Here is a 72089-nt window from a genome sequence, read left to right as displayed (position 1 = left end):
TCTGTTAACACAGGATATATTTCTATTATCTAGTGTCTTTCTCAATCAATTTCTTCACAAATTTAAAGTTTTCATTGTAGAGGTCTTTTACCTCCTTGGTTAGTTTTAATCTAAGATTTTTATGGTCCTTGATGCATGTGCAAAATGGGAATGTGCCCATGGTCTCTTTCCTGGTGCATTTTATTATCCTATAGAAAGGCTACTTATTTTTCTAAGTGTATTTTGTACCCTGAGACTGTGCTGAAATTGTTGGTTGTTTCTAGAAATTTTCTGATCGAATTTTTGGGATCTCTTTTGTACAATAACATGTCATATGCAAAATTTCACTTCTTCTTTTCCTTCTTAGCATCCCTTTATAATTTCCTTCTCTTGCCCTATTGCTCTAGCACAGTGGTTGTCAACCTTTCTGATGCTGCAGCCCTTTAATGCAGTTTCTCATGTTCTGGTGACCCGCCAGCCATAAAATTATTTTGTTGCTTCCTGGGATTTTGCTACTGTTATGAATGGTAATATATTATCTGATATGCCCAAAGGGGCCATGAACACAGGTTGAGAGTAGTTGCCTTAGCCAGAGCTTCTAAAACCATATAGAGAAGGAGCAGGGATAATTGATAACCTTGTCTTGTTTCTGATTTTAGTAGGATTTCTTCAAGTTTGTTTTCACCTTTACCTATCTTGGATACTAGAGTAATACCTGCTTCATAGAAAGAGCTTGGGATGATCTTTCTATTTCTTTTTTTTTTTAATCATTTGAAGCATTGGTTGTAGTTCTTTGGAAGTTTGTTTGAATTCTGCTATGAGTCTTTTGTTTTTTGTTTTTTTTTTACAGTTCCAATCTCTTCTCTTATGGATCTGTTTAGGTTGTTGATATTTTCTTAATTTAACTTTGGTAGTTTGGATAAATCAAGAAATTCATTCATTTCTTTTGAATGAATGAATGAATGGATGGATGAATGAATGAATGAATGAAAAAAACATGGTCACTTGAGGAAAAAGGTTAACATCCTAACTGTCACACCAGGTAGGAGAGGGAAAAGCAATTTTCTCCAATGAGTGATACTAAGTTGTATCAACCGCTTCAGGTCAGGTCTCTTGTTCAGGAGCAACTGACCAACAAGATATTATTGGACTCCACAGTTTTTTCTTTGTGCTTTTAATAAGATACAGTTTTTTCCTATTTTTTTTGGTTTGGGTGTAAAGAGAAATGCCTTCCCACCAGACTGGTTCCAGAGCTGCATCAGTCCCAAATGAACACACAGGAGGCTATATTAATTATGAAGCTGTTGGCATTGTTTGTTTCTTATTGACTAGCTCTGACTTAAGTATTTATCCCATAATTGATAATCTAAGTATTTCTCTTACTGGAGAGGTTTCTGAACTTCTTATCCCTATGGCAGTTACATCTTGACTCTCTGTGTTTCTCCTACCCAGAGTCCTCCTCAACTCCTAGGCCCACCTATCTTTCTTCCCTATTGGCTAACAGTGCTTTATTGACATATATACACAGGACTTCCCCAACATCTCCTCTTTTCTGTCTAAACAAAAAGAAAGGTCTTAACTTTAACATAGTCAAATTATATATAACAGAACAGTTATCAAGTAAGAACACAGTTACAACATTTTGTCTATCAACATTTAGCAAGATTTAAAGAAAATATCATCCATCCCATCTTTGAGAGTCCAAAGTCCTATATGTAGCTTATCTTTTATCATAACTAAGGAAAACTATAGCTATAACTATCTGCCTTCAACTCTATCAAAGACCACAGAAGGATAATACATAAACACTAGGGTTGACAGAGACATCTTGCTACCTGAACAGTCACCCGAAATTCCTCTGTAATGTTGGGGCATCCATCTGCAGCCCATAGGCCACAGTGTGTCTGGAAGACTTCTCAGCAAAGTAGGAAATTTCAAACTGTCCATCTGCATCAGCAGTCTGTCAGTCATTTTTCTATGTCCTGTAGAAAGTTTCGTAGACTCTTCCATGAAGAAGGAACCCTGAAGGACTAGTTGAGATCAGTAGTCACTTTCCTGTGGGTCCTGCATGTCCAGTTTATACAGCAACAGTTAAACAGTATAGGCAAGAGCAGTTTCTTGCCCAAATGGCTAATCTTGCCACATTGAAAGGAAACTTCATAGCAAGCCTCTTCAATGCCCATCTTCTTCTCAGACATAATTGGTGATGCCAGGAGCAGAAATTTATCATTGTCAAGAAAAATCCTAAACCATTTTAAATGCCATTTTCTGAAGGTGTTTGAAAGGTTTGAAGACTGTCTATCTATCTCAAATATATTTCTGTATATCTAGAAAACCTAACTTACCTAACTATAAGTTCTGACTATTATAAGTAACTATCTATAGTCTATATTTAATTATGTATTACATTTTAAAATATCCGTATAAGCACAATACTTAATCAAGAGGAAGAATATACACATCACAAAATTGACCTTGAATTTGTCTCAATAAATGAAAAACCATACCCATACCATAATTCCCATTTTTACCTTTAAAAAGAGATTGGTTGTGATCATTAACCCATTATAAACAATCCCATTTAAATGAAAACAAAGGTTTATAAACAAGATGGGAATTAGGACATCGCTCATTCCAAACTGCTTCGTGCTGGAAGGGGGCGCTGTTCATACCATGGGGATCATGACAAAACTCAGAAACCTGTATAAGTCCTTATTTTTGGGGTCTGTAAGACTCCATCATCTTAGCTGTTTCAGTTGTTGGAACACCTGGTCCACTGCTTCCGGGGGTCTTGGTTCATCAAACCACAGAAGCCTGGAAGGAATCCTCAGCTTTTCATTTTCTGTAGAGACATAAACAATAACTCCATTCCAAAATAACATATCCTTATACTTAAATTTTGAAGTCAAGGCATTTTTAAAAGATATAAGTTGAATTAAGCCGGGCAGTGGTGGCACATGCCTTTAATCCTAGCACTCGGGAGGCAGAGGCAGGCGGATCTCTGTGAGTTCGAGGCCAGGCTGGACTGACAGCCTCCAAAACAATACAGAGAAACCCTGTCTTGTAAATCAAAACAAAACAAAAAAAAGTTTAATTAATTCAGCAGCATTTATAACCAAGTGTACTTCAGCAGTTGTTCCTTCCTGAGCAATCAAAAAACTGAAAAACACAATAGCATACAGTATCCAGACTTTCTGTGTATTTTTCATCTTTGCGTGGCTTATTTATTTATCTATTATTACTCTATTTCTTTCACTTTTATTTATTTTTCTCTGAGACAGGGTTTCTCTTTGGAAATCCACCTGCCTCTGCCTCTGCAGCAAATCCTACCAGTGCGTGCTACCACAGCCAGCTTCTCTATTTATTTACCACTATGCCGTTTTCTTTTTCTCTCTCAATCTTACCTATATTTTTAAACACACAGTACACCTTTAGAGGGTTTTCTTCATCAAAGTCTGACTTTACTGTAAATCTTTATGTTTTTCTGGCCACGTGTCCTATCTATTAAAACCGAGGCTGTTTAAACTGCAGTTTTTCCAAGATGGTGGGTGTAAGCCTGATTCCAGCTTACCGCCTCAGTCCTTGCTGACATCTAGCAAAAGCTGCCAGCCTAGAGATGTGGTCACTGCCACTTCCAGCTGTACGTACACACCTTTCAATCGTTAGCAGAGCCTCTTAAAAGAACCTTGGTTTTTTTTTTAATGCTGAGTCGGGAAGACTCCCTTAAGCAAGCAGTGTGAGTCTTTCTTTGCTTGTCGCTAGCAAAACAGAGCCCACCTGAGAAAAATGCTGCTACCAAGAACCCATGCTTTTTTCCATTCTTTTGTTTCTAAAATTCCTTTAAAGCTTTTGTCATTCTGTGTGGAAATTCATGATCCCACTTCTGATCACCATTATATAAAGAGAAGCCTTTTCCTCCATTCTTTTGTTTTGAATTCTGCTATGAGCCTTCTTTTTTTTTTTTTTTTTTTTTTTTTTTACAGTTCCAATCTCTTCTCTTATGGGTCTGTTTAGGTTGTTGATATTTTCTTAATTTAACTTTGGTAGTTTGGATAAATCAAGAAATTCATTCATTTCTTTTGAATGAATGAATGAAAGAATGAATGAATGGATGAAAAAAACATGGTCACTTGAGGAAAAAGGTTAACATCCTAACTGTCACACCAGGTAGGAGAGGGAAAAGCAATTTTCTCCAATGAGTGATACTAAGTTGTATCAACCGCTTCAGGTCAGGTCTCCTGTTCAGGAGCAACTGACCAGCAAGATATTATTGGACTCCACAGTATTTCTTTGTGTTTTTAATAAGATACAGTTTTTTCTATCTTTTTTGGTTTGGGTCTCTTGTTTTCTGGGTTTTGAAATATTTTGTTATTGTGTTTGTTTCTTTGTTAAGAAAGAACTCATAGTTGGGTGGGTAGGGACAGGAAGAAGATCTAGAGGTACTTGGGGGAGGGAAAAATATGATTAAAGTCATGTTTAAATCTGAAAATTGCTTTAAATAATGAAAATTAAAACAATTTTAAAACAATTTAAAAATAAATTCATTCATTTCTTTTAGATTTTCCAGCTTGATGGGATATAGGTTTTTTTTTCAGTATTTTGAAGTATTCCCTTATAATGTTTCATATTTTTTATGTCTGTTTATCTTCCTAAAAAACCCTCTTAGATCCATTAAATATATATATGTGTGTGTGTGTGCATGTATATAAATAAATACACATATATACTTTATATATTATATATTTTAATATATTTCATAATAAATATTTTTAAATTTAATTTTTAGTGCATAGGAGTTCTGTCTGCATATATGCCTCTGTATCATGTGTATGCTTGGTGCCTTCAGAGGCCAGAAGATGGCCCCAGAGTCCCTGGAATTAAAATTACAGAGGGTAGTATGCCACCATGTGGGTTCTGCGAATTGAACCTGGGTCCTCTAGAGGAGCAGCCAGTGCTCTTAACAACTGAACCGTTTCTACAGTCCCTCACTGACTCTTTGTATTACTTTCTTTGCTTCTGTTTCACTAGTTTCTGTTTTGATATTTATTATTTCTTACTTCTACTGGGTTGGGTTTGGTTTTTGTTGTTGTTACAAATTCTTGAGTTACATCATAAGTCATTTATTTGTGTACTCTCTGATATTTTACCATAGGTACTCCTAGAAGTGCTTATAATGTGTCCCAGAGGTTTTGTTGCATTGTGTTTTTATTTTAATTAATTCTAGGAATATTTTGATCTCTTTTTTGAACCATTCATCTTTCAACAATGAGTTTTTCAGTCTCCATGAGATTTTCAGTATTTGTTAATGTTTGTTTTATACTCTTCCATGTGGTTGCATTTAGATGGCTTCCGTGTGTTGAGTAAAATCTATATTCTTTGGCATGGGTGAAACATTCAGTTGATGTCTGTTAGGTCCATTTGATATAAAATTCATTTAATTCTGAACTCTCTTTCTCTCTCTCTCTGTTCAGATGTCCTATCTATTAGAGAAAGTGGGATGTTGAAATTGCCTACTGTTTGGTTTGTATTAGTCGGTGTCTTTAATTCCATTAGTATATATTTAATGAGATTAGATGCACCACAGTTTGGTGCACCTATTTAGTAGTGTAGCATTTTCTATGTTAATTTATCCTTGATTAGAATGAAGTGCCCTTCTCTTTCTCTTCTGATTACTTTTAGTTTTAAGTGTGTTTTATTAAATATTAGAATAGCAACACCAGCTAGCTTCCTGATCTATTTTCTTAGAATATTTACCAGCCTTTTAATTTAAGGGGTGCCTATCTTTACATTTAAAAGGACTTTCTTGTGGACAATAGATAGATGGATTTTGTTTCTTAACCCGTTAACTAGTCTATGTCTTTTGATTGGAGAGTTGAAGTCGTTGACATTTATAGTTAATAATGAAAAGGATCTGAAGCCTTTAATCCCCGCAATTGGAGGGCAGAGGCAGGTGGATCTCTGTGAGTTCAAGGCCAGCCTGTTCTACAGAGTGAGTTCCAGGACAACCTCCAAAGCAATACAGAGAAACTCTGTCTCAAAAAAACAAAAATAGATAAATAAATAAAGTTTCTGAAGATCATAGTCTTTTTTATTGCTAGCTTGTGTTGTTAATTGTGTGTTGTATTTCATTAAATTGTGTATTGTTAATTTTCTTTGTAGAGTTTCTTAGCTATTCGTATTCTCTTCATCTCTTCACTTCAGAGTATAGTTTCCAATATTCTATTTGGGTATTTTGTTGTTGCTGCTATGAATTTTTTAGGCTGTTTATATCATGAAAACTTTTATTTCTCCCTCAACCATAGCAGTTTTAATGGGTACAGTAGTCTATGTTGGCAGTTGTGGCCTTTTAGAAATTAGAGTGCATTGCATCAGGCTTAAAATGTCATAGATTAGAATGTAAATTAGCAAATTGCTTAGAAGAAAACATAGGCAAAAATATTCAAACGTAGAGCTTAATTATAATAGCAACCAACTAGAGAAAATCAAATATTTGTGCTACAAAACAACCTGTAAAGAAGATTAAAAAAGTGAACTACAATATAGGATAAGATATTTGCAAACAATATACCTAACATCCAGAATTGTGACTAAAATATTAAAAGAGCTCTTGGAACTCAAAATTAAAAATAAGTAACCAATATAATTTTTAATATGGGCAAAACCAGAGACACGTTTCATGGAAGAGAAAAGAAAGAAGCATTAGAAACCCACACCAACTATCCATGCCTTGAGAGGTCCTAGACGTTAGAGGAGAACCTACTACTGCCATTTTCCTAAATCAACATAATTCCGAGCTGTAATCTAAATACTTATCCTAGACCCACACCTTTCATCTAAGATATTTCTTTTCACGGCAGACAAAGACTATTACAAAAACACCAACTGGTAAGAATTCAGAGATTAACAGTGGCACTCCTAATCCCAACTGGTACATCTATGATAGAACCCATACACATAAGATACAGGGAACGTTGTAGAAGAAGAAAAATGGAAAGATTGTAAGAGTCGGAGGACCAGGATGCCTGCTACCCAATAGTATCTTCTTTGTATTACAGGGAAGTTATGGCCATGAAATCTCAACACTATGGTATTTCAAACAGGCCCTGAATAATGACAACACTAGTGAACACACCAAGGTGAATAGGGGAAAATTAGTAAGACCCCACTCCTAGAAAAAAAACCTACTGTGGATCACTGATTGCTGAGAGAAGGAGAGTCAGTATTTTCCAGGGATGAGGCCCCTGATACATTACCCAGTCCCAATCAGTCGACTCCAAACACAAATACATAAGCAATCATCAGTCAGTCCTAAACACATGTATATAAGCAAACACTACATTGGACCAGTAGTGTGTGTGTGTGTGTGTGTGTGTGTGTGTGTGTGTGTGTGTGTGTATACAATCTATAGAAGATAAGTCTTGAACTTAAGAGGAAATGGGGAAATGTGAGAGGAGTTAGATTAGGAAGAGGGAGAAGTAGAAATAGTGTAAATATGAACTCATGAATGAAATCACTTTTTTCTAATACTCATTTCAAAAGACTAGAACACAGGTTTTAGTGCAGCTAAAATTTGAAGAAGTATTATAAGGAGACAGAGAAGCATAATACAGCTGCTCTGGAAAAGAGTGTGACTCTTTGATAACAAGAACCAAAAGATGATGCACTATGTGATCAGCATAATTCCAGGAAATCAAAGTGTACATTCCTATCAAATTCCAATGCCTCCTAGCAATATACAATTATATTTTTATAGCAGCTCTATTCACAGTTGTCCAACTGGAATTACTTGGATGTATGGTTAAACCAAAACACACTTATATAACAGAACACTGCTTGGAAACCATTTGCTGTTAGATGCAAAGATCTCTCCCCAGAAGCAATTGGAGTGAAAAAGAAGGCAGTCTGAAAAGTTCAGGCACTCCTTGATCCCATTCATATAATATTTTCTAAAGAATGAAATTATGAATGGAAAGCATATTCATGGGTACAGAGGGTTAGGGATTTTGGTATCTGTTTAGTTGGAGTGTCTATTACTGTGAAGAGACACCATGACCATGGCAACTTTTATAAAGGAAAACATTTAATTGTGGTGGCTTCCAGTTCAGAGGTTCAGTCCATTATCATCATGGTGGGAAGTGGCTGCATGCAGACAGACATGGTGCTGGAGAGTTAGCTGAGAGTTCCACATCATGCAGGCAACAGGAAGTGAAGAGACACTGGGTGGTATCTTGATTATATTTAAGGCCTCAAAGCCCACCTCCACAGGGACACACTTCCTCCAACAAGAACACGCTTACTCCAGCAAGACCACACCTCCTGTTAGTGCCATGCCCTTTGGGGGCCATTTTCTTTCAAACCACCACTAAACCTTTGGGGTGAGAAACCTTGACTTGCAATAACACTCACATAGATCTCAACATCCCCTCAGCAGCTAGAGGAAGTCACATATATTCTTTCTTTTAATTTAGTTTTTCTAGGCAGGGCTTCTCTGTGTTCTGACTGTCCTGGAACTAACTCTGTAGATCAGGCTGGCCTTGAACTCAGAGATCCACCTGCTTCTGCTGGGATAGTGTATGTCCATGTTCTTGTGTCCTAGTTTCACCTGGAGAAAAGCCAATGTTTCTTCTGTGTATTCTCTATCACAGCAACAACTTAAGATTGTAACTAATTTAAGATTGAGCTTAGAAATCTGCTTCTCCTCCATACTTCCCATCCTAAACAAATGGTAGCACTAGACACTACTCTAATTAAAGCATTCTTAAGCAATCAATTTTACTTCTCCTCCAACAAGATTTAACACATCAGATCATAATGTCAAAGACACTTATAAAGCAGATCTGGACTTTATTGCTGTCTGTCTTCCTTACCTCAAATACCATGAATGGCTTATTCCTTCCTTGTCTATAGAATGGTAACCCAACAACTTAAAGTAACACAAATTTATTACCTTGGCCTTTTTCTGAGGCAGAAATCCAGGCTCTATCGGTCTGGGCCTCATCAGGTGTTCACTGAGACTGTAGCTTCACCTGAGAATCACTATCCTCATTTGAACTAATTGATGTCATCAGCGTTTGTTTTCTTGTGGAGTGCAGCGTCCACTTTGTTGTCAGCTACTGGCCTGGATTGCTCAAAGCAATCAGAGGATCTAGGCATTTCCTAGTTACGTGGCTCTCCACAGTCAGACTGCTATTTAGTTTCTTCTCAGCTAGCTGGTGTGCTCCTCTGCCACCTTCTTACAAACGGCTCACCTGCTTAGGTCATTCTGCTCAGGGTAATCTCCTGCTCAACCTAAACAACAGATTTTCTTTCATCATATTCATGAGCCTACTGCCCTCAAATGGAAGGGCGGGCCACTCGGTCGGATCTCTTGGTGGGTATCTTAGAGTTGCTGCATGGGCAGCCTCTCCACTCTTCATTTTCCCTTTCCTTCTCCTGCCCATTCTTCCTGTGGCACTAGGGCACCTTAAAAACATCAACCCATTCAAATGCATTCAGTTTCACCCATCCCCTGTTTTAGAAGCTTAAATGATTTTTCAGTCAGATTTACACCGGCAGGGGGCTACAATATGGCTTCTGCTTACCTGCCAACTTTACTTTACGTCCTTTCTTGACTCGGGTGTTTCTCTTACAGCAATTCCCATCTTCATTACAGACACTAAACTACAGAACTCAGGGAAGCACCCTGGACCTGTTTTTAGGTATGCTTTAAGAAGGTAGTTTAATGAATTAATATTTATAATGAATGACTATGAGGATAGTCTTACTTCAAAAGGTAAATTAACAGGTAGGCGGTGGTGGTGTGTGCCTTTAATCCTCACACTCAGGAGGCAGATGCAGGCGAATCTCTGAGTTTGAGGCCAGCTTGATCTACAGAGTGAATACCAGGACAGCCAGGGCTACACAGAGAAACCCTGCCTGGAAAAACAAACAAAAAACAACAAAGAGGTAAATTGACATCCAACTGAACGTAGTAAAATTCAACCCTGAATACTTGCTCAAATGCATAAAGTCATTCTGTGATTAGTTTTGAGCTTGAAAATTTCAATGCAGATGTTAAGGCTGTTGATTTATATTTGTCTTATCTTTGCTCTCATAAATAATTATGTAAAAGCAATTTCCTTCAAGTTGTTCGTGCTCTTTCATTTCCCTGCAAAATGGGGAGAAATAGTCAGCCATAGTCACCTCCTGTTTCCTGCATCAGAGTGGACTGAGTGGGGTCGTTAGACCTCATGCTTCTTGTCTGGGAGACTCGACAGAAACAGACACCACACTTGCCAGCCGACTACCAGCAGCCTTGTGAGGTGTTTCATCTGCCCATAAGAAAAGACAGAACCCGGAGAAGAGGTTTGAATATAATCAAGACCCCCTGAATCAGTGTTTGTTAGCTAGAAAACTTTCCTTGAGACCAAAGAAAGGCCAGGAACTCTACGTGCTCCCTTAAATCTAAAGGAACCCTCCACTCTTTAAAAACCTCAGGGGCAGAAAAAAAGGACCAGAGTTGAGGGTGACAAGAACGGGCTGTGATAGATAAAGGCTTCCAGACAACAGATGTTTAAGACTTGCCTCCTGGCCCTGCTGGCTTTGGCAGCACCATTGCTTCAGTCTCTTGCCTGTTCCTGTAATCCCAGCCTTTGCGGAGTATAGAGAAACCGAGTTAGAATTCCTTGAAGGTATACCTCACAAGGGATCGTGGTTCACAAAGGAATAAAGACAATAACTGCTGGTTCTAACAAGTGGGGAGTGTAAGTGGAGATTCTATTTTTCACACTCAAGCAGGACCAAAAGTTGTCTCCCTAGGGAGCACAGCAAGGCTTGGATCTCATTCCCTTATAGAAAAGTTGGTGTTGTTCGATTTGTCTTATAGGTAGTAAGTGTGCATAGTTTTGTAAAATGTATGCACATGTCTGGATGGTTTGTTTTTTTGAATGGGGTTGCTACCACTCCTCACCTTTCCTTCAGGCTGGGCTGGATTTTGTAACTTGCTGCTGATAAATAAAGCCAAGTGGAAACAATGACACAGACCATTCCCTTTGACTTCCTCCTTGTTTTGTCATGCTGTAAAGATCAAGTAGCCATATGGGTAGATCCAGGGAGAACAGAACACATGTGAGGGAGCCCTCTAAGAGAGGGTCCTTCAAACGACTTTAGCGCCGGCTGACATCTTGACTGTAGTATTATGAAACATGGGATGCATTATCACCTGGCTAAGTCACTTCTGAATTCCCAGTCCAAAGTAACTGCACAAAATGATGAACACTTGCTATTTTAAAGCACTGTTTGCAGTAATTTGTTTCATAGTAATAGCTGTCTGATGCAGAGTCCAATTATTCATTCATTGTCCCCTATGCTCTGGTTGGTTTTTGCCAGCTCGACACAAACCTAGACACATCAAGGAAGAGGGTATCTCAGCTGAGGAACAGCCTCCATCAGATTGCCCATAGGCAAGTAAGTCTACGGAGTATTTTCTTTATTAATGATTGATGTGGGAGGGTCCAGCCCACTGTGGGTGGTTCCACCCATTGACTGGTGGTCCTGGATAATCTAAGAAAACAGGCTGATAAAGCCATCTGGAGCAAGTCAAGAGGCAGCATTCCTCCATAGTCTCTGTATCAGTTCCTATGCTTCCAGGTTTCTCCAACTTTCAGATAGACTCTGAACTGAAGCTGAAATAAGCCCATTCCTCCCCAAGTTGCTTTTGGTCATGGTCTCTTCAGCAGTAGACAGTTAACTAATACAACCTTTATATTTATTATAACCTACATGCAGTGGAAACTTAACTAATACAACCTTTATATTTGTAAATAACCTACATTAGCATTGTATCATGGGGCATCATTATATACTATCTAAGGCTCACAGTTACTATACAATAGTCTATGGATTAGGAAGGGCTGGGATACTACCTTTTTTTAAAGGGGAGGAGGTAGAGATTCTGATAGATCAAATCACCTTCTAGGGGGCTCAAATTTAGTTATCCTCAAAGCCACGGGTACCACACAGACTCCAAAAACTGAAGCACGCCCTCTGTTGACAGCTCCCTCCCTGTGACTGTTCAGAACTCTACACAAAGGTTTATTCTAGACTCACCTATTCCCTTTGACCTGTGAAATTCCACCAACCTGGAAGTGACTTTGAGTCATGTGAATCCACTCTAATGTACTGTTTTAAACTAGAGCTATCCAACAGAAGCATAGATTCTAGCAACACAAACATTTAAAATTTTTCTACTATATTGAAAAGTTATGAAATAAAATTTGAAATAATTTTATTCAATCTTAATGTATATATAACATTTAAGAAACAGCAATTATTTATATGATATTTACTTTTCTGACTTTTTATCTAACCATGAAATCAAGGACGTATTCAAAATTATAGCAGATTGCCATTCCAATTAGGCACACTACTAGACTTTCATTATCTCAATGGATAGCGGCAGCTTTATTGAACAGTGTGTTTTTATTTATATCTTGTGTAAGATGATACACTTTGTTTCAACGTAAAGTGGTTAGGCCCACACTTCACAACTGATTTTGGTTTGGTGGTGAACACTGGACCCAGGGAACTGCCTCAAATGTTTTCTTCTCCACAATGCCTTCTCCTGGAGAACAAAGCTGAAGGGGAAAGATGGTGATGAGGGTCCTGCATGCAAAGTCCTGTGTCCTCAGCATAGTAATTAAAAAAGCTCATGGGCGAATATCAGGACGACTTCTGAAAACTCCTGCAATCATTAATTACTGGTTTAAAAAAGCATGCTTGCTAAGCTGATTTTAAAAACCCTGTGACTATTGAAGACAATTTCTAAGCAACAGTTCACTGCACTTATTCTACAGCTGTCAAAAGTATGAAAATGGAGCTGCTAGATGAATCCCATATCTAATTAATTCACTGTAGTCTTTCCCATAAGAATCATCTATCATAAAATGAGAGCAATTCATAGCTGAGAGCGAACTGATCATTGGCAATTTCACTTCATACTGGAATGCTAGTGAGAAAGTGTGTGTGTGTGTGTGTGTGTGTGTTTCCTTGTGACAACACATGGCTTTCCTCCCCCATTATTCAGAATTCCTACAATACCCTCTGTAAAGCCAGAGGTCAGATCAGACTCATAACACAAACACGAGAAGGATTAACCCGTTTAGCAATGTTACAACAAAGACCAGAGAAGGTAAATGACAGTGTTTACTGCTCAGGGCAAGATAAGAGAAGCCTTTAAGATAAAGCAAGCTGGCTATCAGGCCACCTTAGGGAACCTGGGAATGTCAGCTGCTGCAGGGGTGTGGGCAGAGGTGGAAGGCAGATCACAGATGTGCTTCTGTGTTTTGCAATTTAATGAAGCATTAGAGCATCTTCCCTTTCAAAGGGAAACTATGTTTTCTACCTGATGAGTGTGTAAGTTCCTGAAAAGTAAAGAACAGTTTCAGCCTTTCAACTTCACATTAAATTGTCAGTGAGTCAGAAGAATAATGCTACCATCAAAATTAAAGTCAAGTGAATCACTGCCTTAGCTGAAGATGAAGCACTCTGCTCTTTGTACACTCTGATCTCTGCACACTCACTCTTACCTGTGCACGCTCATTTTCTGTGCACACACACTCTGCTCAGAGCCCGTTCTACTGTGTACCCATTGGCTCTGCTCTGTGCACACTCACTCTGCTGTGCACACTCTGATCTGTGTACTCCGTCTGCTACACACGCACACACTGTGGTCTGTGTAGAGTGCTGTGCACAAGCTCACTTTGGTCTGTGCATACACCCATTCAATGAAGTTAAATGGCTTTCAGTCTACCCCATAGAAGCAGCTCTCCTCCCCAACACTGTTGAGGTCCTTTCGCATAGACAGCAGGAAAGTAATTTCTCCTTCGCTATGAAAATTTTCAGGAGGGAACTCAGTGGAAATATTTCTCCCCACAAACTCAGTCCCATAACCATGGAGAAAGAAAAAGCATGATAGGATCTTGATCATGGCTGAAGCTGGCAATTCTAAGGAGATCTTCAGCACAGTTTCATGTATCTTCAACACACCCTTAGTCTGTGATGCTGTGGAAAATCTCTCTCCCTGAATTCCAGTAGGTTGGCTTCTGTAACTCCTTATCTCCACATAAGGCTCTGGCATGGGGGATGGGGAGAAGAGTAGGGGGTGTGAGATGCTGAAATAGAAAACGCAAACAGGAAAATTCACAATACAGTCTTTCCTAAGAATCTAGTAAGAGATGGGAACATGATTCCATAGAATAATTTCTATTCCAGCCAAACAGATATCCTCCTGCATGGAAAGCCTTCCTATCTGTTGTGCAGATTTCCAGAGCACTGCATTGGCCCATAGATGACATTGAGAAAGTTTATAATTTTGTCACCACTGGAATTAAAGTACCACTTTGTGATTTTTCTGGGAACATTACATAATAACTGGACAAGGCTCCAGGCCCTGCCCTGTGGAGTGCCTTCATTCATTTTCCAGGATTAATAACAGTGACACACTTACAATGCCTGGCCCTTGACAGCCCCGGATATGGGAACCGTCTGGATATGCATACCTTCTGCCCTGATGTGAGAATGGGCCCAAATGTGTTGCCAGATCATCCAGCAATACCCTCTGTGCTCCGTCATGCCACATCCTTAGAAACTATGTTTGTGAACTTGCAAGTGTACCAAAGATTGGGTGGTCCACGGTGACAAAGATCATCCTTCTATCATCCTGGCTTCAGTCTGACTGTATCTTATTAAATTGATTGTGAAGTATGAAGGGTACTCCTAATGCAGAGAGAGAGAGAGAGAGAGAGAGAGAGAGAGAGAGTATTGGAGCTCACTCATGATCTGATAGGACAGTCAACTAATATATTTCTGCAAAATGTAATACTGGAAGCCTGTGTAACAGTCAAGAATATATTTTTTCTTTTGGGTAGCTGTTTCTGGCAAGAGGAATCCAGACATCTTAACCTTTCTTTCTTTCTTTTCTTTTCTCTTTCTTTCTTTCTTTCTCTCTCCTTCTTTCTTTCTTTCTTCATGTAAATTGCAGTTAAGACTAATCAAGAATCAAACATAGAAATATCTGTGACTAACCCTAAAATATCTGCAAGGGAAAAGATAAGCTGGGGATAAGTAACAAGGAGACACAGAGTCATTATCAGTAGATGCATTCATGAGGCAAACAAGGCTGGATAACCAAACAAGTAGAAAACTGAGATGCTCTGTGTTTATGATCTAATTGATGATGAAGATGATACCATGTGGTGCATAGGTTTTCTTCTGTACATATATTCTTCTTCTAATGTAATTCATCATTAGAGTAATTGGGGGAACTCATAATAATTAAACTGCATCATGTTTTCATAGTGCTGACCAGAAGTTTAAGTCTTCATGTTTACTTGTTCTCTGGACAACTCTTTGTATTACTGTAATTCAGTCATGCAAGAGAAGTTTGTGTCTTAAATTTTATTGTGTATCATTACAGTTCACTCTATACTGAGAACTGTACTTTATCTGAAGCAAAGAGGAAACTCTTTAAATTAACATCTGAGACCTTTTCTACACAGGAAAACATAATGCCACCAGTATCAACAAGGTGATCCTACACTGCAATGCCATTAGAATTTTCTACTCAGAAAATTTGTGTTAATCATGAATATGTAAATATAAGGGTGATATATTTGAAGTATATATGCATATGTTTATATTTATGCCACAAAAGTTGTTAAATCTATACAGTCCTTCCTTCCCACTTTCTATTGTCCAGCCTGACTGAACATGATGAAATTAGGAAAGGTTGGATATTGGGAGCTTTCAGCTAAGACTTGCTATTTCCATTTTCATTTTTGCTCCCCTATGTTGTTTTCTGCCCATTTCACTCCAGGCCCTCAGTGCTTATACTGACGTGTGCCTTAGAGAACTGCAGGCTTATTGAAGAAACCAAGCGATTGGATAATTTTTGAGTCGGATGCTGAGGTTTCACTATCAGAAACTAGCTTGTCAAAGTTCCTGGTACAGGCCAGATGGGCTTCAAATGACTCTTATTTTCAAGCCAGTTTGTGATGAACCAGCCTCAGTTCTCCCTCCTTGATCCTCATGCCAGGAAATCCTGCCTGTAAATGAATCAGGAAAGTGGTTAAAGTTTTCCATGGATTTGACTGCATTCCAGCCCAGGGAACCCCACAAAGAGAGGAGCCAGAGCAGCAGCAGCATGTCAGAGGGTAGAGGAGGAAGAAAGATCTCAGCGTGGAGCCTGTCAGCTGCCAACTGTGTACGCATGTGAGTGAACTTGTGAACACAAGTCCAACTTGGCTGGTCTACAAAGATCCTGATTTTACAACATGCTCCTGGAGCATGTTACAGAAATCAGAAAATGACTTTGATTTAAAATTAGGCTTTCACGGAGGTTTTAGAAAATATTTTCAATACTATCTCCCAGAAGAAAACCTGGGGTAGCTTCCCGGAGACAGCGCCCTCCACACCCAGGCCCTGTGCTTCTGAACATTGCCCCGGAAAGGAGTCTTTGCTTTACTTTGAAACAATCGGAGCTTGGAGCTGTAGCTCAACTTTATTAGTGATTTAAAACACACCCTTGGAAACCAAGTTAGCTTCCAGGTGAGAAGCAAGTTCCAGCAAATGGGAGCAACAGTTAGGAAAGCTCTCAGACAGACAATGCTGTAGGGCCAGACTTCAAAAACTCATCTGGGTTAGAGAGATGGCTCAGCAGTCAAGAACTTCCTGCACAAGCACACACACCTGCATTCAGATATTCAGCACCCACATTAGGGTCACGTGTCTGTAGCCTCAGTGCCTGGGGTGCACAGGGGTGGATGTAAGAGGATCCCTGGGGCTCACTGGCAGACAGCCTAGCTAAACTGAAGTGAACCAGGTTCAGTGAGAGGTCTTTTCTCAAAAACCAAAGCCCAGAGCTATTGAGAGGAACAGTGGATGTTATCCTCTGACCTCCTCATGGGTGTGCACACATATGCATGCACACCGGCAAACACCTAAACATCGCGCGCGCGCGAGCGCGCGCGCACACACACACACACACACACACACACACACACACACACGCACACTGCTCTTCCAGCAGTCAGTCATCTATCCAACAAAAGGCTAGGGGATCTTCTTAAGAAACCTGCACCTTCTACTTAAAGACGGAGATAAAAGAGTTGAGCCGCCCAAATTTGGCGTCTTTAAGAAAGCCTTTTGAATCGCTAAATTTTGTCTGCTTGGTTGTCTAGCAACCGGGTGCAGAACAGAAACTCCACCCAAACACAGTGAAGCAACATATTCAGTTCATGAGGCTGTGTGCACACGTGTGCATGTGTAGTATCATCAGTGTCTGAGATAGAAACTTGCCTGCACACAGAGCAGAGAAAGTCTTGATTATATATGGCAGGAGAGGCCATGGGGATCAAGGCAAAAGCAACAAGAAAATGTGCAGTTCGGAATGAGGGTATAGTTTCCACACACTGGGCTAAAGCGAGGTTTACACTCTTAAGCAATAAAAACAAAGCATTAAGCGAGGCCCAGCCCCGTCAGGAAGTGTAAAACAGTTCTTGAAGCTTTGCAGTCACTATACAAACGCTTTTCATAAACTCTGTTTCCTGATCTTCATTAAATGTTAACATCAAGTTGCCATGGGGCAATTAGCTTGCCTCCTGAAATCAATAAAAAATCAACAATTTGGAAATAGTTGTACAGTAAAATAGTTCAATAATTATTCTCTCATAGTGTTGTGGCCAAGCAGTTCCAGGGTAAATTCGGTCCAGATGAGTTCCTGCGCCTTATGAGGGAAGCTGCGAGCAGACCGGGGCTTTGCTGGGAGACCTCCTCATCAGAATGGACTGCAGCAGTAATGGACTCCCGGCAATGTCCTGGCGTGGGGCCCAGCACACAGGCAAACACGAGTTTTTAAGTGCTGTTGAAGTAAGTGTCTGGTGTAGCACCTCAGAGGGACTCAATCCCAAGTTTAGAGACCTAAACACAATGATAAACCCATCAGGGCAAAAATAGCCGCTCTCCTCTCAGCATTCAGAGTCCAGACAGGAGCAAATTAAAATTTCTCTTGGAGATGTGCATGCATGTGTGGTATATGTGCGTGCGTACATACACGTGACTTACACAAATAAAGACTGGTTGAGATTAAGAATCTATTCATCCCAACATTTCTTCAACAAATACTCAAATCTGACTTGTTTGTAAGTAAATTTCTTCTGAGAGATGGGTAAGGTGATTCCCAAACTACCCTCAGTTCCCAAATGACATTCTGCTAACAAGAGGTGCAGTCACCAAGCAAAGACAGGAAGTTATTTCCGGATGGACACTCTTTGCAGAAGGAAACCCATTCCTTTTTGTTTTGTTTTTTTTTCTAGCTTAAATCCATTCACATAAGCTATTTATTCCAAGCCAAGTGCAGCCTAGGAAATTCCAACTTCCATTAGATCAAACCTCAAATACTTGCTTTAGACTCTTACACTACCTTTTATGCTCAGTGAAGTTATACCACTAGTGTACGGTCTTATAACTCACACACACACAAAAAATGAAGCATCATTTTGTATAAACAACTGCTTCAATTGCTTGACATCTACCCATTGCCTTCAAAGGGAACCCTTTAACTCAGATGCTTGGCACGAAGATCACACAGGATCAACTCAGTGCACTGTCTTAAGTGTTAAAAGTTTTTTAAAGTACATTTTTAAGGGCTTGCACCTGCTCCCCCATACATATAGATGTACTGACACGTATTTGACTAAACTGACTTCAGCATGCCCAAGCAAGCAAGCAGAGCAGATTTTACAAGATAAGCAACCAAGTGTTTTCATGTCTAAGAGTGGCTAGAATGCAAGATTGCCAGTCATCTTGCAGGGGGAAAGAATGTCTTTGAAAAAATACACAGGGCACTCTTTCAGATGCCACGCAACGCAGCTTTGCGTTCTGTTTCCTTCTATCTACATACGGCTTTTGCTTGAAGGAGCTACACTCAATTCAGCATCTGCAGTTCGGACTGAAAGAACAGCCAACCGAATCTTGCCGCTGAAACTGTAGTCCTCTGGCACGTGGAGTCGGGGTTTCACCTGGGAGTTCATTAGGAATTCAGGACCTCCGGCCTCACCCAGACCACTGGGGCAGGATTTATAAAGTAGCGTGACTCCATGGGGGCTGTATCCACATCAAGGTTTTAGTTCCCTCCAGGCATTACTCATGACTGAAGTGCACGTTAAAATCTAACAAGTTTTATTTAGAACTTGGGCCCCGCAAGTTAGGTAGAAGTTCACTTTGAAGTTTGTAGGGCAGGGAATTGGTCAGAAAATTCTGCTCTAGAGAATATCATAAGGCTGTAATTTATGTCAGCAAGGTGAAGGAAAGGAGAAATGCAATTTGCCTGAGTAGAGCAGATGTGTGTGCCTCACCCTATTGTCACCCTACCTGTCCTTTCCCCTGACTTCCTCAGGTTGCAGTGTATACCCCCAGCTCTTTTGCCCACTTTAACCATTCTTTACTACAAAGCTCTGTTCTTTGGCCTTTCAATCAAAGGGGTGGGAGCATGGCATATTAGTACCTAGTGAATCAGTATCTCAAGAGCAAACCAATTAAATAGACCTTAACTAAGTGATTTGATGCATTTTTCGATTGTGTAGATGGACTTTCTCCCTCCTAAAAAAAAATAGAGAAAAACCTGAACCACTCAGGTTGTGTAAGAATGACATAGTTCCATTTATTGTATAACCTCTGAACCTTAGTGGAAACTGAAATGTCACCATCCACATGTGTAACATACATATTCTCATAAATGTATATGCATAAATTAGAACATATACACACTGTATATACACAAAGATATGTATATACATCACATGGGACCTGCTATTCTACAAGTAATTTAGCCAAGAAAATCAGAACCAAAGCTAGGTGGTGGTGGTGCATGCCTTTAATCCCAGCACTTGGAAAGCAGAGGCAGGTGGATCTCCACGAGTTTGGGCCAGCCTGGTCTACAGAGTGAGTTCCAGGACAGCCAAGGCCATTACACAGAGAAACCCTGTCTTGAAAAAAAGAAAAATAAAAAGAAAATAAAATCCGAACCAATGAAGTGGAAAACTGCAAATGATGAACCTGCCAGAAGATAGAATCCTTGTCAAATACTCCCACTCCTGTGTCAAGAATTTGGAGAAATATGGTTCAGTTTTTAAGATGCTAAGAAAGAGCAAAGGATGGCTGAAGGACAAGGAAGACTTGGCTAGCCATACGTGGGTCTAACAGTTTCTACCTGTGCAAATGCAACAGCAAAAGGGGGGAAGGACGGACGCTTTAAAAGATGACCAGACTAATCATGCAAACCAAGATCTTCAGAACCTCAAAGCCTCCAAAGATAAGTGTGCTCAAGGTCATCCCATGCTAGCGCCCAAGAAGGGCTTAATTCAAACAGCCCTTGCCGATTCAGTTCTAAGGCAGGGGTTGGGAATGGAGCAAGAGCTAGGCTTCAGCCATGAGGGACTACAGGAGGACACACATTCTGGAAACTGACCTGAAACACTGCCAGTAAACAGGCACTATGGATTCCCCAGTCTACAAACAGAGCCACAAAGCCCTGCCTAGGTTTCCTTTCCAACCTGAGCACGGAAGCTCTGCCACTGCTCAGGGTTCATTTGACTTCACTGGGTTTGGGCGACTGGCCAATTGGCAGACGTCTTTGCAGGAGCTGATCACAGACACTCTCTCTAAATTTTTTTGGCACTGTGGCCTCTGTTGTATGGGATATCATCTCTGGAACTTTACCTTGGGTACTGCAAGCTTTGCTTTGTTTTAGGCATTGGTTTTCCCTTACTTTTTTCCCCGCTTCTTTGAAAACCACTAACTCACCAGCAAGTCCTTTGGTGCAAATGGGACTTGCTTGGAATTCTCCAACCATTTAAGTCACCCCCCCCACCTTTAAGTCAGTCATTTCAGAAATGAAAATGCAAACTCGGGTAGACACTGTGAACACTTAGAAATGCACTATTTGCTCTCATGGGTTAGATTTTACAGGATGAAATGCCAGAGTTTTTGATATTTATTATCGGAAACAGGTTTAACATTTGGAGAAACGTGTTCAAACACACATCAATGGAAAGAAAAGTAAGCTGACAGGTCAGAGAACAGGGTGTAGGCAGAAAACACAACATGCTCAATGTTGCTGAGTGTTGGGCAAATGTGGAAAATGGGGTGCTTTGGAGAATAAAGAACTTGCTGATGGGATAAATGCAAAATACAAATCAATTTCCACTTCTTTATGAAGGCCACAAGATAATCAATTGTACATATATATGACCACAATGTTAATAAAGAAGAAATATTGTATTTTATTTAGTACTTTGGCCAGATCAGCCCCCTGGAAGGGATCATAGGTTTAGGAAAGAACAAGACGCCATTATCATTTCCCGACATGGTCACAGTTTTCCTAATTATTTCCACTGGTCCTGCTTTATTCTTTCTGCAAGGAGAGATTTTCTATCAGAGCAGTAATGTCTGGTTCTTATCCAAATATTCCCCCTAATAAGAATGAACGTTCTCACGGATTGGACAAGCACTCTGCAACATTCCTGAGAATTGAATAATATAATAATCTTGAAAGTCAGCAGAGTGGATTATCCACTTTTTTTTGGACTTGAACTTGTGAACTTAACAGTAGTGCTGCAAAGAACAAAAAGCAAATGTGCAAGCACTTTGCCCAGTGACCTTCCATGTAGACTTCGCATCTTAAACACACACGACTGAAAAACAACTACAATTTTTTGGAAAATTATATACAAACCCGATATTTCTTTTGATTACATATAAATACAACTATTTTTTCCTAAAAAGTGGTTATAATAGTAAATAAATACAAAATAACTCTGACCATTATACTTCATGTGCTGGAGTTGAACCCATATAAAATGTACAACTAAATACATTTTAAATCTTTAAGGAATAATTCTCTGATTAAAATATTTGTTTTCCCAACTTCTTTTCGTAGATATAAATATATTTTCAAAATAGCTGTGTTTTTTTCCATTCCATTCCATAAATAAAGTCTTCATTGGGAAATATTAAAGTGTCAGCTGTTTTATAGGGGGGAGAGTAGGGTTTATTATTTTTTCTAAAATATATATTTATTTATTTTTACTGTGCTAACGACACCCACAACCCTCCACAACCATGTCCTGGTAGTTTTTTAGTACGACCTTTTCATTCTCATCTAGGTACAACATGGAGATGGCGCTGAGCTCTGTGGGGACACAACACGCCTTAGGGATCTTGGAATTCACAGAGTTTACCAGCGTCTGCACTATGGCATGGTTAGTGGAGTTCAGGTGATCAGCCAAGGGAAAAGGACATTCCCCATGGCAATAAAAGGCATGGTAGCCCGGAGGAGCCACAATCCAGTCATTCCACCCCACGTCACTGAAGTCCACATACAAAGGGTGTCTCCTGCAGCTGGACTTGAGGCGCTTCCGCTGTTTGTGTTTGGCTTGACGCTTTTCTCTTCTATGGAGTGGATGTCCTTTTCCATCGTGACCAAAAGTCACTAGCAATGGCCTTATCTGTGACCAGCTGTGTTCATCTTGGTGCAAAGACCTGCTAATCCTCACATGTCTCTTGGAGACACCTGGCTTCTCCTCTAAATGGGCCACTTCCACAACAAACCCATGGTTGGTGTGTCCCTGTGCAGTCCACCGCATCACAGCAGGGGTGACATCAAAGCTCTCCCACTGACTTGTGTTCTGATTCACTAACCTGGTGTCCAATAATCTGGTCACAGGAAATTTCAAGCTGGCCGCTGCAGGCTTTATAATTTCATAAATATTAATTCGGTGCTGGAAACTATTGTTTCCCAAAGTTTCCTGCATCTGTTCCCGAAAAATCTGGAGTTCTGCAGATGTGATGAACTCTTCAGTGGGGACAGAACTTAAGTTGAAGAAGAAACGGCGAGACGTTTTCCCACTCACTTCTGGTAGATCTTCTACGGCTTCTAATTTGATTAGAGTGGAGAGAAAAGGGAAAGCGTTCGGTAAGAGAGCCAATGGTAATTTACTTCCTTACGAGAGATTTAAAATCTCAATGCACAGTGTGAGTCAAACTACATAAAAGTTTGCAACCAGAAAGTAAAAATGTCAGGGTTAGAGGTACAGTGCCTGCCTCCTTGCTTAACCCAGGGTTTAATGCCCAACACTATAAAAGAAATAAAAATATGTCATCTCAAAAGTGAAAATGGAGTCTCATTTTCCCTTTTCTGTATGGTCACATTAACTTTGCAATTGCTACACTTTTAATCCAATGTATGAACATAGCTCCTAGGTAGCTATACTAAGGGAGGAAATAGTGAAGCCCTTCTTTGGAATTCACAGAATTTAAGGGGGGAAAAAGTCAGCACTATAGTTAGTAGAGGGCTAATGACTGAGGGGTTGAAGAAAGACATTATTGCATTTCTTAACTAAGAAAGCAAGCTTTAATGTCAATCTTTTAAGCTGCATTTGAAAACATTACTCTGCAATTTAGATGATTTACAAATCTCAATACAGAGATTTCAGTCTCTTAATTAAAGACTCTGAAACTCAACATCAATGATGACATTTTGCAAAGTGCACCCTACCATTTTGCTCAGAACTCTAGAGACAAAGGTATGGGTGGCAGTAGGACACTATAGTAATTAACGATAAAGAATTTCAGGAAAAATGGCTGCCTACTGCCAGTTCTCTCATCTCCATCTCACCCTCACGCAAAATAAGCCCTGTGTCAGCTCAGCAGTTCTCAGACTCTGGAAGAGTCTGTGAGCCTGTATTTCCATTAAGCTCTTAGGTAAGAGAGGCTGAAAGCTTAGGGACCACACTTCAGTGTCATGGTTTTAAAGGATGTTTCCCACATTCAAGGGTATATTTGACAAAGGAGTAGATCTGTAAAGCACCTTTTGTAGAAGAGGCCTTAATGTTAGCCAGGGAGTAAGGATTCAGGCTACCATCAGCCAGCCAGGGACTCAAACAGGTGAGTCTTCTAAAGCTCTTCTACTTTGACATGAAGAATACTAGGCTAGCATCATGCATAGTTCTCTTGCACCTGCTTGCCAATAAGTTCTTGATGATACCTTTGAGGACCCAGTTATGTTCTGAATTTCACTAACAGCTAATGGTACTTTAGAACATAATCATTCCTAGAAAAGACTGAAGGACTATATTTAGTTCTTTTGTAAAAACCCATTTTCATTGCCATTCTTGGGTCCCCTAATGTTTCTGCCCAAGGCACTTCTTCAATAAAAAAGTGAAAAAGTGGCAACAATTCCCCAAACCCTAATTGCACCAAATCATACTGGCTTCTCCTGACATTGGCACAGCGAGGTACATATCACTTCCTTTAAAGACAGGATATAAAGGCCAACTAATTACCCAGGGCCTCCCACAAACAGCTACATCAGTCAACAACAGAAAAATACAATGGCAACAAAATCCCTGAATCCCAATTCACAAAGAAGGAAAAAGTGACAGTCATAAGTACACATGCATTCGTACAGATACACACATGACAAGAGACAAAAGCAAAGGGGCAACCCCCAAGATAAATATGGGAGACAGGTCACGGAAGTAATACAGAACACTATCTGTCTAAGAAGAAAACCAAGGTTGCCATCTTCCAACTGGAGGCATAATAGAAACAGACACTCCCTGTGGTCTGTCACTCCTCGAGTTAAGAAGTATCTGCAAGACAGAGTAAGTGGCCTTCACAAAGGAGAACAATGCACTACCCAATACTAATGACAAGGGAAAGACCTATCTCTAATCTTCCAACAGCATTTCTATCAGCTTAATCCTTAGAAGACTCTATCCTATCCTTCACATCAATGTATCTACTGTGACTGTTATTGAAGTAATGCACAGAAGTCAAGAATTCAAAGAAAATCTCAACACAGGAGGCTAACTGCCTAGGTAGGGTCAGGTCACACACCTTTTCTTCTTCAGGGGCTAAGTTGCAAAATCCTCTTCAGGGAGGGAAATTAAAAATCTTTTTAAAATAAAGTAAATTGTAGGAAAAGACCTCTACAAATTATCACAGCAAGCCTGGGTTTCTGAAAATACAGAGTAGGTAATGTACACTTTTTGGAGGCTGAAATAGCTGTTAATTCTCTGTAAATATCCCTTGTTGAATCAGCTGAACTTGCTAAGTGATTTTGAGATTCTTACCTGTTTCCAACCTGAGTATCAGGCTCCTAGTTCTTAATCAAATGGAAGGAACAATTGGCTACAAAAATGTTTTTTTAAAAAAAAGAGGAAGAAAATGGGGCAGCCATATTATTCCATTTCCCCCCTAGAAACAAAGCCCAGATTTACCATTCCACACTATGTTGATTATTCATCTACCTCAAAATAATTTGGCTGGGGTCACTCGCTAGAAAAAGGGATAATAGAACATTAAAATGTCACTATAAAACATTAGCTACTGTGCTGAATGCTCTTTCTTTCCTAATTTGTTTATCTATCTATCCACCTATCTCTCTATATCTATTTATCTCTTTGTCTGTCTGTCTATCTATCTATCATCTATCTACCCATCCATCCATTCATCCATTTTTGCCAAGCCTGGTGCCATCATCTTTCTACAAAGTACTTACAACAAACTCATTAGAGGGGAACCATGACTATTTCCATTTTGTGAATGAAACATCTGAGAATTCATAGAGGTTATGTGATTTCTCTTAGGTCCCAGAACTGTTACCTTGAGTCTACTGCAATGCCCAAATTCTAGCCTTTGCAAGGCATTGCCTAACATAGGAGAGAAATCACATTCTAAGCCATTGGTACCTGATACCATGGTAACTGCAGAGTGAGTTTTGTCCCAAGGATCAAAACATATAGTGCTCTGGACATGTAGACAGAGCTAACTGAACAGAAAAGTGAAGTGACACAGCCAAATGGAACATAGGACACTGTTGGAACCTGTTCTCGTGGCTACTTGTTTGCCCTAAACTAGAGTGAGTTTTATTTCAAAAGTTATCATTAAGCTTGGATGATTTTGCAACCCCTTTGGATAAAAAACATTCCCCCATCAAAACAACAGCAAAGCCTGCGGCTGCTCCAGATCAGCAGCTGCATCTCACACACTCCTGCAACAAGATGCTAGGGGCTTTGGGCCTTACTTGACTTTCTACAAGAAAAAGTAAATGACACACCAAAGAGAAAAAAAAAGTTAAAATACACAGAATAAAGTTTTAATTTTTAAGGTAACAAGGAAAGTGGTGAGAAAGAAAAGCAGGGGCTGGGGGTTGCCACTAACACCCCACCCCGCTTGGCTTCTGCTCCCCCAACACTTTCAGGAAGACTGCTCCTGAAGATCCAGGAGTGATTCTCTAAAGATTGACTAAGTGAAATACCCCAAGGGCACAAGGACAAAAGCAGCCTGGAGAGAAGGAGTCCAGAGGGGTCCAAAGGACCCACTGACAAACAAGAGGCATTAAAAACATCAGGGGCAAGGAACATCTGCAAACTGAGCAACTGTTTTCCTCACAGGGTCTTCAGAATCACACCTAGAGGTAGGTAGGGGCATTTCTGAGTGTCTATGTCCAGACCCACACTGGAATTTAGGAGCAGGCTTTCACCACAAGGAGAGTTACACCTTGAAGTGTCCTAGTCTGTGGGTATTTTCTGTGACAACAACATTTCTCCCTCTTTGAAAACTTTAGTCACAAGGCCACATAATTTATTTCACAAAAAAGAGGAAGATAGTGTTCTCCACTGTCAGAAGAGCAAGAGTGAGATCCTTCTGTGTATGATCTGCTAGGAAAACAGAGGTCTCCGTAGGGTCAATTTCAAACTGTTTTAAGTGGAAGCCAGTTGGGGAAGGTCTTTGGTGACCTGGGGTGGAGGGGATTCAGCAAAGCTATGCTCTCCAGGATAAAATCCATAATAGAAAGGACTTAATGTTCAACAGGAGGCTTTGTCTAGAAGCATCCACCACTGGGTGAAAGGCTATCATAGGATTTCTTGTCTCATCTTGTCACCCAATCATGTTATACAACTTATAAAGAGGCCCACCAGGGAATTCTTGAATAGGGTTCTTAAGGTTCTTTACTGTGTGTCTATTAATGTGTATCAATTTCCTTCTGATCTTGAGCCAGCAGCCTTATCACATGGTTTATTATGATGTTTTAGTGGTACAAGGATGCTTATAAAAATCAAACTCTGGCTAACTCAACAATGAACAGTCTTCAAAAATGCCATGTATATCTAATGATAATAGCAAAGAAATTGTTTTCCTAAAATTTACAGTAAAAATTGCATCTAATTACATGGAGATATAAAATTAGTGCAAGTTTATTTTTAGCAAGTTGATATATTCTATACAATTTTACATATGAAAACTCCTTTTAAAGGTGTAAATTTTGTTAGGAACTCAAGCACTCAAACACACCAAGTTACAGTAGCATTTTACCAAAAGCCTCTTCCAAGGAAAGAGTGAGAAGTTGCAGATTTTACTGATGTAACTTCATTCAATTGTATTTTTGTGTTTTAATTGACTTAATGATCCTTTTAGCTTAATTTAAACAAAGATAAAGTACATGCTTGCTTTTTACAAATAAATTGTTTTCATGTTAGAAAGGACCAGTAAATAAATAAATACACAAACAAATGGGTTTTTGTGCTAAACCTCCAGAGGCATCAGGGAATATATCTGTGCTTTTTGTTTGTTTTTTTGTTTCTACAGAAACTTTCCAATCACTATCAACTGGGAGAGATTAGTTTAGGGTGGTGGGGACAGAGTGAACACACCTGAGTCTTCCTGGTCTCAGTGGGCAGATCCTGGAGACCAGGATGGGCTGGCACTATCTTTCAAAGCTGAGGTTTGCTCCCAGAAAGCAACTCAGAAACCCATTTGAAAGAGATGGATTTAGAGTGTCCTTCATAATGAGTGACTACCTGGAGGAGGAAGATACGTCTTGCTATGTGACCTGTTTGTGGGACCTTTTCCTGTTATCAAACCAGACTTCTCAAAGTTTAAGCTTCCCATATAGGGGGGGCAACCCCTGCCATTTCTGAGCACAGATTTTTTTCACTTGAAATTTATCATCTCAGCAAGGCAACACAAAATTTTAAAAATTGCAGCTCACTGACAGACAACTCTGCATTCTTCTAGAACTTGAAGGAACTGATATTCTCTTTAAAACACATTAAGCCGAAAGAACATCTTAAGTAACACACAAAGAATTGAGCTGGGGCATGGTTTTTAACTAAGTGCTCTACGAACTCAGTGCAAGAGACTTCAGTAGGCCTCTAAGACATTTCAACACCACTAAACGTCTTCCTGATAAAATAAACAGAAATACCCTACCTTGGAAAGCCATATTCATATAAAAGAAAAAAATCCACTGTCTTACACAGGCAGTAGCAGAAAGAGCTTTTATCTGAAGGCTTGTCCTGTCTCCACTCAGAGACTAGTTAAACACAAGAAGGGAAGGTCATTGTGGAAACAATAAGATTGATTGTGGAATTGATATCCCGTGGGGATTAGATAGGCTTCAAAATCCTTCAAGCTAGGCCCAGGTCATCAGGAAATCTGAATGCTTTGGGGCCTTGGGCTTTACTTTGTTAATACTGTCCCTGAACATTCTGCCCTTGACTCGTCTGGCCTAAAACTCAGGACCCAGACTTGAGCTTTCAAGCAGATGTAAAGAACCCCAAGCCTCAGCTTTCTCCTGCGGAGTTCTCGCGCACATTTAGCTGACTAGGGACTAGCCAGCCCTTTACCCTCTTCCCCATCACTCCTTTTCCCTCCAGTTCTTGGAGGAGGAGTCGGTCTTCTGGCTACCTGCCAGGAGAGGGTGCGGACTCACCAGTGGGGAATCCCTGGCTCCGGGCCACAGAGGGGACGGCACAGAAGCAGAGGGGCCGTCCGCTGTGCTAGCGAAGGCCCGGGCTGCCCGCCGAGTCCCCGCCCGCCGTCCCCGCCCCGCCACCCCGCCACCCGCTCACCTTCGTGGTGGAAGCTGCGCACCGTGTTGGCGCGGCTGGCTGCCCTCTCCAGCCGGTGGTCCGGGGCGGGCGCTCCTGGCTGGCCCGAGTGCCGGCGGTACAAGTCCAGCATGTAGGGGGGCACCACGGCGTCCTTGCTGGGGGTGGGTCTCTGCTTCAGGCCGAACATGCTGAGCAGCCTCAACTCAAACTCGCTGAGGACGTCGTCCGAAGGCCGGGACAAGGGGCGGCCGGATGCCGCGGCGAACTTCTTGCGGCCCAGCTCAGGAATGAGGCCGGCCGCGCCGCCCAGGAGGACCTGGGGAAGCAGCAACACTAGAAGACAGCGGGTCCCGGCCACCATGGTCGACCTGCGGACAGGGCCGACGTGAGTCACCCACGTTCCCCGCCCAGTCCTTCGCCCGCCCCCGCGGCCCCGGCTCCCATAGGGCTCGGTGGCCTTCTCCAGGATGCCTTCCTGGCATGTCATGCTCCAGAGCTACAGCCCAGATCATCAAGAGGATGGAGGACCCCAAATCCCTGTGCCTTTCCTCCTCTCATCCCATTCTCTTGCCTGCTTCTCACGTGGGGCTTGGGCTTCACTCCCAATAAACACCAGTGACCATCAGTCACCTTTTCTTGGGACACTAGCTAGGAAGGTGGTGTCTGGGAGCTGGGAAGTCACCGACTGCATCTCTTACAAAACTATACTGTGCAGCGCTCATTTGCACATAAACAGACACAAATGCACATGTGACTTCCTTAGAGGCGCTGTATAGAACTTCCTGGTACACTAATATACCTAACTTGTAGATGCAGTAAGCGCTAAACTCAAGATTACAATTTATGACGCCACTTGCAAGATGTGGCCCACGCCCCTAACCTCAGGGTTGACCCACTGGTCACTCTGCCCTCTGTCCTAGACCCCTGTTCAGTCAAAGGAACCCACGCACCTTCCCGCAATTATGTACATGGTAGTTTCTATGAATGCACGTGTAAACTGTGACGCATCCTCACAGTAAACACACACGGAGAACCCCAACTCTAAGTACTTTCCTCAATGTACCTAGTTCTTAGGACAGACTCCAGGTCTCAGGAGTAACTTAAGGACGGCCCGGTATTTCTAGAACCCATAGTACTGATCTACAACTAACGGGTGAAATCCACTGGATTTCTGTAACTCCTTTTTTTTCTTTTTCTTTTCTTCATAAAGCCATAAGTCTTTAACAGCCCTAATAATATACCGAAAATTGGGGAGAAGGACGGACCGGCGGAAGAACGCAGGCCAGGTGGGCAAGGAAAAGGGTCTGGGGTTTGGGATGCCTGACCCCTCTAGGGCTTCGCTGCACGTGCACCCAGAGAGGGTCTGTTTACGTCCACTCAACCTGTGGCACTCAGCACCGCATGGCGGGAACGCCGTGTCACCCATCAGCCCGGGTCCCGGCCCGTGTCCTCTACCTTTAGGAGACCGCAGTCCGTCTAAGAAGCACTCGGGGGCACGTCCATTGAGAGATTCTCCACATGGAAAAAGCTCTGTTCGAGGGACCTGGAGTAGGACCAGGCTTCGGCTATCTTTCTTCGACTTCTCCTTCTCTGGGTGCCAGCCGCTTCGTCCCTCTCCCCGTGGGGAACGGTGTCTTGGGGTGGACCGGGCCGGCGGAGGAGCAGAGAAGTGGCGGCGCTGGAGGCGGCAAGACTGGATCCGCCGGGCGAGGAGACCGGCGCGAAGTGGGGAGCCCAAGTCACTCTCCCGGCAAGTTCAAGAAGTCTCCAGCCAAGTGCTGACACACTGCCTCAAGCAGGGGGAGGAGTACGGGGCAGGGAAGGGAAGGGAAGGCAGAGGCAAGGCTGCCGCTGTCGTCGTCCTCAGGGACCAGCGCTGGTGGGGCGCAGGGGTGGTTTTGGGACTCGCCGGACGAGGGTCGGCGGCTCCGCGCTAGCTCGGCCGCGATCCATGGCTCGGGGCAGCCATCCTGGGAGACGCCGGGTCCGGGGAAGAGCGCAGCGAAGATCTGGGTGGCGGACGGGCCGCCACTCTGCATCCCTTAGCCGGCCTCTGGCGCACCCCCATCAGCGCTCGCCAGCGGAGCCCGCACGGCTGCGGTGCCCCGGCGTCTTGGGGCGCATTCTCCAAGTCAGTTCAGCCGCGTCCCAGGTCGCCAAACCGGGTGACCTCGCTGTCGGAGCCCTCGGGCCAAATGTCTTTTGTGGCAACCTGGGGTCCGCTCACTCCTCCGTCCGCGCGCCCCGGACACTCGGCCCCCGGCTGGAGTGGCCCCGCATTCCGGGCGCGGCTGTGCTCCTGCCTCCTGGCTCTTCGCGTCGATCCGCGGCTACGGCTTCTCCCGGGCAGCCGAGGCCACAGCGCCAGGCGCGCACGGTCAGGAGCTCCAAGCCGAGGAGTGTTGGCACCTCGAAGCTTCCGCTGACCCGCGCGCCGCTCGCCCCGAGGGTGTCCGGTGACCGGCGGCGGCTGGGGAGGCGATGTCCGGGGCTGCCTATCCCGGGCAGGCTGTGGGAAGCGCAGCGGCGGGCGCAGCGCGAGCCGGGCTCAGCGCGGTGGGGCGAGGACTCCGGCGGCGACGGCGGAGGCGCCGTGGCGCGGCGCTCTCGGCTTTTAAAGGGGACGCCGCCTGCCGGCTCCCTCCCGGCCGCGGCCGAACACCTCCCCCTTGGAGGCGCAGCGCGCCGGGGATCCCCGAGCGGGCGGGAGCGGCGCGCAGGGGTGTGGACGGCGCGCCCAGCGGGGTGGCCACGGTGGGGCGGGGCGGGGCTAGCGCGCGGCCGCGGAGGGTCGGGTCCCAGACGAGTTTGAAGCCGACCCTCGGGACCTGGACCTGTGCCCATAGCTGCTCCGAGTCCAGGGCAGAGTCAGGGTCTGGTCGCCTCGGAGTCCCCCACTGGGCCGTTATTCAACTTGAGTTTGAAGTTTTTAGGTAATTGAGCATTGAAAAGAAGATGAGAACTAGCAAGTTATCAGACACCTTGGAAGAGATTCGGGCAAACACTTCTATGTTTTGAGTGATGAGAAGAAAATGTCAAGAAATAGCAGATACACATTGAGTGCATTATTACATTTGTATAAATATGCAAGCATGTATATTCACCCCTACGTGATTGCATTTATCTCTATACTCAAATAAATACATCCAATATAAAAAGACGCATACATTTTATATGTTTTTATTTATGTAAAATGTACAAATGAAGGCACAGGTTTCTGTACAGATGTAGGCATGTAAAGTGGATGTCTCCTGTGTAGTGTGTATGTGTGTGTCCATGTGAAGGACCAAAGGAGGTTGATTCTTTTTATAGAAGCAATTACTTCACTACTTGGGATATTTATCTCGACTCTCTCCACCCTCCCCCCCCCCCCACACCCACAGAGGCAGGTAACAAGACAATTCCGGTTTGAGACCTTAGAATTGTCTGCCTGGTCCTGTCCCACCGGGTCTCCAGAAGAAGGCTCTGGCTATGGCCAAGCCACTTTTCTCCCTCAGCTGGAACGTCCCCAAAGTTGCTGAGCCAGGATTCTTTTTGAACTCTTTCCACTTCTTCCAGAATTCCAGGAGCCTTCATGCATACCACCACCTGGTTGCCCACATGACCCCCAGAGCCAAGGGCAGAATATTTTTGTAGAAGACCAGATTGGTAACATCAGCTTTTGAACCAGATCTTCCAAGTTTGCAAAGAAGAGACAGAGAAAAACCAGAAGCAGGGGCTTTAGTAATGTATTATCCATATGTATTAGCTTTTCAGTTGGGGAGCTAAAATAACTCAGGGTTCTATTCACCTAAATCGGATTAGCAACCCACAGAGGGAAATGAGGCCCTGGCTGTTTCTAGAGCTGTAAAGGTCAAATAAGGTATTTTGAAGGAAGACGGTCTACTGAGAAAGTTAAAGGTGAGGAAAGGAAAGATTCAGGAATCTGCTACTGTATTGCTTTTTCAAAAGCGTTATAGAAGTTGTCATTCTGAATCATAAGACACTAAACGAGTGAACAACAGGACACTCCACTCAGACACTTAAGTCAAAAGAACATGTCCCTTCCAAAACCCTTTCCTTCCCTATCAAGTTTAACTGAGAAGTTAACTATTGCCTCTGTCATCAGTGAGGCGGGATAAGCGAACCAAACCCCAGATTTATACGAGATTTAAATCAGAATGTTGCCTTTAGTGAGGAAGAGAAAGTTGACAGCTGTTGGACCCACCCCAAGAAGAGATGAAAATGAAACCTCTGGTGATGACATCAACAATGCCTTGCAGCTTTGGGCCTTCAGAGCCCCAGAAGTGGGAATTTGGCTATTTCTGATATCCATAGTAATCAAGACTCTGAGGACAAATGGATGCTTCTTGACGGTTACTCCACCTTGGTTGTGCCTGGGGGGGGGGTCTTCTTCTCTTGTAGGGCATGCAATCCCTGAGTTGCTGCTGCAAGCTTTTCCCAGAAACTTTCCTGAAGTTTGGCCCGATTTCTTCGAAGAGCAGGGCTGTTGTTTTTTAGAGATGGCTGCCCTCTTGTGGTAGAAATGAGCGCACACATGGGAACGAGAAGTGAATCCAGTTTGAATGAATTCTTCTCTGAAGAAGGGTTTGGAGTCCAAAGTGAATGAAAAGTTCGGTCTGTTTTCCATGAAGCAGAAATATTAGGGAAGAAGAATATCAGACATTTATTGCTTTTTTTAACTCCGTGCTGACCACCACCTTCCACCCACAGCTAACGATGTGAGGTTAGTTAATACTCTGAGGGGAAAGATACTCTAAGGAGGCTCAGTCCTCCTGGCCTGGCCTGATCTTACTATTTACAACGTTTCTCTCAGGATCCACCAGTTCAGAAAGTCGGGCTAATTCTAAGTTTATCATGTGTCAGTGAATACATAAGGAGTAAGAGGACAGTGAGTATTGGGACAAGATATGGTGAGAATTACAATCCCAAATTCTTCAGGAGGGACAGACAAATTGTAGCAAAACACAGACAACTGGCAAGGAAGTTGCTGCTATTCTATTCTAGTCAGTTCTTGCCAGTTTTTCAAGAGGTACCGGAAATCCTCATTTGATAGTATGTGGGCATGACCTGGGATGAAATTAAGTACTTACAGAGTCATACTTTGGCAACTTTTCCTTTAGCAGTTCAGCCCAGATAATGTTTAATTTTATTGCATCCTGCAGCTATTAGCATTCAGCATTGTTCCTGCTAGGCCGACCATTATGCAAATTAACGTTAAAATAATGATCCTCATGTATTGCAAAGGTCACAGCAGGCGTGACATGATCCATCTACCTTGTAATTGTCATTCCATTGGAACCTGTGGCAACTCCCCTGAGAAACCTCTTAGCCTGTGTATCATTTGTTACTGGTGTGACACCCAACCCTGGCCCTACTTACTCCTGGTTGCAAATCTTTTCCTAGGAGCCAGAAGCCACAGCCAAGAGTAGCATTTGCTGTACCAAGGGCTTACCTATTCAGTGTTTGATTAGACACAGTAAGAATTATGGGTGGAGTGATTTGTATGCCAAACTAGGCCAGGTTGGCCAAGTCACATTGTTTTGGACAGCCATCAAATCTTATTTAATTACCATATAGCAATATGCTTGCATTTGTGACCAATGATATTAAAATGTTTTGCTATTGTCTTAGATTGTGAAGAGGGAAGATTTAGAGGCAATAAAGGGAAGAGGGAAATGGTGTGGTTACAATCTCAAAAAATAAAATGAGTAATTGTTTTAAAAGGAGCGAACCGGAGTATTGATGTTTTTGTGGGTTAGCTACCAAAGGAGGGCTCTTGCCCAAAGCTTCTGAATGGAAGTACTCCCACAGTGCAAGTGTTCATAGGTGTAGTTTGGGGCGTGTGGCTGGATCATAAGAGCTTTGACTTCGTCAGTGGGTTTATCAGTTGTCAGATTCCGATGTGGACAGCTTTATTGGGAGGTGACAGAAGTGTTAGGGGGTGGGGACTGGTTGAAGGATGTCCTCACTGGAGACAGGCGTTTCAAGTTCCTTCCTGGGTTCTTGCCCTTTGCTCCTTCCTGGGTATTTTCCTGTTGCTCTTTCCTGACGCTCTCTTTGCTTCCTGGCCACCAAGATGTAAGTGACCTTCTCTCTCATGTGTTTCTCCCATCATACTCTTCAGGTCCAGAAAAAAAAAAAAAAGAAAAGAAAATGGAGCCATCAACCATAAACTGAAATTCTTGCAAACAAGAACTCAAATAAATATTTCCTTTAAAAAAACAGTTTTAGGTATTTGTTTCAGCACTAAAAGCAAAAGCAAAAACAAAACAACAGCAAACTGACGAATACACATCCAGTTTATGGATCTTTACTGATGTTCTGTGAAGCTCACATCATGATGTTATTTGGATCCAGTGCACATCATTTATTTAGGAGCCAGTGGAAAAAGTATCTGTCCAGAGGCAAATAAATATAACTCTTGTAAGATTATGATGTGGGCACTTTAAGAGAGCAAATGTTGCTGAAGGACTAATGGGAAGTATTCTTTCTTCTGTAATGTGGATTCAATAAGTTCATAGTAAAGACAGGATTGTGCTCTGAGTGTGATATGTCCCCTGGACCCAGCCTTGAGCACTTGGTCCCCATCTGGTGGCGCTATTCCAGAAGGTTTTATTATAGAAACAGAAGAGGTGGAGCCTTGCTGGAGCAAGTAGGTGACTGGGCCAGTGGGCTTTATGTCCGAGCTCTTATATACAGATGTCTGTGCTCCCTGACCTGCTGAGATGTGTTCCCACCTCTGGTAGTCCTCCACCAGCTTGCCTTCTCCACTGAGATGGGTTGTTTGCCTTCTATTTGGATAGCCAGAACAGACCCTTAAGTTGATTCTTGTCACAACAGTAAGAAAAGTAACCAGTAGCAGCAGCATTTCAGAGGGATTGTCAGGTAAATACAACAGCTGGAGGAGGGCTCAGTAGGTGAATTCATAAACAACACCAGTTTTGGAAATTTCATAGGAACTATTAGTTGCTAAGTCCTTCCTTCCTTCCTCCTTCCCTTCTTCCCTCCCTCCCTTCCTCATTCCTTCCCTCCCTTCTTTTATTCTTTTCTTTCTGTTTTCTAGACAGTGTCTCTCTGTGTAGTTCTGACCATCCTGAAACTCACTCTGTAGACCAGACTGGCCTTGAACTCATAGAGATGTGCCTGACTCTGCCTCCTGAGTGCTGGGATTAAAGGTGTGTACCACCACTGCTGTCTAATTTCTAAATTTTAGATACTGACTAATTGCCATGTGTTATTTAACTTTTACAAAAACCATTTCTTGGTGGGTGTTATTAACACTATTTTATAGACAGGGAAGCTGCATAGAGAGTTGAACTCTCTTCCCCAAGATCTCGAATCTAGCAAGCAGCCAAATCCCAAGTTTTTGTAATTACACTAATGGTCTCTCAATTTTATCCAATGGTAGCAACCTGGAGTCAAAACATCAGGTGAGTGAACACGGAATGATGTACAAAGAGGCAGTCTGGTTTGGAAGTGTGTTGGAATAGGAATAAGTCAATACTAGAGAGTAGATCTGTCCTCAGGAAAAACACTGGTGGCTCATTCTAGAGGGGAAGTTGGAGCCAGCTTAACAATGGGTTATTGCATACAGTTCTGAGCAGAGTGAAGGGAAATAGTACATGACAGTGAAGTCCCTTGGCTCTGCTGGAACCCTGGAGGGGCAATTACAGCTGAAGGACAGTCTTTGGCAGAAGGGGAGTGCTGTAGGCAGAATAAAGGCTTCAATCTATCTTCCTTTCTCTCCTCAGCATGGGTGACTATCTTCTATTGATCTAATTTAACCACAAGGACAAAGTATATTAGGTATCTACTGCTGTGTAACAAAAGATCACAATCTTACTGGCTTAATGCCCATTTATTTTTTCACAGTTTCTGTAGGTCAGGCATCCAGGCACAGGTTAATTGGTTCTCTCAGGATCTCACAAGGCTGCAATCACTGTTGCCCAGGGCTGCAGTGTCATTTGACACCCTAGATCCTGTTCCAAGTACATGTGGTTGTTGGCAGGATTCACTTTCTTGCAGCTATAGAGCTCATCTTTGATCACTTCATTCAACAAAGCCAGCAGGAGACCCTCTTTTAAAAAAATATTTGACTCACCTTTGGAAGACACGCCTGATGATCGTAGGCCTGTCCAAGATAATCTACATTTTGACTAACACATTCAGCTGACTACACCTGTGGAAATGCCCTTATTATGTCCATGTAACACAACCCCCAAGGAGGGCAAGTGCTGTGCTATATTCACAGACACAGCTTACACTCACAGGTAGGGGATTATGCAAAATCTGTATACCAGACTTCAGAATCTCAGTTCAAACCTATAGAACGAAATGGTTCAGGTAAAGAACAAAGCTGGATCTAGGGATATAACAGATATAACAAGAGACTGTCAGACATAATGTAAGTGAGGCAACTTTAGGACCTTGCAACTCTTGGCTGCTAGTCTGAGGCGTATGAGTCAAAAATAATTATTTGACCAGAGAAATACCAGGGTCAGAGATGCCTACTAGGAAGGTAAATCTAATGTTTGATAGTAGTTGGAAGAAGTAGAGAAACTGCAAGTAAAGGATCAATCAGGTGCTTTGGAAATTATGTGCACTTGTGTTGTTGTGTGTGGGGGATGGGGAAGGCCACATGAATGCCATCATGTAGGTTACAGGGCAGGATACGGCAAGCAGATGTGTGGTAAAGCTTTGTGAAACAGTGGAATCAGCAATACTGTCCAGGTTTGTACTTGGAATAGCAAAAAAACCCTTAAATATTAAAAAAAAATGGTGCACAGAGGAATGCAATAAAAAACTCAGAGATTCTGGTCTAAATAGTCTCACAAAGATCTATAACAAGCCATTAGATCCTAGCCTAAAGCTCTGGTTAATGATCAGGCAATGGAACAGTAGATTCCTTGGATGAAATGTACCTGTCTGGAGGGGAAATGATTGTTGAAAAGAGACAAAGATGTTCCTAAAAATGCACTTAGACAAAGACAGTGACAGTGGTGCTCTATCTTAGAATGCGAAAGATTTGAGTCTTTAGAAGGGCTGACCTACTGTAGTCTCAAATGATGGTAGGAACAGATGACCAGAACCAACAGATGACCAGTGACCAACTCTTTAGTGATGTTTCTAGATCATAGATTCAGAAGGAAGTAGGAGATCACAAAAAGTGAGGTAAGAAGTGGAGCTAAGGAAACTGAACAGAACTAAAGTTGACAATGGGGAGTTTGAAGGGGTTGGGAGTTGGAAGGGGTTGGGAGTGAGGTAACTTGAAAAACTTGGATGGGAATTACCTGATAATTAGAAAAATGTAGGACTTTAAACATTCTACCTTTGAATTAAACTATAGATTCGATCAAATCTTTCTTTATATGATCCTGTGAATAGCTCTGACTAATGTCTTCACCCCATTTCTTCAATTTTACAGAGACAAATCTTTACTTTCAATGGCTTCTTTAAAATCAGTCCCTGTAGTAGAAATCAATTATTGGCAATATATTTGCTCAAATGCAGAAACTAATGATATTTTTCTCCTTAACAATTGAAGTTTAAAATAGCTTTTTTCCTGGCCTATCATATCAGCTTCCAGCCTTTCTATTCCTTGGTGGACAGAGTTATACAGACATGTGACTCTTCACAAATGAGAAAGAGAGTTGCTAGTGATTTGCTCCTTCATTGCACCTTGATAGTGGTTCTGAGAAAGCCTGTCACTTCCAACACAGACGTCAGAGTCCCCAGAAAGGTCATTCTTACATAAGATTAGAGTAGTGCCCTAGTTCCTATGAAGACAAAGAGTTTCTATGGGGACATCATATATTTGGAAAACTTCTGTGTCTGAGCCACATTAAGTATTGTATGTGTTTAGGGCTTATAGTTGAGAGCTAATAGAAAATAAGTCAAATGAGCAAAAGCATTTGTTTTAGACAATAAAATTTTGTTTCAGTCGGAGATGGTCTTAAGAGACTCCCCCGTGTAGTCCCTATACAAAAGACTTCACCTTAGCTGACTTCCCAGGGGGAGAACTTCAGAGATGATAAAAGTTAGCTCATTTTACTCTTGTACCTTCCTCTTTATTACCTTATTCTTATCAACCGGGCATCAGTTCTACTTTCATCTGCTGATTTAACTCTTCTAGATGGTCAGTGAGCTCTCAGGATCTGTCTGTCTTTGCCGCCCCCATGCTGGGATTGAAACTTGGATTCTTCTGTTTGTAGTAAGAACTTACCATTTAGGCTATTTCCTTAACCCCAACAATCAGTTTACAAATAAAACAATGGTTATAAATGAGTGCTTTTTCCCTTGTATACCTATTCCTAATAAGTTAACTGAATTTGAGACTGGGAGAGGTAAGAGAAGCCAAGAAATAAAGTAAGACTGAGTCAGCAGTAGGGAATGAATCTCCAAATAGTAACATCTACTGTGTCTACGACTCATCACACATGAGCTGGTGTCTTTCAAATGATTTAAAAATTGGGGGAAAGAAGTTTTTCTAGAATGGGGAGATCTTTAGCTATCAACCACAGGTCCACATATTAGCTGTGTTGAAGAATTTCTATATGAGTATTTGTTCTTTACAAAAATCGATCTCATGGGAAAAGAGCACAGTTGTAAGCTCTGACAGCTAGGGGATTGTATCACTTAAAACAATTTGAATGTTTGTGCAATTTCAACCTGCTGAACCCCAGAAAGTCTCCTATGTCTGGCAAGTTTCCTCTCACTTGCTGGTTATTTGCTTCTGTCCATAGGACCATCATGGCCTGACAGACTAAGAATTCTACTCATCTTGGCTACTCATTAATTCAGTGAGAGAATTTTACAAAGCAAACAAGAGATTAAGAGTAGAAGCTTTAAAATCCAATTTAAAAAAATCACTCAGGGTCTGAAGAGATGGCTCATCAGTTAAGAGCACTGGCTGTTTTTTCCAGAGGACCTGAGTTCAATTCCCAGCACCCACATGACAACTCACAACTTTCTGTAACACCAGTCCCAAGGAATCTGATACCTTTATACCAATGTACATAAAATAAAGTTAAATAAATTATTTTTTAAAGAATCACTTGGGTTGAACAGTAGCAACCTAAGGGAATTACTCTGATTACTAAATTCTGGTGGAAATACTCCTTGGTGATTAAAATCTTTTGTTAAAAAGAGACATAAACAGTCTTCTTCGACATTTTTCCCCCGGAGAAAACAGTGTGGTGGCCCATATGACCAAAGAGATTTTGAGATGTATCTTTGTTTTGAAGAGGAGAGTTCTGTCTTGCTGTGTAGCCCAGGTTGGCTCTGGGTGCTAGCATTTCAGACCTTTGTCACCAGATCTAGTGAGAAATCCCCAATTTCATCTTGTGGTATTTACTCTGCAGTTATGCAGGAAGCCAAATGTAGCAGATGTGTCCCCCCCACCACCACCACCCTGGCCTTGCTGGTGCTTGCTTGCCTGCTGAAATTTTCCCATTTGGTACAATTTGTTCTTCTCATGTATGCTGCTGGCCAAGCCCTCACCCAATGACCAGTGAGCATTAAAGTAGCAATTCCACAGAAGCTGACCCCCAAAGCTCTCCCTGGCTTAAGAAGACATTTGCATCCTTTGCAATCCATTATCCCTCCCCTACTTTCTTTCTCCTTTCTTTGTATCTCTATCCATAATTTACTTACACTCAAATTCTTGCCACCGAGGCAGAAACACTGGCTCTTCATCTGACTCGAGAGAGTGTTTGTCAAATTGCTTTGAACTTAAGGTTGAATTGCACTTTGACAAAAATGAAATAAAACTGTGGGCTTCAAATGTTGCTTTCTCTGTATTGAGTCACGCATTCATTCACAGACTTTCACTTTTCCAGGCACTGCTAAGTTTCTGGAGTGACAAAATCGAACACGTCAACTTAACAAATCAACCAAATAGAAGTTTACACATGGCCCAGAAACTGAGCCAGGAATAGAGTTACCACCTTCACCTGAAGGTCAGAGAAGCCTTCCTGGGAGGACGCAACACTTGCATTGGATCATGAAAATTGAGCAGGTGTTAGGCAGATACACAGGCTTGGGGGAGGGAATTCCAGGCAGGAAGAACAGCAGGGGTAAAGGCAGAAAGGCATGAAACATCAAGATGCATTAAAGAAATGATCTGCAATTAAGTGTGACTGGACGGAAGAGAGGAGAGAGGTGCCAGCATTTTGCTGGGCAAAGGAATTTGCTCTTTTCCCCCATAGGATCTACTTTGCTCATGGGAAAAATATCATTGGTAGAAGAGGGCATGATGGCTTGGAGTAGAGCCAGATTACAAGCAAAGACAAATTAAAAGGTTGTAATTACCTAAGCACGAGATAGGGAGTCTACACTCAGCAGCTGTATCGTGTGAAGGGGAAGGCTAGAAGAAATTGAAAAGATAAAACTTGATGGAACTTAATGGAGCCCAGGGATGGAAAGAGAGTTGGAATGACATGGTGCAGAAAATGCACGAGCATGCCCTGCTAAAAAAAAAAAAAAAAAAAACCTAACAGGGAAAATTCTTAAGGAAACCTCATCAAGTTCCCAAATCCAAACCATCAATTTCCACAAGGGTCAATGATGAAGTTCTCATGGTTGTTCCTTCAAAGCCACTCACACTAGTAAATGCATATTCAAAGGTAAGCCAAGCTTTCACCAGGCAGGTTCCACCTTAGGGAGCCATTTGTGCTTTAACAACTCATTAACAAAAGACCCATTTGCATGTATAAAATGCTAACGGATGGAAAAATATTTGATCTTCCCTGGAATGAAAGCAGTTATAAGACCAATAAGGAAGACAGAAATGATTTCATTAGATGCCTTGAAAATTAATCTTAGCAATAGATCTGCTTCCCAACAATTGAGGTTTTGCTGATATGGCATTGACTTAGCAAATGGCCCTTTCCACTTTTTTTTTTAAACAAACAACTACTAGATTCTCAGGAAAAGGCGTCTCCTCAGCTTTGGTTAATTTGGTATACTGATGAGTAAGTGATGATAGGATAGGTAATAATTGAAAGGTGAAAATAGAAATAATTTTGCAGTTGTGCTATGTATAGACTACACACAATTATATAAAAAATAGTCAGTGAGTAGGATTTAATTTATTTTGCCAAATTTAGGTATGCTGAGGTTCCTATACTGAAAGTGTGGGCCCTTGAGTCAGCTGTTCATCTGAAAAACCACAGAAGTTCTCTATTTGTCCTGACCACTTGAAACCTACAGAGGAAAGCAAAGAAGGGAGGGGGAAGGGATGGGGAAGGGACTAGGTTTCACGGTTTGCTTGTCACAAAAGGTTCAAATGGTCTACTCTGATATCATAGTGACTTTGAGTTTTCTGACTTTACACACCCAACCATACCCAAAGTGGCAGATAGACTTAGACAGAATCAAAACTCTGTGGTTAGCTTCACTATGATTTTCGTTACTTGTGTAGGTATCACCTCAGAGGTAACAGAGAAATCCCAGCTTCCTTCCCTCCAGCCTCCTGCATTTTCAGCAATAAATACATGGGACACTTTTAGACAGGAATTAGCTTTCAGATGAGTTGTCTCCTGCTTTGTCCTTATCAAAAATTAAAGACTCAAATAGCAATTCCAACATTCTGTTGATCTCATGTTCACCTTGAATTAAGCCACAAAAGGAATTGAGTGAGAACAGCTTCTCCATGGTCATCTTTCTGCCTCTTTATTTGATGGTTATGTTTACTGCTATATAGTACTCCAAAGCACAAGTATGTCTGAGTTTATTCAATTATTGTCTGGTTTTCTTTTTAAATAGCTGGAGTGAGGCAGATTAGCTGAGAATTATGTGAGTAATTTAATGAACACTTTCAGGATTAATTCTAAATTACTTCTCTGGTGATTCAAACTGTGTGTGAATACGATGGTCTCACCTCCAACTTTACTTGTAAAAAGCCCTCAATGCATATCTGGTTACTTTACATATTTATATTAAAACAATGTAGTTGGCAAGTAAAGACTGAATCTATTCAAGTATATATAATTTCATATGCATATGTGTTGTGTAAATTAATTTACAACTTCACAACCACTCAGGCTATAAATTAACTTCATGGATCTTGTCAATGCTGTAATAGACACTTTGTATACTGCCCTTGGCCTAACATCTCCCTACCGCCCACCATTATTCTCCAAGTAAACAGCATTCTCTCTGCTTCTGTAAGGATTTGTCTTTCTGTGTCTGCTTTATTTCCTCTAGCACAATGTCTTACTTCATCCATGTTTTTGCAAGTTTCCTTCCTTTTTTTTTTTTTTTTGGTTTTTGTCCAGCCCAGCCTCCTCAACTCACAGAGATCCGCCTGCCTCTGCCTCCAGAGTGCTGGGATATAAGGCGTGTGCCACCACCGCCCAGCTAGCAAGTTTCCTTCTTTTAAAACTAGCTTGTATGCATTACAAATTCTTCCTGATTGTGTTTGCTGGCTATAAGCATTAGTATATGTATGAGTATTTTTCTGTGTGTGCATGTGGAAGCCAGAGGATAATAACTGTTGACCCTGTACTGTTGACCTTGATTTTTGAGACAGAACCCTTGGTTGTACCTGATGCTCACCAATTCAGCGAGGTGGCCCACCAGTAAAACCCAGGGATCTTCATGTCTCTCCACCCCTAGCACTGGGATTTCAAGCAAACACCAGCTTGCCTAGCCCTCTGTATGAGTGCTGGGGTTCAAACTCAGGCCCACCTGCTATGTGGCTAGCTCTTTCTCAACACAGCTGTTTTACCAACCTCGACAAATTCTGATCTATTAACTTTCAAAAGATACTGAAGTTACTGCTGTACCTTGGTTACTGTGAATTGAACAAACTTGAGGATGTGAAAGATGTGAAGACTGAAATTGCTTAACAGTGATAGAAACTGAGGAATGTTTGAACAAACGGAAGATGCCCGGGCATACAGCCTGAAAGAATCATTACTATGGAAAAGTCCACTCTAACCAAGTAACCACAGATTCAAAACAATCCCAACCAAAATCCCAATTCTGTTTATTCCAGAACATGGAAAGAATATCTTAAAATTCTGTGTAACTATAGGAGACCCCAAATAATCAAAGATATTTTAAACAAAATCAAACAGCCAGAGACATCATGCTGATTTAAAACTATATTACAAAGCTAGAGAAGCCTAAGGAATATGGAACTTGCGTTAAAAAAAAACCATTGTAGCATACAGCTGAGAAGCCCCCATACATTATGTTAACTAAAATTTTACCATGTCACCAAAAGTACACCAAGCCTGCTTGTTCTGAGGCTGTAACAGAATATTCAATGCTTTATGAAGAGTAGATACGTAGGGGTGGGGAGTGCTAAACGGTAGCAGGACATGCCTACTATGTGAAAGGTCTTAGGATTTCACCTCAGTCTGACATACAAACAGAACGAATACCACAGATTTATGGAAGTCACAGTTCTAGGGGCTGAAGTTCATGTCAGGAGGTTGTATCTCTTGAGAGCCTGATACTCCATCATTACAGAGCAGAGCAGCTGAAGAATGAGAAACCATGGGAAGAGCTGTCAGGACAGAAGGGGTGGTCTTCATTTATAGCCATTTGCTCCTGTAGTAATAAACCTAGGCCCATGAGAACAATATGCAATCTATTCATGAGGGCGGTGTCCCATGACCTAAGATGTTACCACGTTTCAATATTGTAACATTAGAGTCTAATTTCTACACCCAAATCCTTTGGGACATACAGAAATGTGGAAGGGAGAACTTTACTAGATGATGTTGGGGAAATGCCATTCACATGCAAAAAAATGAACTTTGACCCTGTCTCACATCATAAAATAATTTAGGCATATGTTAAAGACTTAGATATAAGATTTAATGCCATAAAAGAAAACTTAAAGGGATAGTTCCTAGACATTGGCCCTGACAATGTTTTTTTTTGTGTGTGTGTGTTTATTTTTGTTTGTGATATCAAAAGTAAGCAAAAAAAGTAAAACAAGCAAGCAGAAATATATCAGGTTAAGTGTTCCTGTGCAGCAAAGGGAAAAACTCAAGGAAAGGCGACCTATGGATTGGGAGATGCAAGCTTGACGGTCACCCTTTTAGAAGCAGCAGGCTCAGAGCCTGGGAAGAAGAGCAGGAGAAGCAGACCACAGTCTTCCCTGTGGATCAGACATCTGTTAGGGCAAAAGGAACTTGTGCCTGAAGTCTGTTCCCACAATGAATAGGAAATACTAGCATTTCCCTTAAAACACCTCAGGCACAGAAAACCGAGTCACTACCAGGACTTCACAAACTCTCAGAGCAAAGTTCATAAACAATGAAAACTTGCATAATCATACACTTTTCTTACCACCAATATTTTAAGCATTTTATTAGAGAAAAGTAAAAAGATAATAATGGTTATCCAGGATTCTCCGACTGGATAGCCTAAAAGTAATAATAGATTCATATGCTAGAACATTTAAGCAACATCAAAATATATAACATGAAAATAACGATCTTTGCTTTCTTGAATGACTTTCTCCAAAGGTTACCAGATTAACAGGCACACAGATAAACTTACTAAAATCAGAACATGATATGTTTGCATGTGTGGATATTTGTATTATATCATATTCTCATAGAGGTCTGGCATCACAAACAATAAACTACATCTTACTGTTTTTGCTCTTTAGATTACTATTTTACTGTTATTTTTTTTAATGTGTGTCAAGATGCTTTGCCAGCGTGGATGTCTGTGTACCATGTGTGTGACTGGTGCCCACGGAGGCCAGAAGAGGGCATCAGATCCTCTGGAACTAGAGTTGTAGATGGCTATAAGCTGCCACATGGGTGCTGAGAATTGAACCCAGGTCCTCTGAAAAACCAGCCAGTGCTTTTAACCGCTGAGCCATCTCTCTAGCCCCCTTCTCCATTTTTTAGAAAGCAAATGTATCTTAGAGATCTTCCTATACACATCTGTTTCACTGTTTTCAATGGAAGCATTGTTTGAGATTGTTGCCTTATAGTATTTCATTTCCCCTTTCCATGGAATTTAAATATTTCCTTTTCTCCTTTTGATTGTAAAAATACTTAGTAAGCTTAACTACAATGACACCAGTATTCCATAGTGTGTATTTGAGGCAGATTTTCTAAGTGTGTGTGTATACTTTTTTTTTCAAGACAGGGTTTCTCTGTATTGTTTTGGAGCCTGTCCTGGAACTCGCTCGGTAGACCAGGTTGGTCTCACAGAGATCTGTCTGCCTCTGCCTCCTGAGTGCTGGGATTAAAGGTGTGCGCCACCAACACCCAGCTGTGTGTATACTTCTTAAAGCTATTTTAAAAGACAGTACTAAAGTGCACTCCAGAAAAGCATGTGTGGATTCACTCTGGAACCAATAGAATCCTCAGCATGTTTGTACTCTGACGCATGCTGGTAAACAATGATCCTTTTAGGGTTTTCGGATTGCTTATCTCTCCCTCATTTTGACACACACACACAATGTGGTATCATTATCATGCTTGCTTCCTTCTTTGCAATTTCTACAGGTTATTGCACATTAAGGAAATATGTGTATATATATATAATTTAAATACGTAATTGAGTATATTGATCTTTAGTTTTATGTGATTTCTGTGCTTTCTTTCTGTGTGTATGACTGTGCATGTTCATGTGTGCTTATGTAGGACTTGTATGTCATGGCCCATATATGAAGTCAGAGGACAATCTTAGACAACCGTCCTTGCTTTCCATTTTGTTGGAGACATGCTTTTTGCTCACTGCTGGGTGTCCCAGGTTAGCTGGATGAAGAGCTTCTGAGGAATGCCCTGTTTCTGCCTCCCATTTTACCACCAGAGCATAGGAATTATGAATTCCAGATACTGCATCCATCTTGAACTCAGGGGATTTGAACTCAGGGCCTCATCTTGGTAAGTACTGAGCCATATACCTGGCTTCCAAAGACCTTTTTCCTACTGTTCATAAATTCACCAGTGTCTTTTCATAATATTTTAATGAATTCGTCATTTATCTTTAAATCTTGACTCATCTGAAATTTATTTTGTTTTGCCAGTTTCCCATCACATTTATTTAGTTATCTGTCTGTTACTGGTTTGAAATACCTTTAGAGTATAATTTCCATTTCTATTTTCACTGACCAATTTCTTTCTTATCTAATTGCATTTGCTGGTCTCTTCTCACTAGACTATAATGAATCTAATGTGGAAGGGAGCAAGACTGCATGCTTTGCTTACAGTTCCGTGTATACCACTTAAAATAGTAACTGGTATAGATGAGCCACTCAGATGCTATGTGGATATGAAATCGTAGATTTACTTTAACTATAATTTATCTAGTCTCCATACAAAAATGTAGAAAAGAACGCATCTCCCCGACTTTGCCCCCACTCTCTCAATGTCTTGTTGGTCTCTTAGCTTTACATTTTAAAGGCTGAGATAATGAAATTGGACATGGTGATCTCTTCCTTTAACCCCACTACTAAAGAAGGCAGAGGTAGGAGCTTCAGAAGCTCAAGGTCATCCTCAGCTAGCTAGTGAATTCAAGGCCAATGTGGGATACTAGAGACATCTCCCCCACAAAAAGGAATGAAAAAACTAACCTCTTGCCATTGTATTCCACATCACATTAATTTTAGTTCTCTGTGTGTCAGTCTAGTACACACACCTCAGCCTTCTGTGTGTGAGCCCAGTCCACACACCTCAGCCTTCTGTGTGTGAACCCAGTCCACACACCTCAGCCTTCTGTGTGAGCTCAGCCACTCAGTCTTCTTGACTTCTCATGCTGTAGATTTCATTGAGAACCATGCAAATGCTTCATGAATTTTATATAATAAATTAACTAACATTTACATAACACATTTAATATGCCATACAGTGCCATCAGCTCTTTAGTATAAGTATGAAGTAATTTAATCATAACCACTTACAGCTTTGAACTTTTTGTAGCTGGTTTGGCTGACATTCAATGTGCATGTCTCTTGGCTTTACAACCGATCCCCTTTATCTACGTACCACCATTCTCCTTAACGTGAAGCTATTCTTCTACCTTTCAGCAATAGATACGGCTGAAAAGAAGTCTATGTCAATTTATGCTTTGGACCTGCATTCCCCAAAACATCATTGTGATCTTCAAAGCTATAATTTCAGGGACATATTTGTGTTTCTTATCACTAATTTACTTTCTTTATACATAGCATAATAGAATAGAATACATAATGAAATACTGAATAGATTAGTTAGATCAAACCTTTTTCATGAAGATAATACTTTCTTGTAGCATATACACCAAACCTCTGCTCTTTCCTTCTGTCAGGAGATTTCCTCCCATTTTACTGCCCTGTCCTCACACCTTCTGATATAGCCTTTCCTCTGGTAGAGGCACAACAGAAATGAGGGCCTCCGGAAGATGGCGAATGGACACCAGTGTCTGTAGCTTCCCTCCACCTGGCTGTATTCCCTTGAGACGTGTGTGTGCCTTGCCTTTTCTGCTCTCTCGTGGTATGTTCATGCTTATCCTTCTTATTTCCTTTTAGATTCTAAAATGGTGGAGTGAATTTTATTTCAGTGAACATTTTTCTTCAAAATACACGTGCCTATTTATTTATCTGCCAAGCAGTATTTCAAGACCTTGATTAAAGCCATCCCTCCTGTAAGGATGTCTATGTTATCTGACAATGCCCATTGACAAGCGGGTTCTTCAAGGTCACTAGACTGCTGTGTTGGTGGCAGGACCTATTTTACTTTCTGCAGGGATGGTGCCAAGGCAATTTATATTAAAGAAATATAGAATCACAGCAACCTACTGTAGAATAAGTGGTATCATATTTACTGAGCATGTAGGTTATGCCAGTTACTTTGAACATAAATTGAGTGACTGGATCCTTTCAACGATGTTGGAGAATGAGCATTTATAGAGGGTAAATAGAAGGTCCACAGTGTTTAAGCAGCATCTCAAACCTTCAGGTCCAAGTCATACAAATGGGAGTCAAAACCCACTGTTCCCATCTTGTTCTGCTTTCTAACACAGAACCGAAACCACATCAGGCTCTCTGTAAATTGCATGTGCATGATGAAGAGAAGGGAGAGACAGCTTTCTGTTGAGGTCAATGTGGTCAGCTCTGTCCAGACTTCCCATTCACAGCCAGCCCAATGTACATTCTAAACTGATCTGACCCATCCTTAGGTAATAAATATAGACTGCTTTAATAGTTGTCTGCACTCAGAAGAGCAGCAACATGGCAGGAAAAGGTGAACTGTCACTTCACAGGGCTGTCATTTGCCTGAGTGTGTGACGGTGTGACAGGAAAGGGCAAGCCAGCCACATTAAGATTAACCCCCGCTGTGAAGGTGGAATGGATGAATCTCTAATCGCTCTGTATAGTGTGTGTGTGGAGTTTCTATCATAGACCCCAATACAGAAGGAGATGATTACCTTTTGAAGTTTTTCTTTATTATCAATCAAATTGTTACCTTAGGGTGTATGATAAAGAAATATCATTGGATTCTCTAATTGTGGCAGGTCACTAAAGATATTTTTTTAAAGTAACATTGGTCACAAACTCAGAAGCTAGTCAAAACCAGAATTCTGGTAAATGGAGTCGTTTTCCAACATTTTTCAGCTGAACTCTTTTGTCAGTCACCAGGATTATAAATTGAACCCATAGTAAAAACATTACAGTAAAATTAGTTCAGTGTTTTGCAGTGAAGTTCATACAGAGAGCCCACATTTCTCTCTGAAGACAATGCACGCACGCATGCGTGTATGCACACACACAAACACACACAGACCACACATCACACACACATACACACACACACACACACACACACACACACACACCAATACTATCACCTCACCTTAGCAAAGTACTTTGTAAATTCTATACTGAGTATTTCTCAAAAGTATCTGAAAGTTTAAGGTCTAAATTTGGCAACTGTACAGTGTTCACAAGGGAAAAAAATCCAGGGAATTAAAAAACAATTGGCTTAGCAATGTATTTTGAAAACAGGTAACAGAACATTTCTGTCTTGGTAAGAGTGCATCAGTAAGCTTGAGTAAGGGGAATACTTGTTAGATGTCATTTAGGAGACTGTGGGAGCTAAGGGAGATGCCAGAACACCAGTTGGAGCAGAACACTGCCTGAGAAAGACGATTTCTTGATATATGTAAATGAAGACCAAATACAGAAGGTCATAAAGTCATTGAGCAAGCAAAAACCAGCCCATCCTACTGCATATCATGTATTGAGGATACTGGAGCTAATATTTTGTTTACTGTGAGGGAATCAAAGCCTGGATACAAATGCCGTGACACTTAGCCACTCTTCCCACATGTAAGTAGGCTTGTCACTGCTGTGACTGAGAGATTAAAGCAGTAGTTACACTCAGTGACTTCTGAGGCCACATCATCAAAGGCCAGGCAGGTTCTGCCTTGTTTGCTGGAATGCTTGCTTGTGGAGTTCTGCATGGCACGCCATAGTGATCACTGCCTTTTGGCTGCTATACTGGAGAAACAGAACAGGGTACTATCCAAGAATGCGGGTGAGAGAGAACTAGACAGTCCACTGCTCCGTGGCACTACTTCAGGACTGTAGTTGAATCTCCATGCTCCTGTGTCCTCATCTGTTCAATTGAGAGAAGTGATACTTCCATGCCCATCAAATGATCCTCTCATTAGGTCCTTCACATGGCTGCGTAAAGAGTCAATATGATAGCCCCTCTTAAATACTTAGAATAATAAGGCATAAAGGGCCAGACTGTTAATCCAAAACCTGCAGGTGTGCCTCACAGGCTCAGAAGCAGATTCCACTGACACCGGTTCAGAAGAAAATCATTTCTCTTCTGGATTGCCAAGAACAGAGTCACCTAGGCACTCAGGGAAAGGTTGTTAACACGCTGATGACCTGGAGTGGTTCAGACCAAAGGGAATAGGAGGAAAGTTTCTAAAATACTTTTTTTGCTAATTTTTCCCTTCCTACATCCTTGATGTTTGCTGTGTTTACATCATAGAGCCAGGTATTGCTCTACTCGAGTCCTAACACTAACATATTTGAACTTATAAAATTTACAAGTCTAAAATAGTTACCAGCGTGTACTCTCCCACCCCCACCCCCGGCTTGCCTCACCCTCTGAGGGATTAGGTTATAAAAATGAATGAAGTCATCATTCCTGTTTACTCGATAATCCTACTGCTAAAATTCAGGAAAAGTAGATGCAAGAGGGGACAGAAGAGAACATTTGAGAAAAAAAAAAAAGAGAGACTGGTACAGAGACCAAACTAGCTATGTCATGAATTAGTGGCGAACACATGACAGCCTGGTTGGCTATAATTGTCTTTCAATCAGTTTTAAAAATAAAACTTGATTTTAAAATGATGTTAAGACTTCCTGCTCAAAACATCCACTCAAAAGCTAGCCAATGAGCTAATGTAAAACAGAAGCACTTAGTTTCTGAGATACTGAATATACCTCAACCCTCTGATCTAGAACCCGCTTACCTTGGCCTGACAGGCTTAGTCAGAGGGAGGTTCTGTGGGAACGTTGGAGGTGGGAGCTGGGAGAAGCTGTGTCACTCTCCTCAGCTCTGTTCTCCATGTCTCTGGCAATAGGGCCTCCTCTGTGATTCACTCTCTCCTTGGAATACCTCCTGATGGTGGCTCCTTCCAGTGTGAGCACCCAGATTCTGGCCCTGGTGACAGCATTGCCCATTCACCTTAGAGGCAGTAACTGATTCTTGCTATTTCTAATTTCTGGGTAGCCTCACTGTTCCCTCTTGTGGCTTCTTCCCTCCTGCACCAACTCGAGTCCCTTTCTTCAATGATTTCTGTTTGAATATTAGAATAAGTTTGTTTTACTGACTTCGCAGATAGCCACCATCAATTCTTTCTTATTTTGGACCCAAAATAGAAAAAAATGGCATTCTTCAATTATAAAGAAGATGTGTCATTTACCTCACATTTATACAGAAGATGTGTCATTTACCTACATTAGGGATGTTAGGATAGGTGCATCTGTTTTGATTTTTTCCACAAGACAACATGCTGTTGGTAAAGAAACAGTAGGTCCAGTCGCTCGTTCAAGTATTCTCATGAGAGAACTGATCAACTGTTCAGACAAAGCCATGCTCTCTTACATTTAGCTTTTCTAGAACTCTAAAACATACTGTTCTCTAATAATGTTGTAGCAACTGTGCAGCATGTTAGAAATACATAGAGCATGAGGTACGTAACTGCTGCTCAGTTAAAGAAGTGACTCTCCCACAGGGTTTAACAAAGAACTGGCCTTTACACTGAGGTTTCTTTTCCTTCAATAGACTTGTATTGGTTTTCAGGACCACCAAGCATCTCACAGCCACAAGCGCCTGTCACCCATTTTGTTTGCTTGCACAACATCACTTTGGGTGCTGGTCAGAGAATGCAGGTCTGTGAAGTCGCATCATTGCCCACAGTGACCTACTCCTCAGCAGAGAAGATGGGACCCAGCAGTCAGAGAAGACTTGTTTGTGCAGCAGCTTTATTGCAGCTGCAGACTTAGCACATATGAAAAGGGTTTCTGTACTCAGTTTCTGGATAAAGCACATTGCATCATCAGGAATTCCTGTCTTCTAACACATAGTGACCAACATGCCTTAATAAGCATTCGCCTTTTTATTTTCAGGTCAATAACGCAATGCTTTCTGTTTATTATAAAACCAGGGTTTTTATTTTCTTTTTTTTCAAGCATAAGGAAAGACATGAAATAATAATTCTAATCCTCTGACCCTGGTATATCTTTCACACATGTACCAAGTTAGCTGAGCTTAGTATGTCAGAGCAATGCTTGCCCTAACATAAGGCAGCCTTTCCCAGGCACCATGTCTGGCAATAGCACTTGTTGTCAAGGGAAGAAACTTGTGTATCTTTCCATGAGGTAGATGCTCTTGCTGAGGGCAGGAAATTGGCTCCAGGCAAAGTCAAGGACAGCATCCTCTTAGCAATGGTGGGGTCAAGAACCAAAAGTTCAAAGTTATCATTCTTTGGCTAAAAAACACTAACATCAGGAGCCAAAAGTCACAGATGGAGCAAACAGGATGAAACCCATCTCAGAAAGCCAAAGGTTCTGTGTTCAACCTGCAGAGCATGGCAGTACCATACAGCCCCCAGCAAACACTAGAGGCAAAGAGAGGAGAAGGAAAGAAAACTTTTGGCCATAAGCTACAGGTATACTGAACCAGATATCTAGTCCTAGGACTGCCTTGAAGTAGTTGCTCGCTAGTGTAAATTCTCCTAATCTCAGAGTTACTTTATTACTTTAAAGTGCTTAGATATCACAGGCCAAGAAGTCTTCTCCCAAAAAAGTAGCCCCAGAGGTTTGGGGAAATGCCACGAGGAAGAGTAGGATGAAGGAACCTTATAGCCTCACATTGACAAACAAAAGGTACAGATGGGTTTTCTCTGGGGAACAAGGAACTGCCCAATAGAAAACCTAAGGACTCGTGTGTGTGTGTGTGTGTATGTGTGTGTGTGTGTGTGTGTATGTATGTGTGTGTGTATGTGTGTGTGTGTAAGAGAGTGAAAGCAATAGATAGATAGATAGATAGACAGACAGACAGACAGAAAGATAGATAGATAGATGATAGATATTGATTTGGCAACACTTGATCATCATCAATGTTCTGTGTGTGTGTGTGTGTGTGTGTGTGTAAGAGAGTGAAAGCGATATATAGATAGATAGATAGATAGATAGATAGATAGATAGATAGATATTGATTTGGCAACACTTGATCGTCATCATTATGCTCTGTGTGTGTGTGTGTGTGTGTGTGTGTGTGTAAGAGAAAGAGAGTGATAGATGAGAGGAGGGAGGAGAGAGAGAGGGAGGGAGGAGAGAGAGATTGATTTGGCAACATTGGATCTTCATCAGTGTGCTACACCAAGGGAGTGGGGTGTTCCTCCTGGAAGAGATAACTGTTCCCCATTACCAAGTGCTCTTTGTTGCACTCCTGGCCTTGATTGTCTTTGCTAGCACACTTAAAACTCACTTTGTTAATAGACAAAATGATAAAATATGTAATTGTGACAACAGTGGTATTGAGTATAGGGAACAAATGAATATGTAACATCTACACATTCTAAAACTATGTTTTTAACATGTAAGTCATTCACCTAGAAATCACCTGCATGGCTATTATAAGCATTGCATTTGTGTCTGAGTTAAATATAATAGAAGGGTGTGAATGACAGAGTTTGACAGCGACAATCTACAATATAAACAAGGTCACTTTGGGAAGAATCGTTACATTCACCTTTATTCTGTAGACAGCCATGTGGATATGAACTTTAGAGACATAGCAATTAACTCAGCTCAAGAACCCCCTGCTCAAATCAAAGGGTTTATTTCACTGGTCTATTGCATTTTTGTAAGAAATGCTTTCTGCAAATAGCTTTCAAAGGCCAAGTGACACCATCCTGACTAACTTTGTGAATGATTGCAGAATTTTGTATGTGTGCTGAAGTTGGGGAAATGATCAATGATCTCAGAGAATCTGGCAGGCTTAGAAAGTGCTAATATAGAAAGTACATACTACTCAGCAGGTCAGACTCTGAACAAGCAAGTGTGGGCTGTCTCTATAGTAAGGATTTTTTTTCTCTACTTGGACCATAAACTCCCTAAACACACACACACACACACACACACACACACACACACACACACACACACAGTTTGAAATAATGCTCTAAGGAACCTGAAGACAATATCTCAGCTCCTCTTACAGAAAGTTTTTAAATAGACTACAGGTTCAAAAAGAGAACCACTGTTAGAGCTGACCAGTTTAAACAGAAGAAGCATACATTCTGGCATCAGTCACTGCAGCGAGTACAGTAGGTTAGACAGGTCCAAAGATAATATGGTTCCATCTGGTGAAAAGCACCTTTCTGGCAGGGTGTAGGGTCTTGAAAATTGAAATATGATGGGTGAGCTGCCAATCACATACTGGCTAAAGCACAGTTATCAAGAACTGAGTCCACTGCTTTACATGCAGCATTCCCCAACCTTGACAGTTCTATTTTCAATTTCTGAGTTTGGATCTTACTACAGGAAACGAAGTCCAGGCATGGATTCAGTGTATTAGATAGACTACAGCAGAGAAGAACAAATTGAGAGATGAGTGTGCAAGAAGAGAATCATTAGCCAGCATTTTATTTAATACACTAATCAAAGTACAGATGATAAAAAGCAACTCCTTACTTCTAAGTTGATGTGATAATCATATGAGAAAACAGATGCAAAGTATACTGTAGAGAATACTTAATTAACTTCAACTGTTTTTTTATCATCATGCCAGGAGCTAAGTATCCCAAACAAAGGCTTGGGCTACAGAGAGTTTAATGCTAAGACCATATGCTGCAGAGGGAAACAAGCTAGGCAGTTAGGAGAAGTGATGAAAAATAGTGAGACCCCCCACCCCAGGATCCACCAGCAGCAAGGAACCATGACCACGTCAAGGTATGGAGGCATAATGGAAGGAAATGGCAGTGATGAGTGATAACCCCCACAGCACACGGAGCATAGGCATAGAGCTCATGAGAAAAGGGGAAGGCTATAATGAAATCTTGATCTCTTTCCTCCTGGCCTCCAGCCTCCTGTTAGTAGACCCAGAAGCCAGAAGCCCCTAGTTCCATAACAGGATGACTCCACCCATAGACATCACCTCCTAGGATGCAACTCTCATTCCTATAGATCCATCACATTCATACCTAGGACAAGGAGCTTACGTGGGAACCATTTTGTAAACATATATACTTATCAAATTAACATCTAAATTTTCTATTTTATGGTTTGAATTGTAGTATTAAAATGTGTATAATACATTGAGCTGTATATATAACCTGGTTCCATTGCAATTGGCAGGAAATTAAAGCAAAGAGAAAAGGAAGTCTATAGACTCTTGACCAGGTCTAGCTGAAGGCCAGGGAGCCATTCTGAGACACTCATATTAGAAGCTAAGCCAGCTGGAATTGTTTGATATTCCTGCCTCCAGTTCAGTGCTATCAGAGGAAACAAACCAGAAGCCTGCCAAATTGCTTTTGGATGCACCAACCTCGGCTGGCACTGTACAGCAATATTCAAGAAGAACAAAGTTTGAGTCCTCCTTTCCAAGCTCTTCATCAGAGTCAGCATGGGTTTTACCAGCTTCCCTTAGCCTCTTCAAATCATGCCCAAATCTTCCAGGAAAGAACAAGAAAGCCATGACACATCTCTTGTTTTGTTCACCTTTCTCAGTGCCCTTCTTGAAGTGGAGCTGTCTAAGTCATAACTGCATCCATGGCGGCAGAGAGTCACTGGCCTCAGCTATGCATTAGGTGTCTTTCTTGACTTGAGATGGTGAGCAGACAGAATAATGGAGAGTATACTAAAAGTTGCTGACTAGCCTTGGGTCAAAGGTTTCACTACAAAGAGCTCTAATTTGACTACAGAGGAGGCATCCTTCTCAATTTTAATTTTTATTTATTTTTAAAATTTTTTTTGAGACAGGGTTTCTCTGTGGATTTGGAGGCTGTCCTGGAACTCGCTCTGTAGACCAGGCTGGCCTCGAACTCACAGAGATCCGCCTGCCTCTGCCTCCTGAGTGCTGGGATTAAAGGCGTGCGCCACCAACACCCGGCTCAATTTTAATTTTTAAAGTTTGTCTTTGAAAAAAACTAAAAGGTTTATTTCAAGTGTCACTACCTAATGTAGGATACTGCTAGATTCCAGAGAGGCAGACAAGGAAAGAAAGATCATTCATTGCTAGACCAGAATAAAGGCCTACAAAACATTTTGAATTTCAAGATGGAGGGACTAAGATCTCTCCTGTGGTGATATATTTTTTTATGATTTATTAAAGTTTGCCTGAGGATTCAGAAAGCAAAGTCAGCCTCAAGCTGAGATCAGGAAGTGGTGGTACACACATTTAACCCCAGAATTCATGAGAGGTACTTAAGACAGGAACAGGGTCCTAGAGCTGCCATTCATTCTCCAGTCACATTGAGGGTGGCATTCTGAGAGCAGTATCCAGCCACTTTGAGGAAAGCATAGAAGTTTGACTGAATCTGAAGAGCAGTTTGAGAATTGCCACTTTGGTCTGAGCTGAGATAGAGGTAAGAGCTGGCGGTCAGCTGCTTTCCTTTTCTGATCTTCACATTGAACCTTGAACCCCAATATCTGTCTCTGGGTCTTTTATTATTCGTGAAACATCTCCAAAGAACACTGAGAAAAAATCGACCTTTTGTTTCATTCATTTCTCCTTGACTTTTCTTGGGTTATTCTGCTGGTTCTTCACTATAGCTCTCTTTTCCTCTTCTTATAAATATGAATATGGAGATTCTGAGTCATAGAGAAACTTTTTAGATGACAAAACCCAGCTGGTAGGTGCTGTTACGCTTTGGCTCTAAATTGTTCCCAGCAGGCTCATGGCTCTGAATGCCTGGTCCACAGCTGGCAGTGCTGTTTAGTGCTTTGGAAGGCTGAGCCTAGTTTGAGCAAGTGGAAATCTGGGGAGAGGTTGGGCTGGAGGGTTATATACAGAGACCCTACCACCACCTCAGCTTCCTGACCGGCTGACAGGTGAGCAAGCAGCCATCATACACTTCCACTACCTTGAAGTCATCCACTATGCTAGGCTGATCCCTTCAAACCATGAGCTGAAATAAATCTCACCTTTCCTTAACATGATTCTTGTAAAGTATTGGTCAGGGGGGACTGTTACATAGAGCAAGCCCTATCATAGTATAGAACTATTTTAGCTAATGAATCTTCCTGTTGATAGATCTGGGTCTACTTGGTTTTACAGGTACCTTTGGTACATTGGTATGTCAATGGGCAATACAGGCCGCTATTTTATCTCCTATTCCAGGGAGTTTCCTTTTGATTTAACATTTAATCATTTGATTTAACATTGTCTTGGGGGACAAGACAATGCATTCTCTTCTGTAAATACTTCCTGATGAGACTGTTGTTTTCAGGGCCCAAGAAGGCAGGGAGGGAATTCAGGCAATGGGGCACTCATCAAAAGCATCTGGTTTCCTAGCCCAGCTGAAGAGTCAGAGAGCATTCACATAGGCTGGACTGGTCCACATAAGCTTTCAGGAAGTCCAGGGCTCATAATCGTTTGGAATGGGTTGTAGTCAGCAGCTGATGCTTGGTTGGATGTGTCTGTCAGTCAAGTAGAAATCTGCTGAGACAGATATAGACTAGGGACAGAAGTTAAAATTTAGGAACTTAAAGGAAACTCTTGCATTTGGAACTTCCAGGCCCATAGTCCTAGTAATTAAGGGAAGGAAGGAGCCCAGAGACCAAAAGAGAGAGAAAGAGAGTAGAGGTAAAGATGATGGATAGATAGATAGATGGATAGATAGATAGATAGATAGATAGATAAATGGATAGATGATACGATAAACAGATTAGATAGATAGAGATCCTATTCTCAAGAACAGGCAGGTGGGAAAACAGACTTTACTTATCTGAAATTCTTTTGACCTGTGAAAGATGGATCAATGTCTTATGACTCCCTCAATTCTCTGAAGCTTACATGAATTTTTCAGTTTACAAAAACATACAAGTTTTAGATACACTAACATCACCAATCTGTACTGAAATCCATGCTGTAGGAAAAGCAGGTAATCCGTGTCTGTAAAACAGCTAGAGTAGACTCACATCTTTGAGCCCTAGCAAAAGCTATAGATTTGAGTTAAAAAGCATGAAAAAATTTTCCTCTGTCCAGAGAGATAGATATAGATTGGACAGAAATGTTTTAGCCTAATAAGAAACATCTTTAAGTCCATACTTAGAAGACAACCAAAAGAAATCTAAGATCTTGAGCTTGTGACTGAACAGTAAGTAGTCAATGTTCTACCAGCTTATCAGAACTCCATTAATCAATGTTAAAACTCTGAATTTTTGAAATCTTAGCATAACAATAGCATAGAAAGGGGAAAGAAATCTGAAACATTTCCATTTTCATATACTTTAAATCATTCACATATATCTTTATAACTTACATTTAGATATTAAATCATTTTCTAAGCCCCTCAAAACTCACTTAAGCTTCATATCCTCAGGCTTTCATATGTCTTAGACACTCAGAACTTACACAGACTCTCATATACTTAGAACTTTATATGCCTTAAAACATTTCTCAGACCCTCAAAATTTGCACAGACTTTAACACTCTTTCCATCTAATCATTTACTAGAGACACAAGCAGTTATTACTGAGAACAATCATTTCAAATCATATTCCTTTAGTGGAAAGTTACATCTGAAACCTGTGTTTCTCTTTTAATATGAAGCTTGTTAGCAAGGCAAACCTGTCTACCTTTTCTCAAAAAAAAAAAGATACCTAGTAGCTCTAGAAAAAGAAAAGCTTAATTTTTACATATGAAATGAACTAACAAGGTGACTTCCGCCTTGGGGAAGAACTTGGTTGCCTGCTGCTGCTAAGCTGACAAAGCTATGGTTAGCCTAGCTGTCAACACCATCAGAGAGCTGAGAAGGGTACATTATAGCATGAAGATAATTCAAATGGCCTGGGTATCAGTGAAAATGGCAGAAACTAGTTCATTACCTACATGGACATCCCAGGCTCCTGTGATCTCCCTGGCATTTGGGGCAGAGATACCAGGGTAGCATTAGTCTTTGGCTTCCTGTGGAGGAGGGACATGGGAGAGACTGACCTTGCCTTGTCTAACCAAAGTGAGGCAATCAACTCTTCAGTGTCCTACTTGACCACAGTTTGGGCTGGGTCCTGGCAGCTGGTGTAGCATTGGGGTGTAGTCTTGCCCACTGGTTAGCAATACCACAATCCAGGTGGAGACATTGTGGTGCCCCATTATCTTTGGAGACCTTGGGGGTCACTGTTAGGAGCTGGGAGTTTCTGTCTGTCATAATAAGTTTTTTCCATTAAATATTTTAAGTGCCATAATCATCAGATCTCTGACAAGTTTGAGGACGATTATCTATTAAGTATATCTGAGCTAAGCAAACCTAGGCTCAATCTTGAAAGCATATCTGACATGATTATAAATTTAATTATTATAGATGGCTAACTACTAACCTGTATTTCTTAATTATACATTACTTTTAAAAATGAGCTGCATAGGAACAAAACATTTAAAAAGAGTCAAAATATACATACAGTATAACAAAGAAAATAGGTTCAATAATTTATCCTTTTATCTTATCATTTTCATTTTTTAATTATTATTATTATTATTATTATTGTTATTTTGGTTTTTCGAGACAGGGTTTCTCTGTATTGTTTTGGAGGCTGTCGGTCCAGCGTGGCCTCGAACTCACAGAGATCTGCCTGCCTCTGCCTCCCGAGTGCTGGGATTAAAGGCGTGCGCCACCACCGCCCGGCATCATTTTTATTTTAAAAGTAAATTCAATAATCTACCCTTTCCTATACACCATCCTCCACTTTCTTTCTGGAAAAAAGATCCCTGGGACTAACTGCCTTTGCTTAGTTTTCTCCTTGACCATGATCAACAATAATTTATAATCAATCCCCCTAAACAATAACAGACACCCACCAAATGACCAGAAACCACCCAGCCCACTCTTTGGGAATGCGGACCATCATGTTTGCTAGATTGCTTCCTATTGTCTGGGGGTGATGGCATCTCTAGGGGACCCTTAGAAAATTGAGGTCATGGTCAAGTCCTGGGAAAGATAACTGTATTATTTTTTGTTTAGTCTCTGTGTGATGGGAAATTGTAGAGTTTATCTGAAATCTTGGCTGGAGTAGTCTGTGAGCCTGGACTATCTGAGCTGTCAGTTTTGAAGTTCTTCTGGAAGTAGGTTTTTGAGGAAACTGTAACTGGGGGCATTCTAAGGCTGGATCATTTGGGCTACCTGCCTTGTCTTTATTCCGCCAGTCCTTTTTGTAACTGGAAGTTTCTCTCCTGCCTGTCAGTTTCCAAATAACCACTCTAAGGCTTAATATTAATTGCAAACTGTTTGGCCTATTAGCTCAGGTTTATTGTTAACTAGCTCTTACAACTTAAATTAACTCATTTCTATTATTCTATATTTTACCATGAGGTTGTGGCTTATTACCTCACATCTTGCTTCCCTGGCAGCTGCTGGCATCTTTTTGTTTGTTTGTTTGTTTGTTTTTCTTTTTTTTAGGTGGTGAAAACTGAAAGATCAGAGAAGCAGAGCAGCCAGCCACTCTCTTACCTCCATGAAATCCTCAGACTGAAAGAAAGACTGAGCTCCTGTCTCCTCCTGCTTTATATTCCTCTCTTCTGCCCAGCCATATCACTTCTTGTCTCTCTCTACAGATCTCCAAACCTCTATGGTTAACCATGGGCTAGCTCTACCCTTTGATCTTCAGACAAGCTTTGTTTGTTAGAGTACAAGCAAGATATCACCATACTTTTGGTTCTAAAAACATAGAAACTTTTAAAGGTAACATACATATTTGTAATTAACAAAGTCAGCTAAAGATGATTTGTTTTATGTTTGACCAGGTAAAAGACATCTATCAATTTTATAAGTCAGTTTGGACTATAAACTAAACTTTCAGGAGCACTCTGTAGCTAACTAGATTTATCTTGCCTCACCCAGTCTCAGAGTTGTTCCCATGTAGAGGGATCAGCATACATGTCACCTGTCTTGTAGTGTTTCCTGGCTTCCTCCGTTACATTTTCAGCCAAGATCCTCAGAAGATCTTCTCCAGTCAAATTTGATCTTTATTAATTTTTAAGGAATCCAAAGCTTTTCATTTTCTATAGAAATAAAAGCACAACCGTTCCCGTTTCCCCACTTTCATTCTGAAACCAAAACATTCCTAAAGTAGATAGGCTATTTAAATTCAGCAGTTCCTTCTACAATCCAATGTCTCTCAGCTGCAGCTGTTTGCTCATCTGCATTTAAAACATTCAGAGTCAGCAAAGCAACATACTGAATCTAGGTGCCCTGTATATTTCCCCATCCTTACGTGGCTTGTTTTTTTAATATTATTTATTCTTTCTTTAAAGACTTTACTTTAGTCAGACTTTTCTTAGCTTTCCTTAACAGTTTACAATAACTTGCTATTTTTCATAAGACTAGGACTTACTGCAGTAGGGCTTACTAATAGGAACTGGAGGATCCTAGAGGCTAGCACTGCCCTTGACAAGTTAATAGGCACCACAGTCATGTTTTAATGGAAAGTCTACAAGTTCCTTTTGCCAGAGATAAGGAAAATGACTCCATTTTTAGCAACCAGGAATTTCTTCAAGCTCCTGAGCAAATGGGAGCTTTTGTCTAAAAGCATGGTCATGGGAAAAGGACTTTATAGCTTTATCTCTGTTAAATTTGAACCTTAAAAAACAGTTTCTGAATTGAAGCTCCTTTAGTATCAAAATAAACCTTTTAACTCATAAATGTAGTCCACAGTTAGACTGGGAAATTTCCTGATTCTGTTATACAACAGAATATAACAGTTTCTTTTTTTTTTTTTGATTTTTATGAGACAGGGTTTCTCTGTATTGTTTTGGAGGTTGTCGGTCCAGCCTGGCCTCGAACTCACAGAGATCCGCCTGCCTCTGCCTCCCGAGTGCTGGGATTAAAGGCGTGCACCACCACCGCCCGGCTATAACAGTTTCTTATATGACTCAGTTTATGAAAATAGCTTAAGCTTAACAAAGTTAGCAATGCTAAGGAGGCTAGACATACGTTCTTCAGCATGAATAGAACTTAGGTAAGGAGAGACAAGAGTATTTGGTGCTCAAACTTGTGGCTGTAATTTATAGCCTTTTATTTATTTTTAAGTTCAAATATTAATAATAGAAAACATTTTATAAACTTAAAATGTCCCATAGCCTTATAAATTTAAATATTTTAAAACTATCCCTTAAAAATTCTGTTTTTTAATTTTCTATAAAACTCTAAAATTTCCTCTTATATTAAAAAATAAGTACTTTTTTTAACTTCAAGAGGGAGAAACACAACAGGACATGAGTATAATAATCTGTATAAGGCAGTTCACTCTGATAGTCTGCAAACTGAAGGTAGCATTGGAACATTTGACTCCTAAAGCATCCCCTCAGCCTAAGAGTTCCAGAGTGAAGGTCCAGCTTAGAATTTTGGTGGGTGGTCTGAATCTCGCTGGGGGCCACCAGAAAATGCTAAATCCCCTGATTGAGAATAAGACCACTTACAATAGTTTAAAGCCAAATTTGAAGCAAGTTTAAATTAAACATTGGCCAAGTGGATAGGCTCTGAGCATGACCATACTAGGGCTCCTGGGAAATGGCCTAGAATCAAGTACGGCAAGAGCTTAAGAAGAAAAAAATCCATAATTCATCTCATTTCCCATCAGGTCCAATCAAAGGCAAGCATACATCCTGATGTACCTCCAGCCTATATCCAATCAGGGGCACGCATTCATACTGATGTATTTCCTGCCTGTGAATACCCTGCCCACATGTGATCAAGCACATTGGTGCAGACAGGTCAAACAAACTTGTTTAGGGCAGTGGAAAACATGTGTCATGCTACCTTCCATGAACAAAAGCCTCCAGCATTTCAGGAACTCTCTGTCCCTGGGTAAGAGGCTTGCAGATGAGAGGCATTTTTGTTTCATGGATCTCTTTGGCATAGTAATTAAAACTTAAAATGTAACTTCAGCTCTTACATGATGAGTAACATAATTAACACAGTACTGAAACTGAAGAACAGCCTTCACCTTAAGACCTTTTTTTTATTGTAACCACATCACTCAACATCCTACACTATTTAAGTTCTTGAGTGGTTTCAATCAGTATTAAACATCCACACTAAAGCTGCTAGGCATCAGAGTGACTGAACAAATACTACAAAATCTAGCTCAGTGGGAGCCTGGCCCACTCTCCTCTGCAGTAGGCTCAGTGGGTTTGTGTGTACAAAAAGAACCCTAAGAGTTTTGTGCCATCCTGAGAACTCTGCCTCTGGTGGAAAGTACACCAGACAGGGAGCAGATCTGGTGGTTTGCCAGGTTCAAATGAGGTAGCTCCATGTGCGACTTGCACAAAGCTCAGTACATGAAGGAGGGTGGAGGAAATGTTGAGAGAACAGCAATAGAGAAGAAAGTCTTCCTCCAAGGAAGACTTGGTGACCATGGCTCTGGTTAGGTTAGGAGATGAGTGGGAAGGCACAGACATGAGTATGTGTGGGACGTGCACAGTAAACTTGCAAACAATTTCACCGAAGGGTAGAAGTAAGCCTTGAAAATTGTGGGCACTGTGTGGCATGAGGGTATGCTGGGACTCTCAGACACTGCCTGAAGGGTGCAAGGTAGAAACAGAATGCCCCACAACACAAAACAGGAAGTTCCCAAGCTAAAGAAGCCTAGAACAAGAGTGCATTCAGTAATTAAATTCACCTTCGTCTCTAATGCTAGAATTTAGGTCACTCTGGAGTTTGAACAGTTACTGGGAGAGACATTAAAGGGATTTCTGGGATGTTTGAATATTCTTTTCTGTAGCCTGATGCTTGTAACACAGGTGTGTTCAATTGTGGAAAATCCACGAGGCTGCATACTTGAAAAGTGTAAAGCATGGTGGCCCGTGCCTGTAATCACAGGTCGTGGGAGGCAGGAGCAGGAGACTTTCATGTTTGAACTCAATCTGTGCTATAGAAGCAAGCTGAGACCGGTTTTGGCTACCTAACAAATCCCTGTCTGGAGTAGAGCATGCCTGTGTTCACCGGTGCCCTCCCCATCTCTCTCATGAGATGAGGGGCTGGCCAGCTTTTCTTCCGTGTCCTGTGCTTGATTGTGGTGGGTTACTGAAAATACGGCTCTGGCTCTAGGAAAACATGTCGGGATGGAGAATAACTTCCTCTTCTAAGCTTCCTGTCTCATTCCCCCTGCATCTCCAGCCCTGTCTCCTCCTACTAAAAGATTAGCTATTCACCACCCCTGGCCTGCCTAATAAATATTTCTATCTGAATGTGGCTAGGTTTGCATCCAGGTTGTAAGTACAAACTACAGTTTGAGTTTTCTTGCTCAAAAAATGAAATGAAATACATTAAAACTAAAGGGAAAAAAAGCACCATGATTGGTGAGATACCTTATTTGACTACAGTTTCTTTAGCAACAAAAAGGTATCTGGTATGTTCCCCTATTATTGAGACCCAGTAACGTGCCTGTAACTGAATGACACAAAACGGTTTGAATTAGAGTCAGTAATTGCCATTAGGGGTGAACACAAATCTTTTTGAGGGAAAGGATGAATGGGGATGAAACAACAACTACTCAACTCTGAAACAAAGCTTGCAGCTAAGACTTAAGCTGCAGAGCTCCTTAGAAAGGAGCTTCCAGAGGTGGGGCAAGAGGAGGAGGAAGAGGAGGAGGAGGAGGAGGAGGAAGAGGAGGAGGAGGAGGAGAGGAAAGTGAAAGGGAGGGGAGGGATGGGAGAGAGGGAGAGGGAGGGAGAGGAAGAGAGGGAGAGAGAGGAAGAAGGGAGAGGGGAAGAGGGAGAGGAAGAAAAAGAGGAGAAGAGGAAGAGGGAGGGAGAGGAGGAGAGGGAGGGGGAGATGCATTTGAGGAGTAGGAGTGGTTTTCCCAAGCTGATTTTTCATACAGGGGTGACCCAGCCTGGGTCGGAATGTTACCATGTGATCAGTTAGGACCGTGGCAGGGACACAGTCTCAGCACAGAAGTTTAGACTTTCTGCAGCATCATTAAAATAATTAGAAGAGAAAAAAAATGTTAAGCTCCACAAGCTTGAATCACAAGCCTCTTGGAAAGGTTAATAAGCCTTCTGCTGTGGGCTCCCCTCCTCTCTCTTTCATGCCCTGCCACCCCCATCCTTCCAGCTCTCAGTGATAGACTGTCACTGGGAGGGAAGAGTCCAAATAAAGTGGTTCTGTTTCCAACAGTGGAGGAGCTCCTGTCCCTCTGTGGATGCCAAGGAGGCTCTTGTCTATGGTGATGGTTGTGGTGCCGCAAGCTAGGTTCATGGGTTCTAAAAGAAGGCAATCCCTCAGTATAAAGGTATGTCTGGCAGAACAAAGAAGACAATACTGTACCTGGTCACGGCGGGGGTGGGGTGCTACGGGAATAGAAGCCATGTGCAGGCTGGGATTGAACTCTGCTAATGAGAGGCAGACAGCGTAGAGGAGAGGCAAGTGCCGGCTCTAACTGGAAAAGCAGAAGCAGTTTCGGTGTGGCTCCCAGAGAGTGTCTGAGCGTGGAGCTGCTACACTATCATAGATGCTGTGCCAGTTAAAGGGCTGAAGCAATTGGATAATTGGATTTGTGTTGGGGACAGAAAGGGAGAGAAGAGAGGAGAGGAGGAGGAGGGAAGGGGGAGAGAGAAAGAGAGAGAGGCTGAGCAGAAGAGTGGGAGCTACTGGACAAAGAAGGAAAGCAGTTTTTTTTCCTCCCCCCTCCTAGGTCTTGGGCTGCTCTGTAGTTGAAGGAGGAGGCCCTTTAGCAGAGGTGTCTGAATGGAAGTCATCACGCATAAAGTCTTGGTTTGAAATTGGGTCAACACAACTCATGATTACCCTTACCAGGGACATACTCTACCTACTTAACTGGTATGTTTGGTGCTGATTGGTGATGGAGGGCAACAGGGCTTTTGGTTTTGTGAAAACAGATATCGATTTGAGTGTACAGAGTCCTGAGCAGAACGAGAGAGAGGCTCACTCCATCAGAAAGACACTCAGAAACGGCGAGCAGAGGAGCAACAGGCACCCAAGGAAACTCTTCACATGCCTCTGCTCGAAGAAAGGTCGCTGATGGATTGTGAAGGAAACATGAACAAGTTTGGATGTGTGACCCAAGCATCACAAAGGCCCGGTCCTTGATGATCACAGCTGCCTCCTTATGGACATCAGCTGCGGGCTGAGTGTGTTGCAGTGAGCCCTTCTGTAGCGTAGAAGAGCTTTTCAGCTGAATGCTCTGATACATTGAGCAGACTTTTCCACGTCGCTTAATCAACATCTAATCCCAGTGACTGCCATGCTGTCTGGCATGATGGGATAGGCAGTCTTCACTAACAGCCATAAAAACAGCCATGAAGGTTAACTTCCAAGGGTTTATTGGCTGGTTATAAGAAGCCATCCATATGTTCTGCAGTGAGTAACCCGCACTTGCCACCTCTTGGCTCTCCTCACAATGTTAAAGCCCTCCTCATCCTTTAACTTTGACCAGAGAGGTAAACTGTGGGAAAAAGCATCAGCTTCAGAATCTGCTGTTAGGGATTCATATATGCCGTCTCTGCCCATGTTCCTCTGGGAAAACTTGGTCACGTGGTCTGTGATGCTAATCTTGATTGTCCACCTGTTTGGATCTTGGACCAACTAAGAAACACACTTAGGGGCCAGTCTTCCAGGGCATTTTCTGAAAGAATTAGCACTCCCCCGCAGTGGGCAGTGCCTTCTTGTGGTAGCCCAGATCTAAAGGAGTCAGGAGGAGCCACAGTGATGCTTTTGGCTACCTGCCTTCACTCTTTGCCTGTGAAAGCATTTACTCTATTGCTGTCACTGCTGTCATCCTTTGCTGACATTAGGACTCAGTTTCCTCAGACTTTTCACATGGAATGAGGACCAGTGGCTCCCTAGGAATCTTCTAGGCCTTCAACATCAGATGGAGACTCTTAAGGCATCCCACCTTGTGAACTGAATAGCTGTAGAGTTCTCAACCTCTCAAGCATGTTGACAGCCATTGATGGACTACCCAGGGCACATCATCTAGTAAATATCCTTTGTGGTATATATTCATTCTCTTGGTTCTGTTCCCCTAGAAAACACTGATAAACCATAGTCCAATCCAGTTTTAAAAGGGACTGGAGCTGGAGTAGATTCATTCTAGAGTTTGAAGGCAGAGACTAAGTCTAATGTAACCAAGGCTGTACCTGGCACTCACTTCTGTTCTAATGAGAAGCTGAAAAGCAACTGGAGGTAGCAACAGCTTCACATGACTGAGCACAAGGTGTGATACGGAACACGTTTGAAAGAGGCTGAGAGCTCAGAGCCAGGTGCATCAGTTCTCAGCCTGAAGCAGTGTCCTAACTCATCCTCCAGGGGCTGCGAAACAACAGTTCTTGTTTATCACTCCTAAATTTTGAGGAGGTTTGATTGTAGCAAAGACTGATGAATAGGAATGTTTACTACTTTGCATGGCCAAGAACACACACACACACACACACACACACACACACACACACACACACGCGCGCGCACGCACGCACGCACGCACACTTTTCAAGCTACTCTGATACATCTTTTATTCCAGGCACACCTTACCATCTGTCAATTTCTAGTTTGTAAAGTCATGTTTTTTTGTTGTTTACTTTAAGGCTTATTTAATTTTACTTTATGGATATGAATATTTTGCCAGAATGTATGTATGTGTACCATGTGGGCCCCTGGTGTCCTTGAAGGCCATGTAAAACCACTTTAAGAATAAAAATCAAAATGACCTTAAAACAGTACCACTCATAAATTACAAACTATGAACAGATTTTTATTTATTATTGCACTTGGTGACCTTCTACAGACAGTGACCAACACATTGAAAGCAGGCCTAGGGAGAATCAAAATTGGGAGAAGGAAAATTGGCAGGATATAGAACATCCGGGTGATTTGCGGGGTGGGGATTCCCTAAGAATCAGATAGATGTGCTCTCTGAAAGCAGCGGAAAGTCCTTAATTGCAGAAGAAATGGTCTCCCTAGTTTAATTACACACTAGGGAAACAGGCCCAAAGGCAAGCTGCTGCTCTCTGGGCAGAAAAACAAATTTTGCATGGAAACTGTATTATTAATAGTAGACACAGTAGAGTTTCAGGCAAACGGGAGAATGTGTTAAAGAGAAAACATATTAGCATAAGTTACTTGCTTATTTTTAGGTTTAATGAAATATAGCAATCAGAAGTGATCAGTGCAATGCTCTCTCAGCTCCCCATCCTTTCCTCTGGCCAAGTGCCCCCTCCAATGTTCCTTTTTCTCCTGTTCTGAATGCATCAGTGTCCCAGAAATTCTGGCAGCCCTCCTAGGCCAGCTGCTGCCTCTGACCTGGACATTCCCAGCCTTCTACAAGGTCACAGGACATGCTGTATCCTGGGATTCTTCTGTGGAGGATGGGAAGGGCTTAAAACTTCATGTTCTTTACTGTCCCCATACTCTGTCAGTTGGTCTCTGGCTAATGGGTACAGTTTACAAACTTGGGCTTTGACTTTAAACCTGTTGTCAAGGTTTGGTGGGCTTGAATTCAATGTAACCCCAAGGTTATAGCTTTGGTCCTTCAGCTCTGTGACTAATGAAAGAGCTCATGGAATAATACCAGCATTCTGATTTTCTAGAGGACAGTAAAGATGGGGACCTTCAATGATAGTCCCAGAGATCACATAGAATGAATTAATGCCTTCTTTTCACACCCAGAAGCTGAGAAGTGACAAATGAGCACATTCGGGTTTCAACTGTTCAAAGCATTCCCTCTACCTTTCCAGATCCCAGACCCCCCTTGGAGCCCAGGGTCCCATTGGATCTGCATTAGTTGTGGCCACTGACCTGCTTGTCTCAGTATCTTTGGTGGGGGGCTCCTATTCACCTACAAATATCCTGGGCATCTCTAGAATGTGGGAACACAGTGAATTCCCAGTCACTTATTCTTGCCTGTTCCTAATTGGAGCCTGATTACAACTCTGTTTGGCACATGGGCTGCCAACAGAGACTGCAGCAGGGAACTCACATTCCCTGACCATCACCTCTTCCCTTTCCTCGTCTCTATGCAGAAGGGACTGAAGCATATATGCCGGTAGTTAAGTAAGAGGGAATCAAATAAAACAAAAATAAATCAGGGGGAAAAAAAGAAAAAAAGAAAAATTTCAAGTTGTCAAAAAAGGTGGAGCTCAGACTCCTGGCACAGACTCAAACCTGGAAACCCAGAGAGGTTTGCCCATCGCTAATGACCACATAATATGTTCCCAGGGGAGGGGCTGAGGGCAGCTATTAAAATACCACATCTCTGGTGCTCTACGGGAGAGGATCCTTCTGAGACACGGGTGCTGTCTGTTTTCCCCTTGGGAGTTAAATTACAAGTGAAGATTGGATTTGCAAGGTAAAATGTCGGGGAAAGCAGCTGGGGATCTTTCTTTTCTCTGGCCAGGGTTTGGAAATGCCATGTTGTGTATTTTAAACATGGTGATGGGCCAGCTTGTCAAGCGTGCTGCTGGCTGCTTTGTCGAGTGACTGGAAGGGAGCATCAGGGAACCAAAACCAAGTCATTTGTGGAATATGAGATGAACAAAGTAGCCAGAACTGGGCTTTTGGGATGTCTTCCATCAAAACAATTAGTTCTAAAGGGATTTACAACTGTTTCCTTCTAGGTAGGTGTGGCTCTCTACTGGCCTGATGAGGCATCTTTTGACATTTTGAGTGATCCCCGTGGAAGAGGAGACACCCTAACTTGATCATGTTCTATAGATTTCAGTAAAGGGGTTTTAAAAGTAGTTTTATGAAGGTGTAATTTAACACAGATGACCCATTTTAAGTGAATAGATCAGAGTATGACAAATGTATATACTGATAACAGTTCAGGACATTTTGAATACTCCAAAGCAGTTCCTGGTCCCCCTTTACAATCAGAACAGTCCTCAAGCCAAGGAGACCACTGTCTTGCATTTGCTCCTGATTTTGGATTTCCTATTCTAGAAAGCCAGACACTCATGTGGTGGATAGATTTACATGTAGAACAAAACACCCATATGCACAAAATATTTTTGGTTGTGAGCCTAGCCTTTAACAGCTGAGCCATCTTTTCAGCCCCATACACATAAAATAAAAATTAAATATTTCTATAATAAGCCTATCTAAGCATAAACAAGGTGATGGATAAAAAAACGTGGTAAATTTGCACCATGGGTCACTATACAGCAATGGTAACGAGTACTATATAATTACATGTTTCAGACACAGTATGGATAGTTCAAAATGGCATATTCAACAGCAGTTAGACATAAAAAGAGTATCTATTGAATGACTCATTAGTATGTGTTTATTATTAGTTATTAGTATATGTTATTAGTATAGTTATTAGTATAATACTAATTACTTATTAGTATATGAAGTTGATAGTGGCTGCCTGTCATTGGCATAGTGATTACAATTAATACAATGGGGAAATCAGTGGAGTTGGCCCAGCTCTGTTTCCTCATCTGCTTACTTAAGCGTACTTCATTATAAACTTTAACATCTGCTGTTAGTAATGTGTTCACTTTTTGCTTTCAGCATACTGTTATTTAAAAAAGAATTCTAAAAATTTTTAAAAAGCTCCCTCAATATTTTCAGTTCTCTACTCTCATACACACACACACACACACACACACACACACACACACACACACACACACACACAGAGAGAGAAACACACACACACACAAGATTGTTAACTAGGTGTGCTGCTAACTTTGGTCCATGCAGCAGTGGGGTATTTTAGTTTAACTTCTGTTGTTGTGACAAAACTCTCTCAGAAAAACAACTAGAGTGAAGAAAGAGTTTATTTGGCTTGTACGTCTCGGTGGCAGTCCATTCTCTTTTAAGGAAGGTCAGGGCAGAAATTCAAGAAGGAACTCAGAAACCGTAGAGCAAACTACTTGCTGGCTTCCTCACAGGTTCATGCTAGCTTTATAATATGGCTCAGGACCACTTGTCCAGGAATTCGTGCCATCCATGGTGGGCTGGGCCCTCCACTAATTAATAATTACGACAGTTTCCTATAGACATGTCCATAGGCCAGTCTAATCTGGGCAATCCATCAGCTGAGAATCTCTTCTCACACAACCCTTGACTGTGACCAGTTGACAATTAATGCTAACTAGGGCATGGAGTTAGGGAAGGAACAGGTACCTAGCAGTCCATATCATGGGCAGAAGCCAAGAGCAATTGTGGCAGTGGGTTAAGGTACAATAAGCCGTTAAAATCTACTTGTGAATGTAAACACGAGTGCTAAGTGAATAATCATCCATCCTAAAAAATGACACAACCCTATGGGGTGAATCCATGCAAGTTCTAATCCTCATCTTGGCAGCATAGGAAAGGAGTGATGACATTCTGAACCTATCGGTCTCTGGTTTCTTTCAGTCCCTCACGTCCCATAAGGATTCCTGTAACTGGATATAGCAGTCCCCAGATTAGGCAACAGCCAAAGGGTTCTGTAGTCTCGCTGACAGAAATTAATTCAAAACTAAATTACTCTTTTGTTAGTAAAACAAAATATTGGACAAAAAC

The 72089-nt window shown here is 41.6% G+C and overlaps 1 protein-coding gene and 1 long non-coding RNA gene across 2 annotated transcripts; both read right to left on the bottom strand.

The window, feature by feature from the left end:
• Positions 1-20992: 20992 nt before the first annotated feature.
• Bmp2 (bone morphogenetic protein 2) lies at positions 20993-30500 on the bottom strand. Its single transcript, XM_005068676.4, has 3 exons — positions 30369-30500; positions 28932-29281; positions 20993-22948 (listed from the first exon to the last, which is right to left on the bottom strand). Exons 2-3 carry the CDS (start codon positions 29272-29274, stop codon positions 22107-22109), a joined length of 1185 nt encoding a protein of 394 aa, XP_005068733.1. The 5' UTR covers positions 29275-29281; positions 30369-30500; the 3' UTR covers positions 20993-22106.
• Positions 30501-34792: 4292 nt separating this feature from the next.
• On the bottom strand, positions 34793-66027 carry LOC121140250. Its single transcript, XR_005877040.1, has 2 exons — positions 65886-66027; positions 34793-35034 (listed from the first exon to the last, which is right to left on the bottom strand). It is a non-coding gene; the product is annotated as an uncharacterized LOC121140250 (long non-coding RNA).
• Between the last annotated feature and the right edge of the window lie 6062 nt (positions 66028-72089).

Source organism: Mesocricetus auratus, unplaced genomic scaffold (genome assembly GCF_017639785.1).
Source record: "Mesocricetus auratus isolate SY011 unplaced genomic scaffold, BCM_Maur_2.0 Super-Scaffold_100004, whole genome shotgun sequence".
Lineage (NCBI taxonomy): Eukaryota > Metazoa > Chordata > Mammalia > Rodentia > Cricetidae > Mesocricetus > Mesocricetus auratus.
This window is presented reverse-complemented; position numbering and strand designations above follow the sequence as displayed.

Excerpts from the sequence above, each read along its gene's own strand:
- Bmp2 (XM_005068676.4), bottom strand. The coding sequence starts at position 29,274 with ATGGTGGCCGGGACCCGCTGTCTTCTAGTGTTGCTGCTTCCCCAGGTC. Across the intron at positions 22,949-28,931 it reads GCGCAGCTTCCACCACGAAG|AAGCCGTAGAAGATCTACCA; the intron begins GTGAGCGGGTGG and ends TAATCAAATTAG.